The 72,089-nt window shown below is 36.5% G+C and overlaps 3 protein-coding genes and 1 long non-coding RNA gene across 8 annotated transcripts; 1 reads left to right on the forward strand and 3 right to left on the reverse strand.

Moving 5' to 3' along the window:
* Window positions 1-6,402: 6,402 nt before the first annotated feature.
* LOC148790318 (G-type lectin S-receptor-like serine/threonine-protein kinase At5g24080) lies at window positions 6,403-9,758 on the reverse strand. Its single transcript, XM_088892405.1, has one exon. The coding sequence runs from the start codon at window positions 9,526-9,528 to the stop codon at window positions 7,123-7,125; it is 2,406 nt and encodes an 801-aa protein (XP_088748531.1). The 5' UTR covers window positions 9,529-9,758; the 3' UTR covers window positions 6,403-7,122.
* Window positions 9,759-22,070: 12,312 nt separating this feature from the next.
* On the reverse strand, window positions 22,071-24,562 carry LOC104593354 (uncharacterized). The gene is made up of 3 exons (XR_016078248.1): window positions 24,068-24,562; window positions 22,512-22,618; window positions 22,071-22,406 (listed from the first exon to the last, which is right to left on the reverse strand). It is a non-coding gene; the product is annotated as an uncharacterized LOC104593354 (long non-coding RNA).
* Window positions 24,563-30,033: 5,471 nt separating this feature from the next.
* Window positions 30,034-32,461, forward strand: LOC104593353 (GDP-mannose transporter GONST3-like). Its single transcript, XM_010253113.3, has 2 exons — window positions 30,034-30,335; window positions 31,117-32,461. Exon 2 carries the CDS (start codon window positions 31,117-31,119, stop codon window positions 32,239-32,241), a length of 1,125 nt encoding a protein of 374 aa, XP_010251415.1. The 5' UTR covers window positions 30,034-30,335; the 3' UTR covers window positions 32,242-32,461.
* Window positions 32,462-39,454: 6,993 nt separating this feature from the next.
* On the reverse strand, window positions 39,455-62,402 carry LOC104593352 (Rhodanese/Cell cycle control phosphatase superfamily protein). 5 transcript variants are annotated; one of them, XM_010253111.3, is made up of 4 exons: window positions 61,531-62,397; window positions 60,258-60,360; window positions 57,279-57,521; window positions 39,455-39,745 (listed from the first exon to the last, which is right to left on the reverse strand). In XM_010253111.3, exons 1-4 carry the CDS (start codon window positions 62,352-62,354, stop codon window positions 39,698-39,700), a joined length of 1,218 nt encoding a protein of 405 aa, XP_010251413.1. In that variant the 5' UTR covers window positions 62,355-62,397; the 3' UTR covers window positions 39,455-39,697. The 5 variants fall into 5 exon arrangements, with proteins under 5 accessions (XP_010251413.1, XP_019052587.1, XP_088748293.1 ...); XM_019197042.2 differs by lacking the exon at window positions 39,455-39,745 and adding an exon at window positions 39,772-42,168 and having other exon boundaries at window positions 61,531-62,400; XM_088892167.1 differs by lacking the exon at window positions 39,455-39,745 and adding an exon at window positions 42,195-45,106 and having other exon boundaries at window positions 60,258-60,364; window positions 61,531-61,666.
* Window positions 62,403-72,089: the final 9,687 nt, after the last annotated feature.

Here is a 72,089-nt window from a genome sequence, read left to right on the forward strand (position 1 = left end):
CTGCTGTTCTTTCTATTGGTTTGGTGAATAAACCTTGTGACAAGGTTTTGGTTGTTTCTTATACTTTCTCTATTACATTTTCACCCTTATCACTCTTGAGTTGCACTCAGATATTACATTTTTGTTGATAATTCTTCAGGTTTTCTAGTCAAGTATTGATATTTATGAATTGGCCTTAGGGCCCCCCACCCACTAAATACTTGTAGGGTCATTTTATGATCTTATCTTTACTATGAACTAGGAATATATATAGCAACTTAGAGAGAGAGAGAGAATGGGCTAGAAGTCCCTAAAACTGAGTATGGGCTCCTGTTTATAGAGTTTGGGTGAACTGCAACCCAAAAAGAATTGAGCTAGAACTTTTTTATTTGTTTCCTTTATCCCTTAATTTTGAATGTTTCTTTTGTCCTTTTAGAATATTCTAGCATTTGATTAGAACACATCTTCATTTATTAGAGTGTTCTATCACTTGGATTGGTTTTGGGTTGGACCCCATCCAGTCCAAAATCAATTTAGACGGATTGGATGGACCAATAAGACATATTGGATTGGACCAATTTGATCCAAAATATTTATTAGATTAGATTGGACCTGATCCATTCGTAATAAATTTATATTGGATTTGGTTGGATTAAGCAAATATCTGGTCCATTAATATAAGATAAAAATATAGATGCCAATGGAACAGATTTGGGTTAAAACCAATCTAAATAAAAAAAAAGAAAAATGTTAAGACCCAGTTTCACATGCATCCTCTTGCTTGTAGATTATTATACCATAAAATTTCTGGGATATATATAGTTAATCAGGGGTACTTTATTGGGGGAGTTTAATTAATTAGTACGAGTTGATGAAAGAGAATAGGAGTTGATTATGAGAGTCAATTGAGAAATAATTTTGATTTTGAATTTGAATTCATTATTAGGAGTGTAACAGTTGGAATGGAACCGCATGTATATCTACTAGTGTAAGAGTATGTGCTATGCAACATAACAAGATAAAAGAATAAAATACTTATACTTTAGACCTAGGGTTGAATATAATTATTAAGACCGTTGATATTAAATCAATCGAAAATCAACTATCCAATGAGTCCCTTATTTAATGGACGGTCAATATCAGTCATATGATCCTTAATTTGGCAGAAAAAAGCTAAGTTCTTTTAGGAAAAGATTCCTATTTTACATGATGAAGAAACTGTTTCCCTTTTGTTTTTTCCTATAAAAGTTCACTAAATATTACCATAAAATACTTGAATCTCATCATCATCATCCAACCCTTATTCAATCAAGGTTCAAAGTATCGTTACGTATCGGCCCGTATCGGCCGGTATGTATCGTTCTGGGACCCTTCCAATATGTCTCTACAATGGGTGTATCGGGGGTCTGATCGGTTCAGGGGATGGAAGGGTCTTAGACCGGCTCCCCTGAACCAGTTTTGAAAAAAAAAAATAAAAAAAACAAGTATCAAAACGCCTGATACACCCCTACTGGCGTATCGGACGTATCATATTTTGAACCTTATATTCAACCATACGTGGTTGGCTAAACCTGATTCACGATTCTGTACGTTTTGTTTATTACAAATACCATACTTGAATCTTGAACAGAAAATTAAGATATTTGGTGTCAAAAGCAAAATTAATATTATTACATAGTATTATAGCTATTCACATATGACAGTCTAATAGCATTCCAAGTCTTAGAATCAAGAGTAGAGGTTCCCAAAAATATAAAATTTTAAATTATTCCCACATATTCTGGAATTGGATCCAATTGGACAGTCTCAAGACAGTTGCATATTTCTTCGAGAGAATGACCAGGCCCAAAGTACAGTTGGAGTGGATGCCAGCTTGGAATTGATGCCAATTCACGGGCGGGCATTAGTGTATAAAGTAGGGGTTTTTGACCTTTTGAATGCTTATAATTCTATAGTGAAAATAAAAAATATGCATTGGGCCTGTCTCTACTTCTCCGTATTTCTTATCACATAATTTTAATTTCTTTTTTTTTTTTTTTTCATTTTCCTTTAGCATAAGAAGTGGAATTGCAAGCTTTGCTTATCCATTTTACAAACTCGAATTATCATCTGTTGTTCTTTCTATTGGTTGGTGAACAAACCTTGTAACAAGGTTTTAGTTGCTTTTGAACTATCTTTGTAGAAAAATTTTGGCTCAAAAGACCTTAGGGTGCATCCAAAATTGACCCTTTGTATGCATATACAGCTATTTTATATTTAAAATTAAAATGTATATAACAATTATTAATTGAGAAAAAACTACAATACAAGGTTGGATCAAGGTTTAAAGCATCAGAAAATGCAAAAAATATCAAAGAATGAGACAATTTAAAAGAATGTACCCGAATATGCTTTAGACATTACAGTGGAAAAACTAAGATACATTAAACATTAAGGCTATGTTTGGGAGTGCATAACTTAAAAATAAATGCTTAAAAACAAGTGCTTATTCGAACAAGCATTTATTTGCATTTGGCACTCAACTTTTTCAATACTTGTTTTATATTGGACGTTTGGTAGTCTTTTTCTCTAATATAAGCACTTAAATAAGCATTTGTGACTATTTTGTCCTTTATTTTCTTTCAAATTTCCCAAATATACCTTTTTGAAAGCACTTTTTACAAAAGTACTTTTATAAAGTGTTTTCATAAAAGTACACTCATAAAATTCAACTAGGGATAATTTTATAAGTGGTATTTTAAAATTCAACTATGATAATTTTGGAAGAAAAAAATGAATAAGTGCTTATTATATAAGTACTTAAAAAAGCTGAAAATTTGGACTTAAAAAATAAGCTTTTATTTTTAAAATAAGAACTTATTTCAGGCTTATTTCCCAAATACTAATAAGTGCTTAATGACCCAAATAAGCACTTTTTTTTAAGCACTCCCAAACATGACCTGGGGATACTGAAAGAAGCATCCCCACCAAAAAAAAAACATAAGTCCTACATATGACTATAAATAAAGTATATGCATGTAGTAAACACATACTTTAATGGTTTTGTGAAGTGTGAACTACCATGACACACTTAGGAAGCAATGAAAATGATAGAATTAAAGTATACATGTAGTTCTTAATTCTTAACAAATATATGAATTCTGATAATCAAATATATTTTTTAAATCTTTGAATAGCCACTTTTAGAGATATGTCTAAAAGTTAAAATTTAGAGCTCATAAAACATCATATATATATATATATATGTAGTATTGGATTTGTTGCCTATTTGATGTGTGAAGAGACACAGTACAAAGATTGTAATATAATAGGAAAAGTTCTTTTTCATGAACCTAGAAGAAAGCTTACCAGCATAAAGGTATAAGCATATCTAGATAAATGGCATTCGATGTTCATTTTGGAATACATTCGGCAGGAAGTTGAGATGCATGGACATACTTAATCTTCAGATAGATGTACATGAGAATGCTGCATAGAGCTTCAGAAGAGCATAAAATGAAAAGGGAGATTGTAGGAAAGGTAAAACAAAGCAATCACATTAAGAATTTCTACACTCGGAATAGAAAGAAGAGCACCAATTGCATAGTCAATGATATCCAGGCCAATGACTGTTGATTCAGGAAATACAACCATTGAAAGTACAATTAGAATACAGCCCTTCAAAGCGCCAGCAATGCATATGGTGACTACTCAAATTTCAGAAGTTGAACCGAATCTGAAACCTCCATCCTAGGCATCTCTAGTAAATACCAAAGAACAAACAAAAAACAGAAAATAGCAAAAAGTAAAATATAGGGAAGTAAAAACCTCAGATGAATAGAAAAGAACAATTCAATCCAAGCCCACCAAAATGGATACCACAGCACATAGAGCTGTTCATGGGCCGGGTGGCCCGACGGGCCTGCCCGGCCCGGCCTAACCCCCGGATGGGCTTGAACATGCTTATAGGCCCGTGGGCTTAAAGTCGGGCCAAAAAGCCCAGCCCGCAATAAATTCGAGTCGGGCTTGGGTTTTGTCAAAATAGCCCGGCCCGGCCCGACTTAATATTAAACTTAAAATTAATTATGTGATTATGTCCATTTGAATAAATTTTTTGATTTAAGAATATAAAATTGTGTTTTAAAATATAAAAGAAAGGGAAAAATACCATCTTGGAGGCTCATTGTTCATTTAAATAGAAAAAAAAAATACTATCTGAATTTTTAATTCTAATTTGAATAGGAAAAATTGTTTTTTTTTTTCAATTAGGTCGGGCTTCGGGCTTGGGCTCGGATTTCGGGCTTTTTACCAAGGCCGGGCTCGGGCCCAAGTTATAGACCTGTTGGTCGGGCCAGGCTCGGGCTCGGGCTCGGGCCTGGTATATTTTCATTAGTGACAAATGAAAGCCCAGCCCGGCCCGGCCCATGAACAGGTCTAACAGCACATAATGGTCACGAGAAGATGTATGGTTGATGGAGAATACATTTTCCGAAGAGAAATGGGGATCAAAATTGCTAATACAGAATTGGTACCTTGCTCCTGTTTACAGATTCTTTACTTTGGCCATATCCTTTGTTTTATCATAACAGAACTATGATTTAATTCAAAATTGCACAGGCAGCAGAACTTTACAAGAGTAAAGATAGATAGCGGATCAGTTACAAAAAGAGTATAGTTGCACAATAAAATTTCCATTTGCCAACATAATATGGTGTTTTTGTCATATCCAGCCAAACTCATTAATGCTTATTGCTAAATGCTTTAAGAAACTTAAGGAGATATTCACAAAATATAATTGATGAGAAGAATTATCTATGAGAAAAAAAATATTCGAGGAGACATCTAGAACTGGTTCTATTTCAGATTAGACAACCAATCCATTATATATTGTTAGCAGTCTTCATTCTATGTTATTATCAATATGATTAGTAGAGTCAGAGCAATTTTAATCACAAGTATTAAAATCAATCCATTTTACATTGGCAAAAGCCTTCATTTTAAGTTGTTATTAATATGACTAGTAGAGCCAAAGAAGTTTTCATGGAAAGTCTGTTGTGATAACTATGACCTTACCTGGTAAAGAATTTAAACTGTTGCAGTAAACATGAGTTTATCAATGAATCATATCAAACCAAGTTAAACACGAATGACCTAGAACCTCCAATGACATTGTCCAGTAAACCATATAACAAGTTCAATAGTTAACTGGGACAATGAGAAACACTTCCAATGTGTAATGTCCTGAAGGGAAAGTACAAGGATAAACTCAGATGATCAATTAGAATTAACACTTCCAATGTTCAAACAAAAAAAAAAAAAAACAAACGAACTGTATACCTACACCACCCAGCAGAAGATGGCCTTAATTGAATAATCCACTTCAACCTATGGTGTAAAAGGAATGCACCTGTCGGTCGATACTACATTACAAGAGCTGACATCAGATAATTCAGTAGAAATAATAAATAACTATCTAAAACTTAACATTCTTCAAACCCTTTCTTAATTTTCTCTATCTGCATTAGTTTTCAAAAACTAGGATTTACATGATATTGAATTAACAAAATCCTAGGGAACCAAAGTCACAGAGAAATTAATACTAAATTACACCATGAATTTACATCTGGGCTAGGACAGATCAATAAACAGTGATTTTAGGAAGAACCAAACTATCTTCCCATCTCTTGGGTTTAAATTGCAGACTTCAAACCCATGGTACTCAAGCCAGGTTTGATTTGTGCATTTCCAACCTGAACTGGGACTTGAACTTATCATCTTCATTACCATCCCTATATAAGAGTAAGCTTTCATATATTTGAAGGGGAAAACATATTGATTTAACCGCATATGATAGATTCCCCCTTTAATATAAAATTACCTTAACCAGCCAGTTGCAAATTAATATGCTTTGTTATGTTCTAATTAATATGCTCTTCCCTCATATAACTAATCTGGCAGTAGAATGCAACTTAACTTTCAAAGAGTCTAGTCTTAAGAATCTGCTAGAGTCGGTTGTTTCTTTCATTCCATCAACCTAGATCCTTGTCATAGATGGACCTCCTCTTCAACAATCCATGGGCTGCATATGACTACTGAGATGTGGGGCCTGTTTTGTTGGTTGAGATCCTTTCACTGAGCTGTTTTGGGCTTTCCAGGGTTTCCGCCTATCACGGCTTATAGGCTTTCTAGGTGGGGCCCACCTTGCATAGCCAGAAGCCACTGCATGAAAGCCTTCCCAAACCAGCACGCAGTCTCTCAACAAGTTGCTTCCAAGATGCATCCTATCAAGGATTAGCAATCTTCCTGTCATCCTTTCATAAAGCTTTCAAAGGGGAAAAAATTCATTGTCTTCAACTTTAAAGATGTAAGGTTGCTGGGCATCCCATATACATGACCCAGATCATAAAAACACAAAGGCTTTTACCGGTTTACACTAGCTATCTTGTTAACATAATCTGCAGTTTGCTCCACCGACGAAAACAGTGTAGTATTCGAGATTAACAGCAATTCCTGAAGAGCAAATCAACATGGGGCAGATTGAAGAACAACCAGAACTTTCACATGATTAATTTAGCAAGCTGATAAAGTAAAACAAGATGTACAAAATTATTAATCTTAAACCTACTCTATCCTAAGCTCTCTTAGAACTAAGATTTCAGAGCAGGAATTGGCACTAGTCCGTGAAAAATTTTCAGATGATCAACTGCAACACAGGCTGCCCCTGCTTTACCCCTGTTTTATAGATCCATCACAGTAAACAAGAATGCAACCTTCATGCTCCATTTCAGTCCAATCTAGATCATGCGTGTGCTTCCACCAGGTGACCAAAGCTTCATAAATTGATAATGAAATGTATCTGCAGCGTCTTCATCCTTCTTCATCAATTGCATTGGAATTCTACTTAAATCACATTTGTTATTGATATGGTCTTCACTACCGTCAAACCTCCAACCCAGTTTTGATTCAAACCAGATAGACTGCATTACAGCAGAGTACAAGAAAGGTAAAACACATATATCATTTAAGCATAGGAATAGGTCACTTCCTAAGCAGAAAATTGCTAGTTTTTCTGGTTCCTTCCATGATCTAAAGTCTAAACCACCCTTCCAGTCTACCATCTCTAACCAACCCTGAAGGCATAAAATGAAAATGGCCTTCAAGATATCATAAAACTTTAGGATCTTCTGGTCCCAAATGCCCATTCTCATCTCCCAAGTAGAAAATTGTAGGCTTTCCTGGTTCTGTGATCTCAACCGTCCCCTCCAACATCTTGGCCACTTTCCCCATAGACGGTCTCAACTCTGCTCGATCCTGGAGGCACCACATGGCCGTCTTCACCATCCGATCCACCATATCAAAGTGTTGCCGACTATCATAACAATGCATGATCTGCCTGTCCAAAATGTCCTCCACTCTCTTCTGCTGGTACACCTTCTCAAACGCCCAGCAGGGGAAGTACCAGTCCTCGCTTTGCAGCGACGATCGCCGGAAATCAAAGTTCCTGGTGCCACTGACGATCTCTAACAGCACCATCCCAAAGCTATACACATCAGCCTTCGCAGTGATGGGCTCATTCTTCACCCACTCCGGTGCCAAGTAGCCGCGAGTGCCACGAATACGCGACATGGTGACCTTATCTTCTTTCTTGGCTAGCTTTGCTAGGCCAAAATCTGAAACTTTGGGGCAAAAATCATCTTCGAGGAGGATGTTTTCTGGTTTGATGTCACAGTGAATGACCCATTCCAGACACTCCTCGTGAAGGTACGCGATGGCCCTGGCTACACCCAGAGCGATCCTGTATCGAACACTCCAGTCGAGAATTGGTCTCGTCTCAACACTTTCTCCCTCGTTTCCATCTTCTGATTTTACGAGTGAAGGGTTGGGGAAGAGGAATTTGGCAAGAGAACCATTTGGCACGTACTCGTATACCAACATCTTGTGAGATTTCTCGGCGCAAAATCCCCACATTCGGACTAGGTTGAGATGGTGCATTCGGGCGATAATTGTGACCTCCGCCCAGAATTCTGCCTCTCCGCCACCGACGTTTTTAAGGCGTTTCACGGCGATAACTCGCTGATCTGGGAGAACCCCTTTATAGACTATGCCGAAGCCGCCATGTCCAATGACGTCGTTGAAGTCTTTGGTGGCGTCCTTGAGCTCGGCGTAGGTGAATCGCTTAGGCCCACCCAAGGGGAGTAGCTCAAGACCTAGTGTGTGAGCCATGTCTCGGTATTTGATGTATTTCTTCACGAAAGCCCAGAAGAAGAGAGCTCCAGTGCTGAGCTCGATTACGAAGAGAGTGATGAGGATGGCGAGATTCCTGGCTGTGGTATTGGATTCATCAGGTGGGAGAGGAAGGGTTATGTTGACGGGACAGATTGTCTCGATTCTGGTTGTCATACCTGTAAAGTTAGATTCATCCGTCTCGGTTTTCGCCACACGGAGAAACATGGCCGTCTCGGTCGCCGGTGACCAGTACCCATAGAGGAGGCGATCGAGCTGGTGCACGCAGTATTGCTTCCCTGTGAACTTGTACCCGAAGCCGAGGCAACTGGGGTTGGCGAGGCATCCAGACTCACAGACTGTGAAATTGAGAGCTTGCCTGTCGGTCTGGTTCGACCCGCCGCTGAAGTTGACGTAATCCAGCCGGAGGAACTTGCTGTCTTCTGGCCCTGTGAATGGAATTTTCCTCTTACATTCGCCGGTGATGTTCTGAAACCCCGGTGGACAGACACAGTAAGGAGAATTCCTTTCACTGCCCATGCAGATAGAGTTCGGACCGCATGTTCCGTAAATGGTGCAGGGTTCTTGTACCGCTTTCCAAACAACTCTCCACGTATCGTTAACGGAAGGATCAAGGCTGTAAACTCTGAGATTCCCGTCGTCATCGAGCGTAAACCGCCGCAAGTGGGATGCGCCTTGGTCGGCCGACATCCATGAAGCAGAGTTATCCTTAACCAAAGTTCCATCAGAATCCAGATACTGAAACTTAATGGACCAATACACATCGGTTTCATTGAAGATCAAGTCCTTGGAGTTATTAAATATGTACTTCCCATTCCTTGACACCAACGTGTTATTGTTCATCGGCTGGTTGGGGAGAAACGTATCAGTCGGAAAATTGAAGCTTTCCCAGTTCTCGAAAACCAAGTTACCATCATCTTGTAGGACTAGACTGGAAGAATTGGATTTCCCGACGGCTACCGACGGAAACAAGTTCTTGCCGGTGGAGTCGTTCAGTTGGAGAGCAACGGAAGGTGTGATGACGAGAGAGGAAGAGGGGCTAAAAGTTGAATTGCGTCCGAGAGACCAGACGATGGTTCTGTCGGTAATGTTTCGGTACCAGATGGCGAAAATATAGAGCCGTTGAGAGGTGGATAGCTGTCGGAATCCGGCGGCGAAGGTTCGGTTATTAGAGGAGACAAGGATTCGGTTCTGGGTTGGTGTCCATGGTGAGTTCGAGATGTTGAAGGCGGAGAAACTTTGTTCCTGTTGTTGTTGGGCCGTAGACGGAGAAGGGTTACAGAGGAAGAAGGAGAAGAAGAGAAGTAGAAGATAAAAGATAGACATGATCGAAATCGAACTCTTCTGATTTGCGAAAGAGAGGAAGAAGATCCGTTAACATGGATCCAAGAATCAAGAGTACAAGACTACGAGACTGGTCAAAATGGTAGACGACGACTTCAGGTCAACAATGTGTTAGAAAAAATGGAACGCCTTGACCGTCGGATCAAAGGTGGAAAATTGTTGGACGGGTAAGATATGTCTTACGTAGTATAGAAATCAGAGATATTGACTACAGTTTATCTAGTCGAGCAAGGCAGAAGGAGAAATAAAAAAATGAAAGAAAATGTAAAAATCTACTTTTGGGTCTTTGGGAGCACATTTTAATAATAGGCCTGACACCACGTGAGAGGTGCCAGTCTGTTAGATATAATGCGTATGTGGACCGTACTGCCGTGGCTGACTTGGAAGGGTCGGATCGCCTGGACGGTTAGACCATTCGACCGATCGTAATTGAAAACGAGAGATGTGACTGTACAGCCTGTACTGCCGTGGCTGATTTGGTTGGACCGGACCGCCTGGACGGTTAGACCGTTCAACGGACCGCATTTGAAATTAGCGTGGCCGATGGGAGACGTTCGTGTGATGACGCACTGACATTTGTTGTTTAGCGCGTTTTCGTCAAAATTGACGGGAGGTTGTGATTGGTCAAAATCATACCGGTATCATGCCTTTCCGGTATGGGTTGGGATGGGTTGATCGTGCATGTTAGGATGGGTTGAGTCAAAATCAGCTATATTTATCAAATCTCAAAAACATAACAAGTGAAGTGGCTTGAAACTCAAGCCTCGTAGCAATGTCCACATTTTATTACAATTCCAAACCATCATACCACATTTTATTTAGAAAATAATGGTGAAATAAAATATATTTTATTAATTTACGTGTTCATATGCAATTTTACATATACACTTTTACAAAAATAATTTTATAAAGTAATTTTATGAAAACACTTTTACAAAAGTATTTTTACACCAAAGCACTTCTATAAAAATACTTTTACAAAATTACTTTATGAAAGTACTTTTACGAAAATACTTTTATAAAAGTACTTTTATGAAAGCACTTTACAAAAGTACTTTTATGGAAGCACTTTACAAAAGTACTTTTACACGAAGTCACTTTTAGGAAAACACTTTTATGAAAGCATAAAAGCATAAAAACACTTGTATAAAAGTACTTTTACACGAAAACACGTTTATATAAAAGTGCTTTTACGAAAGCACTTTTCGAAAGTACTTTTATGAAAGGACTTTTACAGAAGTACCTATATAGAAGTACTTTTGTGAAAGCACTTTTATAAAAGTTATGCATTTTTTTTGCAATTTTCTGGTATTTTTCTGCATTTTCTACAAATTTTTGGTGTTTTTTTACATAATTTTTGCATTTATTTGGTGTTTTTTCATGCATTTTCTCGTATTTTTTACATATCTTTTTATTTTTCTACAAAATTTCTGAATTTTCTACAATTTTTAGTATTTTTTTTTTCATTTTCATAATTTTCTGGTATTTTTTTGTATTTTTCTGAATTTTTAAAATCTTTTGGTATTTTTTGCATTTTTTGTAATTTTCTACTATTTGCTGCATTTATCAATAATTTTTGCATTTTGGGTATACGGATTGACCTAACTTGTTTTTGTCACGTGGCAGTCTTGAGAGAGAGATTATTCTCTCAAAAGTTATTATTTCAGGTATACGAGCCGTTCCGACCCATTTTTATATTTATAGGTGGGGGTAGGTGGGTTAATATAGGTGAGGATGATTAAGGGTTAATGGTTCAAGTGGGTCAATATGGGTGGGTTATGACCCTTTAACAAGGATTGATGATGGATCATGGTGAGTTAGAGGGTCAAACTGGGTCGATTGGTATTCAACACTTACTCAATCCAACCCAATCCACCCATTTGCCACCCCTAGATATCATATATTTTCCATATCATAGTTGATCCCTTATCATTGTAACAAGGATTTTATAATTTGGAGAATTTATGCACCAACCCTATAGTCGTCAAAAGTAGTGTAGGAGAATTGAAATATTCCCATTTTCTCAAATGGGGATATTAAAACTCAATTCCCATAACATCCACGAAATGTCATGCCCATTCATATTTTTGAAATATCTAAAATGCTCATCAAGATATGCCATCTCATTTCATATTATGTAGTATCCAAAATGCCCATTTCACACGTGACCTGTTCCATTGATCATTCCCATCTTCATTTTCACCTCCTTCGAATAGTTTGAATGCATTCGACGGAAAATTCTACATTACAACGCCTTTGATCCTATAATCCCTTCCTGAACCCCAGTCAGACAATAAGCATAGAAGTGTGAGCTATTTGAAATTGCTGCCACATAAGGTTTATGTAGATAGTTGTACCGAATGGTATCTGTGGTACTCCCACGGGACTGGAAATACTTTCGGTACCAGACTCAGGTCATAATAGTCATTTCAGAGCAATCAGTCAAAAAGGGAACAAAGCCCATTCCAAATGAGAGAATCAAAGAAATTACGTAAAAATGAGGGGCATGTCGAAGGCTATCACAAATGTGGTGAAGCCTATCTCGAAAGGAAAGGAGTCTCGTATACGTGTGTCTAACCAATCCTTCATTTTAGGTGTTTAAAGTATTTGTTGGATTCAAATATATGCTCCATGTTTGATTTTTGGCGTGAATTGTGCATTTCGTCATCAATGAAATGAAGTGAAAGCTAAATGTACATAAAATTTTGCACTACTAAACCTCACTTACTATGACAAAAGCCTCTTAAAAGCAGCATTGGAGGTGAATCCATGCCAGAATCCATGCCAGAGGAATCAGTTTAAGTAGGGAGGGGAACTACACGTATGTAAAATTAAGCATCGGTAGTCTGAATTTGTGAGCATTGTTTGGCATCGTCTGACGCCTTTCACGCGTATCCCACTATGGGGTTGTAACGACTGGGTCATATAAACTCCACTTACCACCCCCATATCCTCTCTGAAGTATTGTAGGTCATGCCAAAGGAATAAGATTAAGTGAAAGCTGAGTGTATGTAAAATTCCAACCGATAATCCGATTATGCGAGCGTCATCTATCGTCGTTCGTGTGTATCGCCATAGGGTTGTGACAAACAGGAGAAGTAAACTCCGCTTACCTTGCTTCACTTATCCCTATGTCTTGATGAATTTATATGTACACTCTCTTTTTCGTATGGTTCTTTTTTTTTTTTTGTTTTGGGTAAAGTTCTTAAACTCTTATGGTTTAGCTAATTGACTAAGTGTACTCTTACTATTTGAAAATTGACTAAGACTACCCTTACTATTTCTGACAATTGACTAATACTTCCCTTACCGTTAGCGCCCGTTAACAGAAAGACAAAAAAGACAATTTTACCCTTTATTCTTCTTCAAATTTTCAAAATAAAACAAAAAAACTAGTACATCAAAACCCTAACCACATTTACAGAAACAACGGAGATCCCAAGTTGGTTGTGTCTGTGGCTGAACATTAGAATCATTACGAGTTTAGGAATATCACCGCCACTACAACAGGGTATCTAGGAAAAGGGCTGTCGGTGGCGGTCTAACCCCAACGTCCGACAGGAGAGAGAGGGGGGGGGGGGGAGGGAGAGGAGTTGCAGTCGTGTGGGGCAGTGATTACAAGACGAAAGCTTCAACATACTAACCTAGTCAAGAATCATTCCCTTCTGAACTTGATTAAACCTTTCTTAGTGGAAGATCGAAAAAGACTTCTCTTCATCACGAAACTGATCAGATATTCTGTAGACACTCGAGAGACCTCAAATAAGTACACTGCAATGCACCTTTCCTTGGTTAGCAAACCAAAGAGGCAAAGGCTATCGAACAAGGCCCCACCTGGATTGTAACCACTACACCGCAATGAGGAAAAAATCGGACAATTAGCCATTCGGAAGAAGTCTTCTACAGAGGGAAAGCCCCTTGCATCCAATGCCTTCTGCCCTATTAAGAGTTCTAAAAGTAATATTCCAAATCCAAACACATTAGTTTTCTCAGAGGACTGCCTCATAGAAAGATACTCTAGGGCAATGTGTTCCACAGTACCCCCGTACTGCAGTTGTGACATGTGAATCCCTCAGATCTAAAAGCTTTGCCAAACCAAAATCTCCAACTACAGCTTCAAATTTTTCACCAAGTAAAATATTTGCAGCTTTCACATCCTTGTGAATAATTTTTGGATTGCATTGTTCATGCAAGTATAACAGTCCACGGGCAGCCTCAAGAGCAATTTGCATCCATTTATTCCAATCCAAAGATGTTCACGAGGAGGTTCTGAACATGATAGTAAGCTTTTTTTAATGTTGTAGTGGTCACCGGTGTTCGGAACTTCGGATAGCTTTAGCAAGACAAAGAACACGATGACCCCCTCCTCCTTGAGCTGATTCTCATGTCCTATTACTCAGTGCCTGAACCCAATAGGAAAAAGAAGGGGAGAGAAAAAGAGGGGGAGAGAGGTGAAAGGTAAAATTGGGTTTTAAAAAAATATATATATATCATATATAAGTGAGTTTTGACGGAATATTAGCAGACCTTAACGATAAGGGTAGAGTTAGTCAATTGTTAGAAACAGTAGGGGTGCGTTAGTCAATTTTCACACAGTAAGGGCACACTTAGTCAATTAGCTAAACCATAAGGGTAGTTTAAGAAATTTACCTTTTTATTCTTGATGTAAACAATGAGGCAACCAAGTATGGTTGACGAATTCGCATCAGGCTCCCCACATACACATCGTGTTATGCATTGGGAACATATGTAGGGCACGTGGAGGAGTCAATGCGATATGGGTTGTGTTAGCCCAATAGGCACATTTTGATCTGACCCTATTATATTGGACTATATAAGATGCGAATTGGGAACTACTTTTACCATTCAAGTCAATTAATAGGAACTACTTTTACCATTCAAGTCAATTAAGACCTAAATGTAATTAATATTGTATATTATTTTGATTAAATTTAGTTTATTTTACTTATACTATTCATAATCTCATTTGTATGTGACAAATCCTATTGATAAGATGTGATTTGAATATGAAACCCTCCACCTTCCCAGCTTATTTGCTAACTTGAAAACCTCCGAAAGTGTTAAGAAAGATTTATTAAAACAATTAGGAAAGAAACATCAAATTCATGAAATATGGGAAAGTAATTATGTTGACTTCTAAAACAATTGTTTGACAACGACTGAAATTGTTGAATTAAAAGGCTCATTGCTTTATCCTTTTTAGTTGGCAAATTTATTAATGCCCCGTTTGATACGTCTTTTCGCGTGGGCTGTTGGTTTTTTAGAAGTCCGGAAGTCCTCGTTTTGGTCTTTTTTCGTTTGGTTGGGAAAAGATCTAACTGTCGAAAGTTGCAGCCCTGAAAAAACATGAAAGGCCCATTTCGGGAAGCTCCAAATGGAGCTTTTCACCTTTTTTCAACTCATCTTTGTACGGAAAGACGTGCAGACAAACATGCCTTAACCAAATGGTCTTCAAGATGTTAAGATCTTGATACAAAAGCTCACATCCTCTTTTGACTATTAGAACTTTTAGAAGATCTTTCAAAAAAGACTTGCCAAACGCCCCTAAATAACTTAACCAAAGCTAAGTTACCAAGCTTTATATTTTTTTTGGATGAATAAATATATTGATTCATTTAATTATTAGAAAAAATAGTGTCCAAGCTTGCAAAACCAAAGGTTGGATTGTTTTAATAGACCAAGAAAAAAGTTTGGCTCATTGGACTATAGTATGAGCCAAAACATTAACTGTTTTAGAAATATACGATGATTTGCATTGTATGATTAAAAATCCAGTCATAAGAACAAGAAATATTATTAAATAAGAGGATCATAAGCAATATTATATATATATATATATATATCTATATATATATATATATATATAGAGAGAGAGAGAGAGAGAGAGAGAGAGAGCAGAGCACATCGAAGCAATGGAAGCCACTCACGCTTCTATGCCCATTGTCCAACTACGGTCCAGTAAAGAAGACACGACAAAGGAATGAAGGGATATATCTCCGCTTTCGTTAGTGAAGAGGATTGAAGGCACTACGCTATAGATTTTTCGGGGAAGACGTTCAGGTTGTTCAATGATGGTGAAAACAAAGGTGGGAGTGAATAAGGGGAAAAGGGAAGAGAAATTACCGGTCACATGTGAAATGGGCATTTTAGGTATTTCACAATATGGGGTGAGGGGGCATTTTTGATGGGCATTTTAGGTATTTTGAAAAATATAGATGAAGTGACATTTTTGTAAGTGGGGTAGTGGAGTGAATTAAGTTTTAACTAGCGGGGACCCGTGTGATGCATGGGATTGATTAAGTGAAAGTTAAATAATAGAAATTGTCATTTACTAAAATACCTCTTATAGTTTCATGGATTTACTAAAATCTACCATATAGTTAGCATTTTACTAAAACACCATTTATAATTTGCAATGGATTTAATCACTCTTCCATTAGATGATAGTGGAAAATGACAGTGTTGTCCCCCTAATGTTCATTTAAATAAATTTAATCAAAAGAAAATAAAAATAAAATACCATTTTTTGCCCTTAATAAGACACAGGCAACCACTATATTAGCTATATTTGGTCAATTTTGTTTTCTATACAAAAAAGTGTTAAGGGTATTTTTGGAATAAAAAATCATGGGTTTAATGGCAAAACAAACACTCCTTAGTGAAATGTTGATTAAGTAAATAAGTTGTAAAATATATGGAATGTTTTAGTATAATGAAAACTATAAGGTAGGTTTAAGTAAATATGTAAAACTATAAGGTGTGTAGGAATGGCAATGGGGCAGGGATCATATTCCCCGTTCCCGACCCTGATTTTGAAACTCACCCCCATCCCCGATCCCCAACGGGGATGAGTTCCCCGTGGGGACCCGAATCCCCAAAATGTTTTCAAATAATAGTATTTCTTAAAAAATAAATAAAAATTTTAAATTATAAATAATGTTTTAAATATGTTTATATATATAATATAATAATATATTTAATATAAATAACATTTAATATATATATATATATATAATTAAGGTCGGGGCGGGGACCTCAATCGTCATCCCCAACCCTGACTGGGGATTCCTACTAATCCTCATCCCAGCCCCCGCCCCCGCCCTTGCCCTTCCAAAACAATCCCCATCCCCGGCTCCATCGGGTTAGGGAAGTTGGGTCCTCGTCGAGGATGGGGAAAATTGCCATCCCAAAAGGTGTGTTCTAGTAAATGATCCTAATAGAAACACATAAAGAGTATACAATTGTTTTATATTTTCAACTTTTTAAATAATTAATAATTATTCATATTTTATATACTACTTTTAATAAAATTTTCATAATACAAATATAACAATAATTAATTTCAGTTAGGTTTATTCATTAAACTGATAAAAGTGACCAACCTGATCAACTTGACTTGAGTTGCTCGGTTTTCTAGTATTTTAGGTTGGCTTTGGTTCAAAATTTCCTTAATTCGACCAAGTTGGATCAGTTTTACTTTGGCCATTTGTAAATTGACCAAAATTAAATGACCTAACCATGGCTATATTAATATTTTATATTTTAAATATATTTTTTAATATGAAAAAGTGAGAAATTCCCCATATTTCTTAGTCTAAAATGTTTTATATCATAAATCTAATTTTTAAATTTATTTTTTAATAATTGCACTGTAATTTTTAAAATTAAATTAAATTTAAGTTTAAATATTTTGAACCGACTGACCAAACCAAAAATTCGACCCAAACCGATACAACTTGAGTCGATCATCGGTTTTAGCTAACCAACTCCCCAACCTGATTAAGTCAATTTGGTAGGCCAAATAGCCCCTAAACCGAACCAACTCATGAACACTCATAATTTCAGCTAAATTAATAGTCTCATCTTTGATAAATAAGAATAGTTTAATCTCCAATAGTTATTGAAAATTTATAGCAAAAATACACAATTATTGAAAATATATTGGTAATGAAAAAAATACAATAAGTACTAAAAATATATTAACTTAGTCAATAAATAGTATTATCTCAAATAATAGTTTAATCTCTAATAAAAATTAATCAATAAGTTATAGCAAAAATATAATAAATACAATAAGTACAATAAATTAAATTTAAAAATTTCAATAAAATCTCCAATAATTATTAAAAGTTTTCTATTAAATAGCAAAACAAAATCAATTTATACATAATCATTGAAAATAAATTAATCACAAAAAACAATAAATAATTACTGAAGTACAATAAATATTCATTTTAGTATATATAATTATATAATAAATATAGATTAAGAGTTCAAAATTATTATAAATAAATATTATTTTTTGAAAGTTATTTTCTCAAATTATTACTTGATATGAGTAAAATTAGTTATTTACAATATTATGTAAAAATATTAAATTATTATTAATTTCAATATCATGTTATAATTATTTTTCTAATTTTCAGGATTTTTTAAATTTATTACATAATTTCTTTATTTTAACTATTTAAAATCTAGTTATGTTAAATATTTTTTTATTTAAAATAATTATTTATTTAAATACTTAAATAATATGTAAAATATTTAAATTTTAAAATATGAATTATTTATTGAATTTAATTATCCATAAAATCATTATTTATACTATTTTTACATAATTTCTTTATTAATTTTGTAATATATTAAATTATTATTAATTTCAATCTTATGTTATAAATATTGTTCTACTTTGAAGAAATTTTTTAAATTCATTACATAATTTCATTATTTTAACTATTTAAAATCTAGTTATGATACATATTTAGTTATTTAAATATTTAAATAATCTCTAAAATATTTAAAATATTTTTTTGTTTGAATTTTATTTATTTAAGGCTATTACATATTTAAAAAATATTTAAATTGATAGTGCGAAAAAACATAATTTCGTGATATATTTTATAAAAATATAAAATTATTTTTTTTTGTGTTTTTAATAAATATTTTAAAGTTGTTATATAATTTTGTTAGAATATTTAGTTACTTCTTAATTTTTTTTTTAATATAAGCTTTCTTTAGATAGATATAGATAAAAAGTAGGGGAGATGATAAATAGGAATTAGAGATAATTTTGGAGATAAAATCTCTACTAAATTAGAAATAACTTTGGAGATAAATAGGAATTAGAGATAATTTTGGAGAAAATTGGGGATAGTGGGGTAGGTAGTTTAGGAGAAATTTTAGGAGAAGAGATTGTTTAGGTTATTGGGAAAGTGCATCTAATTGGTTGTTTTAAAAATTACATGGAATAAAAAAATAAAAAAAATCAAAAAAAGCAGAAAATTTCTTGACTGATTCATTTTAATATATAGATATAGATATCCCCATTCGTGGAATGGGGATATTTCAATTCTCCTACACCGCTTTCGATGATAAATATTTATGTAGGTGCTTGGTGCGTAACTTTCCCTTTTAATTTTTCCAATCTCTACTCAACTTCCCCAACCCATTGAGGTCATGGATAGAGATTGTTGTGGAGGATATGGGGGTTGGTAGTGATACCGCCAAGGATTAAGGTATTGGTATGATATGCCCAATACGAGGCGTATCATATTAGTATCAAAAGGCATCGATACAAGATACATATGACTATGTATTCGACTTGTTCATGGGATGGGCTCAAGCTTACCTTTGCCAAAAATTTGAATGAGGCCCGGCCCGAACCCCGAACCCAACATAGTGTAAGCTAGGTCCAAATCTTGGCTCATGAATAGGCTGGTCTACTATGTATCGACTCGATAAACCATTGTATCGGTGTTTATCATGTAATATCGACTGATATGGTCCGATACTCATCAATATGGAGGTATATCGAGGGTGTATCGAATAACACACTATAAAAATTAGAGGCTAACATGATTCAAACCTAAGACACCAACACTAAACAATTAATTGTGTCATTACCCACTAAGCCAACACTCATTTTATGATAATAAATGAAACACATTAACTTTTATTCAATTTAATGTCTACAACCAATTCAAATGAATAACATATATTATACTCAAACACCCCAACTATATATTAAAAGGAATAATATTTAAAAGTAATATTTTATAAACTAATAGAACAAATAATCTATCGAATCCACATTTATATCAAATAAATGATTTTTAATCTCAAGAAATTTATACAAATAAAAATAATAATAATAAAATCATTATTTTAGTACTTAAAATTTACAAATTTGAACATGATATGTATCTTAAAAATTTTATAAATTATTACTTCATATTTTAATTTGTATTAAATAACAATATATTTATTATTTACAAAAATAAAATATTATTGACAAATTATTTGAGAATATAATATAAATTGAATCTATCAAATACACCAATCTACATTTATATAAAATATTGATAATTTAAAGAAATAAAAATATTAATAATGAAATAATTATTTTACTAATTAAAAATTATATTTTAAGATTATATATTTTGTAAATTATTAATTGATATTTTAATATACATATTATAATAACATATTTATTGTTTACAAAAATAAAAATGTTAATTACCAAACATTTGGGAATTAAACTTTTAGTTGACCTTTTTTGTTAATTAAAAAAAGATAAATATAAAATAATTGATATAATAATTCAAATTATATAATACCCACTGACGAGATGAGATGGGAAGTGAATTTTCCACCTCGCTCCATTCGAATTGGGATCTACTCCTCACAGAGCACTCTACACCTACCTCACAGTCACATCCCACCATTTATTGAGAACATATCCCATGAATAATAAAATACAAGTATGGGAGATGTTCCCACTGTACAGCTAGGACATGATGTGAGGTTGGTGTAAGGAGCGTTCAGGAGCAGATCTAGACTCTCCCATTCCTATTTCCTACTTTGATGAAGTAAATGTATTTTTTAAAAATGATTTTAATTTAAAAATTTTGGGAATTCAGGTCCTTGACAAGAAACCCATCTCCATTGGGTATAAAGGATCAGAAGTTTCCTAATTCTCAAAGTGTTGTCAACTCTCAAGATATTTGTTGAAAGAAAGTTAAGAGAAAAGACTTGGGATTTTAGAAAAGCTGGTTAAAAATGTTGTAATCAAAAAGTTTAAGGGGTTTTGTTGCAAAGCAAGTTAGGGGGGCTAGGTGTTACTTTGGCCTCGTTCTCGTCTAAATCATTTACCTAGGTAAAGGCACTTATCCGAGCAAGTGTTTCATAAGAAATCTTTACCGAGATAAGTCACTTACCAATGTTCTTTTATTCCCAAGTCCCAAGGTAAAGTTATACAATGATCATTTTAAAGTGAAGGATAATATTATCCCATCACATATTAACAATTTATTGTATGGATTTGTTAGTGGTTTACCCAAATCTTAGGAGGGTACTACATACCCGGGTAAATGAGTTGCCCGAGAATATTCTATTTTACGGGATCCACTTATACCAAAATATGAACACAGATTTATTTCTTTTCCATGTGACCCATCAACTGACTTGCCCTCACTTCCCTAAAAAATGGAGGCCTTTGTACTTTGTCCTTCTAAATTAATGTTCACATCCTCTTGCTTATAGTTGATTATACCTTAAAGAATTATGGGATATGGAGTTAATTAGGGGTACTTTTATTAGGTGAATTTAATGAGTAGGAGTGATGGAAGATAATGGGACTTGATTGTGTGAGTTAATTGAGAAACAACTTTGAATTTGAATTTGAATTCAATATTAGGAGTATGACAGTTGGAATATGGAATCAGTAAGTCTATCTATTTCTCTCTCTCTCTATATATATATGTATGTATGTATGTATGTATGTATGTATGCATGTATGTATGTATGTATGTATGTATGTATGTATGTATGTATGTATGTATGTATGTTTTTTATCTAGAATACATTATGAGCTGTTCTAAATAGGGGCTACTGCTTGGTGCAATCGTAAAATCTCAGGCTGACAATCATGAGAACACAGGTTAGAGTTTGTAAACTGCCACTTTGTGATGGTAAAAGGCGAAGGGCTAGATCTGTATTATGTGTTCCAATTATAATGAGGTTTGGATCAGTTTTGGTTGTTCTGAGCTATTATTAACACCCATGAGATGTATGGGCTGGTGCTTAAGATGCCACTTTCCTAATAGAAAGGAAATTGAATAGGTTGATTTTGGGAAGTGAGAAAACTGACTGACAATTTGTATGTATGAAGGTGTATATACATTGTCAAATTACTGGTTAAAGACTTAAAAGTAGTATTTTTCATAGTTTTCAAAACCGGACTGGAAAAATCGAGAACAGGTCAGGTGATTGATTCCGTTTTACCCCAGTACCGTTATTCCCCCAAAACTGTTGATTTGGTCAATAAATTGCTGACTCGGGTGGTTGAACTGTTTGAACCGTTCAATGGTTTATCCGATTTTATTTTTATTAATTTTTTTGTCAGAATGGACCGTCCATTTGATTCGAACGATTGGACCGTTTGACCTAGAAACCAGACCCTGACCAATTTATTGTCCGATTTGATTTTAACAACCTTGGTATTTTCCACTATAATTGAGAGAGATTTCAGTGTACTGAATACAACATCATTGAAAATATGTCAAGGTTTGCATGCATGGATGTCTGTCTCTGAGTGTATGCATATCACATACATGGGTATACATACAAGTAGGTATAATCCTAGCCGGGCCAAAATTGCACTGAACCAGACGAAACCCATAATTAGGGTCTAGCCTTGCCTGGAAACCAGAATATATATCTTCACTGTGCCCCGGCCCTGAAATCCTTGGTACCGGGATCCGTCCGGTCCAACCATGGAAGGACTGGTCCACACGGGTTTGCCGGGGCCAAAAGTATCCACCCTTTACAAGGAGCAATCCCTGCAATCAGAGAGAAGTAAGAAACCATTTACTAAGTAATGCTAATTTAGAGTGAGTATGAATTAGAAAAGAGAAGGAAGTGTGTAGTTTGGTCAAGAAATTTACAAGGACATAAACAAAGGAGGAGAAGAGAACAGCTTCCAAAAGTTTTGCTAAGGCTAGCTTGATTGAGGCGGCCACAGCACCCAGTAGACCATCACTTAAAGCCAGAGCTGAGATATAGACGATTGATGAGTTACCATTAAATTGAAAGGAAATTTATGGTTTATTCCCCTTCATAAATTTTTATTGGTTTTTTAAATGTATTGTTCCAAATTCTTTTTTTCTTTGAATATAACCAGTGCAATCTTAAGGTAGAAGACAATGAAAAGTGTCTTCTTTTGAAAGGTAGTCTTGACATTTTCAATAGATAATTGACGGTCGGTTAACAGCAGGGGCCAACTTGACACTTTTTGAAAGTTTAGGTACTGTAGTGACACGTTTGAAAGTTCGGGTACTAACTTGACACTACCCCAAAGGTCGGGGTACTAAAGTGGAATTTTCCCATTATATTACATAATATAAAATAGTTCTAGGTAGATTTCAAAAAAATAAAAAAAATAAATTTATAAGTATACAAGTAAGAATGATCGGGGCAGGGCGGGGCAAAGTCAGGAATCCTCATTCCCCGTGGGGATGGGGATGGGATTAAGATTTTTAGCCCCATTGGGATTTGGGGTAGGGACGAGGTAGGGAATTTCAATTCAGGGTTGGGTACGAGTAGACCTGTTCATGGGCCGGGTGGCCTGACGGGCCGACCCGGCCCGGCCCGACCCCCGGATGGGCTTGAACATTCTTATAGGCCCGCGGGTTTAAATTCGGGCCAAAAAGCCCGACCCACAATAAATTCGAGTCGGGCTCGGGTTTTGTCAAAATAGCCTAGCCCGACCTAATATTAAACTTAAAATTAGCTATGTGATTATGTCAATTTGAATAAATTTTTTGTTTTAAAAATGTAAAATTATGTTTTAAAATATAAAAGAAAGGGAAAAATACCATCTTGTAGGCCCATTGTTCATTTAAATAAAAAAAAAATACTATCTGAATTTTTAATTCTAATTTGAATAGGGAAAATTGTTTTTTTTTTTTCAATTAGGCCAGGCTTCAGGCTCGGGCTCGGGTTTCGGGCTTTTTACCAAGGCCGGGCTCGGGCCCAAGTTATAGGCCCGTTGGTCGGGCCAGGCTCAGGCTCAGACCTAGTATATTTTCATTAGTGACAAGTGAAAGCCTGGCCCGGCCCGACCCATGAACAAGTCTAAGTACGAGGCAGGCAAAACCCGACCCCACCCCGCCCATTGCCATTCCTAGTTGAGGTGGAAAGTAATTTTATGGGGGTTACTTGATATGCGCATAAAACACACAAACAAAGTTCACGAAACCAAACACATACATAGACATGGCGGGACCCATAAACCAAGAGTTGTATACATTACTTTTTACTTCTTGCTGAGTTGAAGCAAAAGAGGAAGGGTGTAGTAAACAACGACTTTATGCAACTCTTGGGTTCTTCGCACTACAGACAAGATGGGTCGGCCGAGAAAACAAGAATTGCATCTTGGATACATGGATCAGCATTCCTGGGTTCTGGAAAGAATTAAAAAGAAGGGAATAGAGGCTGATACCTAGGACGAAGGATGCAACTCTGTAGCCCCTGAAGAAAAGGCGGACCCTGAGCGTCACCGGAAGATCTGGACTTGTCTCCCTCCTCGCCATTAATGTTGTTTGGGCCGGTGTCAAGAAAAGAAGACGGAAGGCTGAGCGCCTGAGCGGGGTGTCCGACAGTCTGAGACTCTGAGCGGCTGAGCGCGTTCCGTCGGTTGAAGGTGAGGAAGTAAGAGATGGAGGAGAGATAAATAGAGAGAGAGAGAGTGTGTGTGTGGAGTGCGGACAGTGGGCGTTAACTGGTTTGAGACAAAGAAACAAGTGACGGCATCAAGAAGCGTAAGAGCAGAAGACACGCAGCAGATTCCCGACCGATCCATCTCCATTCTCCAGCTCTGCAAGAGATGGAACCGGGTCTTCCGTTCGGGAGTTGAGTTAGCGTAGGAGAACGAGTCAACGACGGTTGAAGCAGTCTCTGTTTATCGCAGTATGAAACGTGTTAGTGTAAACCAGGTTGACCTCATCATCTCTGAGTAAACAACCAGAAAGAAAACCGCCACTGTTATGTCAAACTTAACAATCGTTGTCCTGTTTCAATCATGCTAGTTGTAAAACTGAACAAGTGACCAGTCAACTGGAGCTTGGCCAAGTTGAGTTGACTCTGTTTGTACATTGTCCGAGTTTTAAAATTTGGCCATTTTGTCCAAATTAATTTAGTACTCGCTCATGATAGAGTAAAGAAATTTGATAAAGTTGTGCTTTATTATGGCTTTCCACCAGGTCCAGATTGAGGGTTCGTTTGGTTTGTAATGGGAATCGAAATAATCAGAATCGGAATGGTCCATTCTTATATTATGTTTGTATGGGTTTTTCTGCATTTCCCTTCCATTCTTTACTTTTTCCTTCAAACCAAACATAACTTAAGGGAGGGGCAGGGAATGGCCATTCCTCAAATGGGAAAATGCCATTTCAGAAGGAATGCGAATGAGATTCTGATTCCGTCCAATCAAACGGTTGGAATCGGAATAGCCTATTCTAGTTCTGATTTCAGACCCCTATTCCTATGAACCAAACAGGGCCTGAGCTTTTCTTTATTTCTTTCTACTTTGGAGTTTGTTTGCAAGAAAAATGGAAGAATGATATATGACACCCATTGAACTAATTACTTAAAGTACCCTTGAACTAACTAACAAATACTTAAAGACCCCTAAAATACAAAAAACTACTTGAAGTACCCACAAAGTTTTGGAAATTTGAGTTTAGTCAGTCTTCTTGTTAAATTAGTCAAAAGATCTTTTTGCCCTTAACTATTCTTCAACTTTTCAAAATTGCCTTTTTCAGCCTATTACCCTTCCTCTACTTGAACAACAAACCTTTGTGGTTGATTCATATATACTTTCTCAAGAAGATCACTATGTAAAAAGACATTTTTGATGTTAAGCTAAAACATTGACTAATTATGCATAGCTGTTAGAGAAATCAATACAAGCACAAAACCAATTTTTTGCAACAAGAGAAAAGGTTTATATATGTATCCACACCAATTTGAGTACCCTTTAGCAACTAAAATTGCTTTAAGACATTTTACTTTGCTATCTGGCAAGTAATTGACTGTATACACCCATTGACACTCCACAACATACTTTTAGGAGGAAAAGTGATAAATTCCCACATGTGATTATATTCTAGTTCAGAAAGATTCTCCTCAATAACTAAACACCACCTTAGAGATACAAGTGCTTCACAGTTTGAAGAACAGACAGAAAACGAAAGGGAAACAAACTAGCGCGGAACAAACAGAGAAGACATAAAAAAATGAAAGATGAGAAACTAAAATATGATTAGATATGAGATGAAGGGTATAAGTATTACTTTTACATACAACCATGGGATGGTCCAAATGGGATGTGGAACTTTAGAGTGGAAGCAACAACAAAATCCATCAACAAATATGTAATTTGTGGAGGAGTTAGTGTTTGCTTAAGTGTATACACTTGTGTGATCAGTTGCCTTTTAGTAGTAGTATTCACTTGTATGACTAAAAGATTGTTGATATCAGAAATAAGATCATCAATGGGAATGTGAAGAGGAAACACAGGATGAGAAGAAGACATATCATAACTAGTGAAGTAGGGATTAGATTCAAAGAACGTGACATCAAGACATACAAAGAATTGATGAGAAAAATGGTTATAACACATACCCTTTCTAAGTTGTAGAGTAGCTAAGAAAGATGCAAACTTAGTATATCATGCATCTAATTTGTTTCAACCAAGACCCTAATTATGAATAAAACATATGTAACCAAATATCCTTGGAGTCAAAGGAAAATGGGATAGAGTAGGAAACTTGAAGGAAAAGGGAGAACAATCACTAAGAACTAATAAGGGCATCCTATTGATAAAAAAAAATGCTATGAAAACAACATCACTCCAAAACCTTTTAGGAACATTCATGTGACAAAGAAGAGAGTGAATAGTTTTAACCAAATGAAGACTCTTCCTTTCACCCACCCTGTTATGTGAATAAGTTTGATAAATAATTTCATGCCATTTAAATATTGTTAAAATTGAGTAAGAAAATATTCTTTACCATTGTCAGACCGTAAAATTTTGATTTAAACACCAAATTGAGTGCAACTTTTTAGCATAAGATTTTTGAAAAATGAAAAATAATTTATTTCATTCTTTCATAAGATAAAGTCATGTTGTTATTGAATAATCATTAACAAAAATTACAACCAAGACCCTAATTATGAATAAAACATATGTAACCAAATATCCTTGGAGTCAAAGGAAAATGGGATAGAGTAGGAAACTTGAAGGAAAAGGGAGAACAATCACTAAGAACTAATAAGGGCATCCTATTGATAAAAAAAAATGCTATGAAAACAACATCACTCCAAAACCTTTTAGGAACATTCATGTGACAAAGAAGAGAGTGAATAGTTTTAACCAAATGAAGACTCTTCCTTTCACCCACCCTGTTATGTGAATAAGTTTGATAAATAATTCCATGCCATTTAAATATTGTTAAAATTGAGTAAGAAAATATTCTTTACCATTGTCAGACCGTAAAATTTTGATTTAAACACCAAATTGAGTGCAACTTTTTAGCATAAGATTTTTGAAAAATGAAAAATAATTTATTTCATTCTTTCATAAGATAAAGTCATGTTGTTATTGAATAATCATTAACAAAAATTACAAAACATTTGTAACAATTATAGAACACAATTCTATTAGGACTCCAATGGGGTGTTCTTTTTTTGGATTTTGAGAAGGGGGAAAGTTGGTCAATGGGATTTTGGTTCCCATTAACCGAGAATCTAATGTTCTTTTTCAAATTTATGTGGGGAACAGAAAAAGTTTATTTTCTTGGATACCACTTACCCAGGTAAGTGATACCCATATCTTAGGTGGGTAAATAACTTTCCCACCTAGGGGGAAAGTTGCCAACACTTGAATGAGACAAAAATGCCTCTTCTAATAATGGATTTTTATGGCTAAAGTGGTCATTGTCTTATTTACATGAGAAATAAAAGAACATGGGTAAATGCACTTATCTGGGTAAGTGTTTCCCAGGAAAAACTTACCCAGGTAGCTACATTTACCCGAGTAAGTAACTTATCGAAAAGCGAACAGGGCCAAATGTCTAAATGAATTAAAACTTCAGACAATATTACCAACTCTATGACTAATGGGAACAGAATAATGTTTCCCATATTGGCATGATTCACACTCCAATGATAAAAGATATTTAATGACATAATAAGAGACATAAGTGCTTGAAAAGATGAATGACCAAGTTTGCAATGCCACTAGATAAGTGTGAGGATTGAAATGCTACTTTTGGGCCACCACCATTGAAATAATACAATCCACCTATTTCATGCCCTCTACCAATCTTTATCCCCACCTTGAGATCTTGAAAGACATATGAGGGTGGATAAAAAGTTGTCAAACAATTGAGATATTTAGTTAGTTTACTGATAGATATAAGTTTAAAGAGGAATTTAGGAACATACAAGACATATGATAAGGAAAGAGATACTAGATCAACATTACCAATACCACAAATAAAAAAGGTTGAGTTATTGGTTAAAGTAATAGTTTGTAAAGAGGAAGACTAAGAAAAAGAGAAAGATATACTTGGAGTCCCAGTCATATGATGAAAAGCTTTAGAATCAATAATCCAATGGAATGTGGAAGAGGAAAATCCACCATTCCCACCACCTCCTTGGGTGCGCACCAAGTAGACCTATCAAAGGTAGTAACTATTAGGGGTGAGCAAAAAAAATCAAAAAATCGAACCGATCGAAACCGAACCAAAAAATCGGTTAACCAAACTAGTTGGTTCGGTTTCGGTTTGATATTCTTAAAAAACCGATAGTTTCGGTTTGGTTTTGGTTAACCATTTAAAAAAACTGAGGGTTAACCAAACCGGATGATATATATACAATAATATATATTTATATAATATTATATTTTTTTATTGTTTTTTGAGAATCGAATAAAAGAGTTCGGTAGTTTGAGAGACTTTCAGCCTTTCTCTTTGAAATTTGAACCTTTCAATTGAAAGTTCGGAAGTCTGCTAGAGTGCCAGACTGCTAGTCTCCATCAATTTTCTCTTTTGTCTTTTCCCCAGACTGCAAGAGTGCTAGACTCTCCCAGTCTTTTCTCTTTTGTCTCTCTCAGTCTCTCAGTTTTCTATTTTGTCTCTCTCACTCTCTTAGTTCTCTTACTTTTCTTCTTCGACTCTTTGTATTCCCCACTCCAGACGGCCGCGTGGCCCGTGCCAACCACCAGCACGGCAGCACCAAGCGGCAACGTTGGTCGCCGCCTCGCCAACAAGCAAGGACCAACGGTCCAATGCCATCTTTGATCTTTGTATCTCTCTTCTATTGCATTGGTTTGGTTTCAATTTGGATATTTAAAAAATCGATTAGGTTGATTTGATTTGAAAAAATACCCCATGGTTCAGTTAACCTTACCGTGAGCACCCTAGTAACTATCTTTGTAGGTTCAAAGGAAACTCTACGAAATCTAGAAAATACCTCTTCAAAAGAGGGAAGAGCTTAACCACCCAAAATTTGTGCTTGGACAAGTTCATATTCTTGCTTAAAACCCAATAGGAATCATGTTGCGACAAGTTGCTTCTTAATAATATCAATGACAATTGCTAATAAACATTAGTTCATTAAGATGCTAGGATTTTCTTTCAAGACTTTGATTCCTTTGTTATAAATTTGATACACTTTATTAGAGCTTCTAGTGAATTAAAAAACATAAAGTTCACACCTATATTTGGTTCCATAATGTTATAACAAGAGCATTTTCTTAGGGGGTACTTCTCAAATAAACAACTAAGGGCCTATACCCTTAAATATTTTCCACTCGTCACATGACCATTTGGTCCATTTCTAAACGGCACTAGGGGCTACACAACCCAGAGGATATTGGGTCAATCATGATATGCCAAGTTATCCTGATCCTGAATAGGCCTTAGAGACCGAATCAACACCCCACAATGTCTCACATTACATTCCGCCATATATTAGAAACATCTCTCCATGATGACACTATCATTCTTGATATTATCATTAGGAAATGTTTCCAATACACAACAGGGTGTGGTCCCAGAAGTTGTGGGGGACAGTCTTGTGGGGCAGTCTCGAAAGATGTTCTCAATACATGGCAGAGATATAGTGTGGTGATGGGATGTACTCCTCACAAATGGGCGCGTCACAGACACATCCACCGTACATTAGGAGCATCTCCCGTGAATAATAATTAATAAGAGCGGGAGATGTTCTCAATGCATGATCGGATGTGCGTGTGTGGAGCAGATCCGGTCCTTGTGGTGTGGGACGTTGTGGGGCTGATTCGGTCTCAAAGGCCCAAGTGTACAGAGATGATGTGGTGTATCATTATTGGCCCAATATTACGTGTAGAACTGTAGGCGAATAAACTCATGTTCCTCGTGGAACAGTTTGTATTCAGGGATCCGGGTTGTCGAAGTTCGGACGACCGACGAACCGCTTCTCCCATTGCAGTACGCTGCTCTCTCTTTCTCTCTCTCTCTGTAGTGTTGATTTGGGGGTCGAGAAGACGACGACGAATTGATGACTGAGAGTTATTCGAATCGATTGGGTAAATCTGCAAAGAAAGGAAGAGAGATATTGCCCGTTACAAATCTGAATGAACTTCTCCTTGGGGCTTGGATTTCCCTCTCCATTTACGATCTATTCAAGTTAAATTTCATAGCTTCGATCTGGATTTGTTACAGGTACCTAATTCCAGATCACGTAATAAACTATTTTGTTTATATTATGTACTTAATCAAAGTTGGCTTCTCGTAGCCTTGTCTCACGTTTCAGAGTTTAGAAGCACTAAACCAAGCAAGTAGATAGCTTGCTAGTTAAACAACAGCATTTCAATGCTTCTTTATCATGCCATTTCTTAATGGTCTGTAGGTCTGTATATTTTGTGCTTCTTTGCCATCTCTCGAGATTTCGACAAATTTCTATTAACTTTTGTGGTGCTTCTTCTCTATGAAAACTCTGACGTTTTTAATAAAATTTTCATTTCTAACTTATTGACATTCCCATTGGTATTGCCGTTTTGAACCTTAGAACCAATTAGGAAATTGTTTGATGGGTGCCATGTAAAATTCTGGTCAATAATAGCATTATATCGAAACTGTATATTGTTTGCTTGGGTTTAAGGAATTTGGAAATTATTTTCAACATTTAGAAAATTACGTTGGACATCTTGTTCCTAGGGAGTTCAATGAGGATTATCAACCATGAAATAGTCTAATTTGTGAAAATTCTTACCTTGATGGCAATTAAGATGGCTTGAAGCTAGAAATGCATAAAGATAATGATTATAAAGGCTTGTTTTGTTTTGAAAAAACCTCCTTTTACTCTTGTTGTGAATGCAGATGATGGAATTATCAATTATACAATTTGTTGAAAATTTCTGTAAAAAATGAAATGTTGGCTGAATATATTGGTAATTACATCCATGTTCTGTACCAATTAATAGAATTCTGTTTTCTCTTCTAGATGTCTAATGACGTTGAGAATCCAAAAGGTGGTGAGGCACAGAAAAGCCCAGATACTTCCTCCAGTGAAATCGAAGTGACCTGGTATAATAGCTTTCTCCAACATGCATCAGTATATGGTGTTGCTGCTGGATACTGTATTTCAGCATCTCTTTTGTCAATCATAAACAAATGGGCCGTTATGAAGTTCCCATACCCTGGGGCTCTGACTGCTTTACAGTACTTCACTAGTGCAGCTGGGGTTTTCCTTTGTGGGCGGCTTAAACTTTTAGAGCATGACCCACTTGACATATGGACCATGTGGCGCTTCCTACCTGCAGCAGTGATATTCTACCTCTCCCTCTTTACAAACAGTGAGCTCCTTCTCCATGCCAATGTTGACACTTTTATTGTCTTCCGGTCAGCAGTTCCCATTTTTGTTGCAATTGGAGAGACCCTCTACTTGCACCAACCTTGGCCTTCAATCAGGACATGGATCTCATTAGCCACTATTTTTGGTGGAAGTGTGCTTTATGTTCTTACAGATTACCAGTTTACACTGACAGCCTACAGCTGGGCACTGGCATATCTTGTTAGCATGTCTATTGACTTTGTGTACATAAAGCACGTGGTGATGACAGTCAGCCTCAACACATGGGGTCTTGTACTCTACAACAATCTTGAGGCCCTCTTCCTGTTTCCACTGGAGCTGCTTATAATGGGGGAGTTGAAGAAGATAAAGCATGAGATCTCAGATGAGTCAGACTGGTATTCTTTTGAGGTTGTTTTTCCTGTGGTTCTATCTTGCCTGTTTGGTTTGGCCATTTCTTTTTTCGGTTTCTCTTGCCGAAGGGCAATTTCAGCAACAGGATTTACTGTTTTGGGCATAGTAAACAAGCTCTTGACGGTTGTAATCAATCTAGTGATCTGGGACAAGCATTCAACAACATTGGGGACTGTGGGTCTTTTGATTTGTATGTTTGGTGGAATTATGTACCAGCAGTCCACAAGCACTAAGGCCAAGGTTGCTACAGAAGCAAAAACACAAGGTAGTGAGGAGGAACAGCAAAAACTACTTGAAATGCAGACAAGGACAGAAAGCAATACCACTGAAAAGGAAGCTGTGGGTTCAGGAGAGTTAAAATGAGGGCTTTCTTTCCCGTTTCCCCATTTGAGCACAATATTTATGCATTCATTTATTGTATTCTTGTTGTAATACATCATTTAAAAAGGAATCTTTTTTTTTTTCACTTCAATAATTGGGGTAAAGCTGATGGATTTTGATTGTCATCGACTGTTGGAAAGACTACAATAGCTGTTGTTCTTTGATAGGTAATGGGTCATTTTGTTAAATATAAAACTTTGGATTATTATAAAGTAGATTCACGAAAAAAAACCTAGCCTAGGAGATTGGGGATCAAAAAAATAAGGAGAATCTATAATACCTCTACATGCTTAGTGTATCTATGTCAGACATGATACTTAGATGATACAACAATAAATAGTGTGTAGAGTTATAACATAAATGCCTCTAAAATATGTAAAATGGTATATTTTATTTTATGTTTTGGATGGAATGGTATTTCTTATGAAGCATACTTTAAACAATATGTTTATGCTAGAAGCTTAATTAAATTTGGCAAGATATGAGTAATTGGGAATGATGCTTAGCTTAAAAAAAAATCTAGATATAAAGCATGGTGTAAGTATATTGAATGGGACCTAAAGTCTAAACCTGTATCCGTGTCCGGGATCTTACCAAATGAAAAAGATGGCCTGAATCCCCAAAAGAAATAGCAAAATAAAAACATCAATATCTTACAATATACTTCAATTGACTTCTTACGTCAATTGTGTGGATTTGAACTTTTCCAAAATCAATTCTGACTATATAATATCTTGATTTATGAACTATATGTGCCTTTGGATTCTTGGAAGTGGTTTGGACTTGTCTTAAAAAATCATAGACAAATTCTTTATTTGGCCATTGCTGAATCATACAAAGAGGTAATGGTGGTAGCAGATTTCTTGGATAGAGAAAGGGTGAATATGGATGAGCTGCTTGGAGTCCTGCCCAAGGGGTAGGTGATCTTGTACATATTGGACACTTGCTTTGTTGCTCGTAGGGAGTTGCTGGTTGCTCTTAGCCTAGCAACTGATTTTCCTTGTACTTTTCTTATCTGTGACACTGATATCATATTCAACAGAGTTGCATTTATCTGTTTCTGATTAGAAAGGTCAGCATTCAATGAACAAGTCAGTGCAATCTTTCTCCCCCCCACATTAAACACCAGTTAGCCAATTTGATTATACCTCCTTAGCTTATCCACCATCAGGATCTTCTTTTGATGGCTTTTATCTTATTCTTTTTGACAATAAAGAAAAACAATTCAATCAAAATATCTACTCTTGGGGAAATAGGGAAATACAAGTCTTTCATACACCTTCACAAGACACAATTTGTCCTCCAATGAGTTTACTGTAGAAAGATCTCACTGTAAAGTGTAAACATCTCCTTGTGTTTTTCCATCCAATAGAATCAATTTTCCCTAGATAAGCCTGCTATATTCCCGTTCAAGTGTTTCATGAGCATCATATATTCCTCCATTTCCCTTGAACATAGCGACCTATGAAATATTTGCTTCCAAACCACCCTCATCCACTGACTTAGAGCATGAGTTACTGTGCAATTCCTAGACAGGTTCAAGTGGTACAATTGAGGAAGCACTAGGCTGATGTTTCCCACCTTGCATCAATTGATGGAGGGCAAAAATCTGCTAAAGGAAAGAGGATTCTATTGTAAGCTCCGGGCCATTCATAGGCCTACTTGCAGCTGGATGCATGGAGAAATTTTTGTAGATATTGCTTATTAGAACCATTAAATCCTTTATCAAGATTGCCAAAATCTCTTATTTTGAAAAATTGAAGAAAATAAAATCTGCCTTCAGATGTTTGGGTACAATTCTGCTCCAGAATCAATATTTGAAAATGAGTTGAGACAAAAGTGTTTCTTTTTTGAAGCTAAATATTTTTAGCTCCAAAGAATCAATTCTTCAATTGAGTTTTGAAAACCTCCTCCCCCCTGAAAAAAAAAAAATTAGTTCCAGAAATTTTTGTACATCCAAACATAAAACATTGATTCTTAGAATCACATAGTTCATCAAAATTAATTCTCTGAAACCATACCAAACACAGCCTTAGTTGCCGAGTTTATTATTGAGTTGTCTTCTAGGTTATTTCCTATTTTGAGTTTACTCAGGAATATATTTACTTGTTAGACCTTAGAAAATATTTAGGGATTTGAAAGATTTTAGAAGATCTGTTTCCTTTCTTTTTCAGCTTAGAAGACCTTAGGAAATTCTGGAGAGGTCTATATTCTGTCATAATAAGCATACTCTTATGTGTCTATAAATACAGGTGGAAACATTTGTAAGGAAATACATCTTATTTTCATGTTTGCTTCTTTGGTTTGGTGTAGATTCCAAACATTTTGAAGGTGATGATTCCTTCAAGCTATTAGTGCTGGCTCCTAATAGACTCTCTAGGTACTGACTCCTAGTGAATTGGATGCATTTCAGATCTGATTTGAGTCATTTGATATTGCCCCTACACATTTGATCTGCATTCAGTATTGAGAGTTTTGTCCTACATCACCAATGTCCTCCCATTTTCCCCATTCCCAACTTAATATTTACTTCTGGAAATGAGATAATCAAAAGTCTACACAATCCCCTCTATACACAAAACATATTTGGTGTGGTAACCTAAAGGGTACCCCCTGCCACATTGTGTATTCCATCTTCCATACTCCTTTGTCAACAACCTCTCCATATTGCCTCTTGCCCCATTCAAAAAGCCACAGATATTTCCCAACAAACTATTACAAAAGCAGGCAATTTCTTTGGTTTATACTGTTTTTAAAATATTTACTGTCTTAACATGATATACATCTCTGTGTGTGCATCTGACTTTCTGTTCTTATGCCCATCTCTTTCTCTGCCTCTCTTTATTAACTTCTCTCATTCCTTTCTCCTTTTCAATCCCTTCTCTCTCATGGTGTATCTTTTTGTTTCACAATGGTTCACATTAATTCAAATTTCAGTCTTTTAACTTAACATCTGGAAATACATCCCATGAGTTTTGGTTGGAAACAAATATCATAAAGCATGTATGATCAAAATGAGTTACACTCAAAGTGAAATGGATGGGTTGCTGAGAATTCTATCACAGCCAATCTTTTCTCTTTGTTTTATTGCTCTGATTTGTTTGCATGAATTATTCAGAAATTGAGGTGGAGGGAGATTCTCTTGTGGTGATAAGGTGCATGCAGGCCCTTGGTTGATGTCATTTTATCAAGAAGGCCAGGGAACTCTGGCTAATAGAGAGAATACCTTGCTCAATGGATCCAAATATCAGCCAACTCCCTTGTTGATTGATTGCTAGAGAGGGAGTAAACTGTGGTTCTATTATAATTGATGTCTTGGTGTTTGTCTATCCTCTTCAAACCCCCTTGGGGATAAGCTGGTTATTTGTCAACTATTCTGATTTGTTCTCTGAGCATTATATGCTTTTTGGTTTTACTTGTGCTTCTTTTCTTTTGTTTTAACTCCTTAATCTCCATGAGCATCCTTGAATATACCATTTGCTGTTACAGATCAGAATGATATGTGCATATTTATCGATCGCTATTGCTATTACCACTGTAATTATCTTCAGTTGGGTATTTAAGACCTAGTTTGCAATATGTCACATGTTTTTTCTGTTGAAAACATGAATTTCTTATTCATATTTAGCATTTATTTCATCTGTGTGTATCTATATTTTTACTCCCTTTCATGTTCTGACATAACTTTCTAAATATTGGTTGAGGCAAAGCCATTTATTTTGCTTCAATGAAATGTTCATTGTAACTCGTGGCAAAAAATCAAGTCATACCATTTATATCTCTGCTCTGCTGTTAGTTCAACATATTGGCTATGCTTTTGCCACTGAAATTAGAATTTCTTATTATGAAGTATGAACAAACATTGCCAATTGCAGTTATTATTCAAATAGCAATCAAAATAAAAAGGAAAAAAACAAATTTATTGAAGACAATGAGAAAAACCAGTATGCCTATTTGGGTGCACATGGCTCTATTGCAAGAGATTGATGTACTATTGAATTTCAAAGAAATTAAGGTCTACTGATTCTTTTACTTATTTCCTTGTTTTTTATTGGTAATTAAAATGCATTTTTTTAGTTGTCATTTTCAAATCAAAGGGCTACTTCATGTTAATTGGTTCCTCAGTATAGATAAAGACCACTACCCAATGTTGGTCCCAGCTATCTGGGGTCTTTTGAGGGGTAAACTGGATAGGAGATCGGCTTCCATCAGGGCAAACCTGTGCCCACACCGTTCTAATAGTCTTTCCTAACCTTGCATTGGGAATATTGCCCCATAAAATAAAGCACACAAGTAAAGAGATATTCTCAATGCAAGGCAATAAAGGCTGTTCGAACGGGCTTTGCCCTGACTGAAGCCGATAGAGACCTAACCTTTGGCATCTTTTGCACAAGTGGCTACTCTCATACTTCATCCAAGTAATGGCCCATTGGCTAACTGGTACGGATAACTATATTAATCATTTACTTTATTTAGATATTACCCTTTTGTGATTTTTCTCTTGTCACAATCATTTGCAGGCACTTGAAATAGATAAGAAAAAGGAAAGGAGCAGTCGTGCTGGAGAGAAGAGAAGAGACTGCAGATTCGGAGAAAAAGAAAATAATAGGAAAGATGTATTCTTGATTATACATAAACTTTTTAAAGGAATGAATTATAGCTCATTTTTTGCACATGATTATCTTCTTGTAAACAGTCAAGGGATGGCGTATTTATTAGGGGGAAGCTTTTTGTGTTTTCCCATTGAACAGCCTTTAGTTGTACAGGAGTTTTATTTTCTTTGCCTTTTCTTGAAAAAAAGGGGAGAAAAAAGAAAAAAAAAAAAAAAACTAACTCTCAATTGACTACATTTCTCATATATTAAGCTTCATAATCAAGAGAAATTACAGTCTTCTCCAAGAAATAAAAGACTGACCAGGCAGCACAGATGTGGACTCTCTAAAGAGACTAAACCCAACAAATAAAAGAACTAGAAGCATAAATAAGAATAATTATGGCAGGTCTCTTTATACTGTAATTGAGAATGGACTGGTTAGAAGATTAGGATTTTTATGAGACCTCTCCATGAACCCATGATCGCAAAAATGCAACTGAATTAGGCTATGTAGATGTAAGTGGTTCCTTTCCACGATGATAAGAATTGGTCTGCATTGGTTATTTGGTTCTATTATCAGGTTGACACGAGTTCTTTCTGCCCCATTTTATGTTATGGGCCCAAGCGTAGGATCGTGTCACGGGTCGTTCCACGACAGGAACCCTTGATCTTCCCTTGCCTTTGGCCTTGCGCACAGACCCTATTTTGCCTATCTAGTGGGTGATTTGTCCAAGAGACCACCCGAACTCTCCTAAGAGGGTGTTTGTTCAAGAGACCACCCAAACTCTCCTCACTCTTTTCTTGACTGGAAAACTGAATAATGTTTTATTTCAATTCGTAGCTCCTTAAATAGGAGATTACAGAAGGGAATTCCTAATGAAACTCAAACTCCAATTTGAACTCAAACTCCTAATTACCTACTCCTAATGGTAACTCACTCTTACTTAAGATAAGATAAGGATAAGATTAGATAAAGATAAGGGATAAGGTAAGCTGGTGGCGAGTTGGCATATTCAGATAAGGATGGGCCCACCCCTATGAGCTGTCGCGTGGGCCCCGCCCTGCTGCTGCTACCGGGTGCATGCGCGCGGCTCATGGTGCCCTGCCGCGCGTGTGGGCGCGCAGTGCTGCTGCAGCGCAGTGCGTGCGCGCGGCTCATGGTATCGCTGCCTTGCGGCGCCGGTGTGTGCGCGGTGCGTGTCGCGCGCCATGGTGCCGCTGCCGTGTGGTGTCGGGCGTGTGCGTGTAGCGCCCTGTCGTGCGGTGCGTGCGGTGTGCGCTGCTGCCTGGCGATGCGTGCTGCGCGCTATCGGCGGTGCATGCTGCAGTGCTGCCAGGCGGTGCCTACTGTTGTGCGGCCTGTTGTGTGGGCTGCTGCCTATGACTGCGCCGTGGTGCCTTGTCGAATGGTGTGACCATAACATTTTATGCATTTCCCTGATGGCACCCACAAGGCATTAGACCTGTTCATGGGCCGGGCTTCAGGCTCGACTTTACATTGTTCCAGGCTCGGGCTTAGGGCTGGGCCCATTAGAGTTTTGGCAAAAGCCAAGCCCAATCCCTGACCCATGAACAGGTCTACTAGGCATACAACTGTCCATTTTACATTGTCTGATTCTCGAAACATTGCATCCTGATGCTGGCAAATTGTTGCAAATTCCTCTTCTGCCAGGAACCACATGAGTTTAGAGCATGGTTTTAAAACCATCATTGACCTGGGTGGTCGAACCACCAACCCGAGAATTAGTCACTTATCCAGTTTCATTTTTCACCTGGCCCAGATTTTTCAAAAAATTGTTGAATTGGCCTGTGAAATCTCGACGGTTGAACAACTAAATGATTGGGCCCGACAACAGTTTCCAGATCATTTTTCATTTTAATTATTTTTTTAATTTTTAAAATGTTATGAGCTGATCCATTCAGACCGGATGGTTGAACCATTCCACCTGAAAACCGATGGCCAAAGCTGTGCCATTTCTGGGTTGGTTTTTAATACTTTAGTTTAGAGTGGTCGTGGCCTCTGGTTTAGCTGGAGTACTTCAATGGTTGGAGTCACATAGTTTTGCTCCCCTCGGCAAAATATTGTTGCCAAAATTTATAGAAAACTTCGGCATGCCACTCTTTAAACGTAGATGAGCATGGACAAAATGGAATTAGGAAGATGCAAATGCCCCAGAAAGTCTTTCAATTTCAAGCTTTCCTCCAATCTGTTGTTTGAACACTCGTTCTTTATAACAAACCAGTAAAAACATGGGTCCATCAAGACAGGTAGTTATTTGCATATTTTTATGTTTTTGATAATACCATATTTTGATTAGATGTAATCACTCGTTCTTTATCTTAGTGACCTGCTAGAATTCCATGATCAAATACCTTTGCTCAAGTATTTCAGATCCAATCAATTTAAACCAAGAACCAAAGATGCCTGCTTAGCGGGTTAGCCGATCTCAATATAAGATAAAGGCCTTACTGAATCGAGCATCAGAGATGCCTGCCCAAACAAAATGTAAACTTACCCAAAAATTCAGACTTGACACTCTGCTGCCAATTTATGCTTTGTTTATGTGCATTATGAAAAAAAAAAAGGAACAGATTCTCACATTATCAGAATAACATCAAGACATTAATAAACACTGCCTTACAATTGTTGATTGCATTGACTACAATTAAAATACATTCTCTGTACAATCTCTCCGCATCTTTCAAGACAAAAAATTAAGTTAACATAAAAAATTGAAAATTTATCAAACAATGCCTGCAACAAAAACTGACCTCACGGATGTTAGGGCCAAATTAGTGGCCTCCAAGCTTCTAATTCAAGGAGAAAGGTTTGCAACATCAATCTCAAGGCTTTGAGGGAGTTGGGGAAGAGGGTGGTTTCAGATCTGGGTACTGCATCCACAGAACAAATTGTAAGAACAAACAATTTGCTTGTACTGCTTGTGCACAAACTTACAATGCCAGTCAAACGTTAAATGTGACTTTTCATAGTCATCTGGAACCCCCTTCTCTCCTAAGGGTGCTCAAAAATGAAAGAATGCACAGAAGAAAGCATGGTCAGGCATTCATACCACAGATGTGTTTATAGGTGCTAATTGCATAATCATGGAAGCATGCACAAAGACAGTATCTATAATACAGATGAACAATTTTTTACTGTGGTAAAATCTTCTTTTTTTTTTTTTTGATAAGTAATACTATGGTAAAGTCCTTTTTTATTAGTATTACTATGGTAAAATCTTGGGTTGGCAAGCAAGAAAGTGTGGGTTCAGGTCTAAGAGACTGCAAAAAATGCCAAAGGTTAGATCTGTATCCAGTCCACCCCTCTCAAGATTAAAGAATTCTCAACTGGATTTTAACTAGAGTCTTTAATTTGATTATGGCTATCGGGCTTGTTTGGGATTGGGAGAAAGATCTTGATGTATTTTTTGCCTTTTCTTGTAATTTTCTTTTCATTTGGTGATTGAGATTCCTCATCACATCATCTTGATCATATCTCCTTTTTTCAAGATTAATGAATTTTCTTTTTTTGTTTATCTTCAAACAAAATGACCCTGGACAGCTAGGACCAACATTAGGAAATGGCCCTTTTTGTTTATTCCTGGGCATGGATGTTTACTAAGTTGTATGTGGATAAGGATGTTCATATGTGCATAGGAGTCTGATGGCATATTTTATCATGAGTCTCATTTCTCACAGGGTGCTGACAATATCATATGCGGTCAAGTAGAGGTAGGTGCTTCCCTAGCTACCTAAAATGGAGTTAAGATGAGAAAAATTTTGGTTTCTGGAAAAGAAAAGAAAATATAATATAATTAACCTATTTTAAGAAAAAAAAATGGACAAAAATTAGGTATCTCTTTTTTTTTATTCAAAAGAGGATAAAAAATAGGTATCTCTAATACTTTGATATCTAACCTTAGTGGACTAATGGTGTATTTCCTTTCTCCCAAGTATAAAATTAGTGAACCCTTCTCTGACCCCTCTTAGCCAAAAAAACAAATCGGAGAAGTACGGACAGGCCCAATGCAGATTTCTGATTTCCACTGCAAGCTATAAACATTCAAAAGGTCAAAAACCCCCACTCTACACACCAATGCCCGCCCGTGAATTGGCATCAATTCCGAGCTGGCATCCACCCCATCTGTACTTTGGGCCTACAAATTCTGACCATGGGCTGATCGGTCATTCTCCCCAAAAAAATATGATTTAACAGGTAGCTTTACCCAAGTAGAGCTTTTATCTAAGACAGCTTACCTACACATTTTTGCTTGTCCAAAACATGTATAAATTCACTTATTTAACTTTCCATAGGGGGAAGGGGTGTCATAGTCATCACATTGTAAATACCTGGAGACTGGAATTAATCTCACAGAAATGATGGCTGGATCTCTTGGATTGCAAAAAAATGCCTCCTTGCAATGTAGAGGCTGTTATGGACTGAAGGCATGATAATAATGGATGGCTGAGACCATACTAGGTATAGCTTATAAAGCCCAATAAAATTAGAAATCTTATTTGTTTGATACAACTAAAAAAAGGGAATGAACAAATCATTTCCCAATAAAAATTAATAAAAAAGAAAAAAAGCTTAATCAATCACCAGCAAACTATAGTTGTCAAAAGAAACTAAGATGGAACATGTTTATGTGCCTATGCACAAATATAATGATTATCATGAAAAAAGAACAAAAGAAAAGGAAATGATATCGCCAGTTGATGCTGTTTGATCTGAGATGGACGAGTAGCAAATGAAGTTATTGTTGAGCTGGACAAACTGAGCTGGTCCAATGCACACACAGAGGCACTCCGACGCTCAAGTCAGTGAAGAGAGAGCAGCGATTGGCTGGGCCAAGCTGGTTAGGCCAAGTTGGTCTTAGCCATACGAGACTAAAAGCTTAGGTGAGCAAGAGCAGTATAGAAAGCTTGACAGCAAGAGAGTGTGAAGAGAGTCTCACCTTGGGTTGCATGACTTTATATACGTGATGGGGAGTGCAGTTGTGCTCCTTGGTAGTGGGATGTATGTTAGCCTATGGAACAACTAACAGTCAAGTCGTTAGGGACGTAAGCTGCACATTGTGAAATGTGGAATTTGGGACCATTAATGCCGACCTTGGCACAAGGCAGGTTCAGTTGGCATTTGCCATTTGTCCTCCTCTTACCTGAGACTTGAGGCATGCATTGTTACCTTTGCAGTCAAATGAGGCTGTTCCATGCCGACGCCTCTTTGCTCATCCGATCCTCGGCTAAGTGTCAGTCCTTGACTTGGCCATGTGTCATTTCTTTGAGTGGTCCATGTAGCAATCAACCTGAGCCTAGTAGTCACTCAAGATTGAACAGACACTTAAAAAGGAGAAGAAAAAAAAAATAAGAAAAGAAGAGGGAGAAAAGAGAGAGAGAGAGAGAGATTTTGATAAAAGAGAGTTGGGTTGATGTGTTTAAACAGTCGCCCCCCTTTAAATTTATATACATGGTATCATACTTGCAAAAGGACTGAATTGCTTAGATAAAGCTGAAAAAAGACTAATCCTAATTTTATCCTAATCTTATAAAAGACTAGTCCTAATCTTATCATAAAGAACTAATCCTAATCATAACTTATTGCTGACATACAAACAGTGGGGACCACCTTAGTGGGGTCCACATTACCTCCTACAAAAGCACAATATCCAGAGGTAGATCTTCGATCATCAACACACCCAACCCAATCAGCATTTGTGAAAACTTCTATTTTCATGTGATCATTATTCTTGAATAAAATGCCTCTACCTGGGCACCTCTGCAAATATGCTAGTATCCTCTCAACTGCAAAGGGTGAGTAGTCCTAGGAAAGTGCATATACTGACTAACCACACTGACTGCATAACTGATGTCGGGTTGAGTGAGACAAAGATAGAGAAGTTTTCCAACTAACCGTTAGAACATAGCTTTATCTTCAAGGGGTTCTCCACCCTCTGCACTGATCTTGTGATTTTGTTGAATGGGTGTGTCAGCAGGCTTAAAACCCAACTTTCCTGTTTCTTCCAACAAGTCAAGAACATACTTTCTTTGAGAAACAAAAATCCCATGCTTGGATCTAGCTACCTCAATGCCTAAGAAGTATCGTAGTGCTCCTAGATCTTTTACCTCAAACTCTTGATGAATGAGTTGCTTAAGGGACTCAATCTCAGTATTATCATTTCTTGTTACTACAATATCATCCACATATACAGCAAGCAAGGTTAAGGAAGAATCCACTCTCTTAATAAACAAGGTGTGGTCTGACTGGGCCTATACATATCCAAACCTTTCAAGGGCTTGTCTAAATCTATCAAACCAAGCTCTGGGGAACTGTTTTAGTCCATGCAAGGATTTATTCAACCGACAAACCTTATTTCCCGTCTCTGTACCATAAAATCCAGGAGGCAACTGCATGTAAACCTCTTCTTGCAAGTCTCCGTTGAGCAAGGCATTTTAACATCCATCTGATACAACGGCCAAGAGTAACTGGTTGCAAGAGATAATAAGACTCTAATAGTGGTCATCTTTGCTACTGGTGTAAAAGTTTCAAAGTAGTAAATACCATATGTCTGAGTAAATCCTTTGGCAACTAACCGGGCCTTATACCTTTCAATATAACCATCAGCATTATGTTTCACAGTGAATAGCCATCTACATCCAACCGGTTTCTTACCTTTAGGCTGATCAACCATCTCCTAAGTATTGTTTCTGATGAAGACATCCATTTCTGCTTTTATTGCATCTTTCCATTCTGGTACTTCCAATGCCTCTTGTATTGTTCTGGGAATGGGAACATTGGCAGTGGATGCGAGAAAACTTGTAGGAGGGAGACAAATGATCGTAGGACAAGAACTGAGAAATGTTGTGAGCTGTAGATGTGGTGCAACGGCGCATGCCCTTACGAACTGCTATGGGAAGATCAAGATCATCTAATGAAGGTGAAGGCTCCATGGTGGGATGTCTTTCATCTGTAGTATCTGTGGTACCTGGATCTGGCTCTGTAGAAGGAACTGGGGCTACTATGGTACTGGGATCTGGATCTGCAGAGGAGACTGGGACTGGCTTGCATTGTTGATGTCCGAAATCAATCTGTCTCCATCGTCTGTGATAGACTCTCACATCCATGCATCTCTGACAACCCTCCCCATTACACCCCTCTTCACTTAATGGGATAGGTAAAGGAACTTTTGACGAGTTAACCCCATCCTTACTACTCTCCCCCTGAGGAGAAACCCTTGCATAATAGGGTACATCTTCAAAGAAAGTGACATCCATTGAGACAAATCTTTTCCCAAAAGTAGGTTCATAGCAACAATATCCCTTTTGAGTTTGTGCATAACCAAGGAAAATACATTTTGAGGCCTTAGGATCAAACTTGGAACAATGAAGGCCAAGAATCTGAACAAAGCATGTACAACCAAAGGTTTTAAGGGGAATGGTAAATAACTCTTTATCAGGATATAAGAGGGTAAATGGAGATTTCATATTAAGAACCCGTGAAGGAATCCTATTGATGAGATACACTGCTGTAAGAACAACATCCCCCCAGAAACGTATAGGCACATTGGAGGTAAACATAATGCTTCTAGCTACCTCCAATATGTGTCTATTCTTTCTCTTAGTAACCCCATTTTGCCGTGGTGTATGAGGACAGATACTTTGATGGATAATCCCATGTTGAAGCAAATAGGAGGCTAATGGGTTTGCAAAATATTCTTTCGCATGATCAGATCTAAAAATTTTGATTTTGACCCTAAATTGGGCTAAAATCATCTGATGAAGGATCTAGGTTAATGTTGGAACCTCATCTCGAGAACGCATGAGATAAATCCACGAAAAACAAGTACAATCATCAACAAACAATAGGAAATATCTGTACCCCCCCCCCATGGCAGTGGTATGGTAAGGTCCCCAAACATCAGTATGCACAATTTCAAAGGGAATATTACTTCTATTATTACTTAATGTATAGGTTGTCCTGTAGTATTTTGCAAGTTCACAACTCTCACATTTAAAACTAGACATCTAGATAGATTCAAATAAACTAGGAAACAAACTCTTCAAAGCCCGAAAAGATAAATGACACATCCTATTATGCCAAAGCATAGCCTGATCAACAGACTGAGAAACACAAGACCTCTTAGTCTCACTATCTTCCCAATGAGGACTCCCTCCAAGCAAATAGACTCCATTTGCCTCACGGCCAATCCCAATCACCTTCCTTGTCTCCAGATCCTGAAAAACACATCGATCCTGAAAAACATATCGATTCGGAAAAAAGGTTACTGAACAATTATGGTTTTTTGTAATGCTACTAACTGAAAGCAAGTTAGTACTAAGCTTAGGAACATGCAAAACCGAAGATAAGGAAATAGCATTAGACAACTTGATGTCTCCCTTGCCAGAAATAAGAACGAGGGAGCCATCAGCAATGGACACTTTGTCTCTACTTGAAGATAAGTGATAGGTAGTAAATAGTGATGGCAAGCCAGTCATATGGTCAGATGCTCCAGAATCTATTATCCATGAATGTTCTATATTACCTGTAACTGAGGCCCGATTACCTGAATGAGCAAAAGCTGAGGTAAGGGGTGTTGATGGTGTCTGAGGAGGTGGAGCTGAATTACCAACTTCATTTTCCAGTTGAACTAGAGCAGCTCGGACAGCAGCTAGAGTATCTAGAGGATTTCCTCTTGTGCTAGATGATGTTGTACTATTAGTGTTAACAGCCATATTTGCATTCCCCTTTTTGTTTTTGAGTGTTGTTGGAACTAGATGTGGATGTAACTTCCAACAAGTCTCTTTAGTATGTTTAGGTTTCTTGCAATGCTCACATACTAGGTCCTTCTTAGCTTCCTTCTTCATGTCTCTTTCCTTATCACTCCTAGATTTGGGCTTAACTGCTGCCAAAGCTGATTCAAAAGGCTGTTGCTGTAGCATAACTTTTCTCCTAGTCTCTTCGATGTGCACTAAGGAATAGGCCTGGAACAGAGTTACACTGTCTCTTGTCAACAGTTGCTGCCTCACAATAAGTAGTTGTACAAGACTACAGAGACTCTTTAGGTTTTGAACAGAAAAAAAAAAGAGAAGAAAAAAAGAAGAGAAGAAGAGAAGAAGAGAGATAGGGAAGGAGCACTCGTGGGAGAAGCTTTGAAAGAAGAGAATGGTTGGAGTGCTTAAAACAGCCGCCCCACTCCTTAATTTATATACATAGTTTCCTAATTGTAAAAGAACTTTAATGCTTACATGGCAATAAAAGATAAAATTAAAATAAAACTAATCCTAGATAAGATAGAATAAAACTTATCCTACTAGGAAAGCTGATCCTAATCAATTAAATCTACTAATCCTAAATAAGATAGAATAAAACTTATCCTACTAGGAAAGCTGATCCTAATCAATGAAATCTAAGTACATCTCAGAGTATCACACGACTACTCTTAATGTGGGGTCCACAGTTTCCTACACTATCATATTCCGAATTTAGACCAGCCAGGAACTCAAACACTATTAGTTTCTATCTGCTTTCTGTAAATCTGTGCATCCTTCTGACTTTCCCATTCAATTGATTCAAGGTGGTCAATTTCATGCCACAAGGATTTCAAGATTGAAAAATAAACAGAAACTTGTTTCTCACCTTGCTTGAGATTTTTAACCTCACATTTCAGCTCATAAGCCTTTGCAACATTAAGGGGCTGAGAGTAGGTTTCTTTCACAACATCCCATATTTCTTTAGCTGTTTTTGCCCATAAGTAATTTCGGCTGATGTGTGGCTGCATGGAATTGCACAGCCATGTCATCACTAAATAATTTTTCTGAATCCACTTAGCATAAGTGGGATCCTCCTTATTTGGTTCCTTCACATCTCCCAACAAATAGTTCAGTTTTCCTCTTCCCCCAATGGCCATCATGGTTGATTGGGCCCACTCTAAGTAGTTTGAACCATCAAACTTTACAGTTTACAGTTGTAATCTGGAATGTGTTTTCAGTCATGCCACCTGAACCAGTCCCAAAAACACCCTCCCCTTGGTGCTTGAACTCCATTCTTAGTTAGGGGTTAAGCAAAAAACACCTTCTATTTACTGTAACAATCAGCCTACTGGGTCTGAAAAAACTAACGACTGTAGGTCTAGAAGCAGAAATCAGATTCAGAGAAAGAAAAAAAAAATTCCAATTCACTGTATCACTGTATCAATCAGCCTACTAAATCTGAGAACTAATAGCAGTTGGCCTGGGTACATAACTCCAAAAACAAAGATTAGAGAACAGAAATCTGATAGCAGCCAAACTTAAAAACAAGTCTAATCTCTTATCCAGACACAGTAACAGTCCTGGATTTCAGGGTTTTCTCTTAAAACCCTAGAAGAGAAAAAGAAAAAAAATTCTATATAGCCGTACCTCACAAATTAAGCTATCCTTGTTGCTGCCCTCAAGAAGGAATAAGACCTTACCCAAGAATTTCTGAGAAAAAAAACCTGATCATGATTCAAAAAATTCTTGCTGAAATTCTGATCGCCAACTTCAGTTTGCTCAAAACTGATCTTGATTCTGATCAACCCGAGAAACTTCTGAAACAGAACTGATCTCGGAGAAAAATCTTCTTGATCGCCAACTTCAATCTTGATGAGAGAACCAAAAAATCTGATTGGCACCTCCAATCTTGACCAAAGACCTAACCTTGATCACTTAATTCTTCTCTGATTCTTCCTGATTACAAGGAGCACTTTCCAATCCTTGGACAGTTGCAGAAGACTTCTTGTAATCTCCAAGAATCAGTCGAATGAAAAAACTCAGCCCTAAATAATTCTCATGTGGTCGGCTGAATTAATTCCACATGAGAAACCCTAGATCGAATGCTCTGATAACAAGTAGTCGCTCAAGATTGAACAGACACTTAAAAGGAGAAGAAAAAAAAATAAGAAAAGAAGAGGGAGAAAAGAGAGAGAGAGAGAGAGAGAGAGAGAGTTTCGATAAAAGAGAGTTGGGTTGATGTGTTTAAACAGCCGCCCCCCTCTTAATCTTATAAAAGACTAGTCCTAATCTTATCATAAAGAACTAATCCTAATCATAACTTATTGCTGACATACGAACAGTGGGGACCACCTTAGTGGGGTTCACATTAGTGTTCTCTACAAACCTAATTTATGACCCCATCACTTGTCCCCTAGTTTCAAGGTCAAAGAGTGAGGTGCTTGGCTGGTGGTGGGGTAAACTGCTTGTCGTCTTCAGCTAAGGAAGTACCTGATTGACACTAGGTCAAATTGGTTGGTCGAACCACCAATCTGAATTGGGTCTGAGCATTTATTGCTAATAATTGGTAGGCCTGCTCAAGACACCAAAATTTGAATTTTGAATTTGATTTTTTGAGCATCAAGGCTATGATGTTCTACCTTCCAAGTTGTTGGGTGGATGTAGGCATGTGGCAACATGGGATCACATGGGCAGTGGAAAGATGGCTCCTGGACCATTGGATCTAACTCATTCCGAGTTGTGGCTCACCCTATAAAAGGGTGAAGACTAGCGAGGAAGGGACTTGTCACTTGCGATTGAGTCTTCAACTGAGATCAATCAGGGTGCTCATTTAGAGTCCTCATCTTCGACTTAGGTGTTAGAGCTTGGTAAGTTATTTCTCCGATGTCTTCATCTTCAGGTTCTTCATCTAGTTCTTATTTCGGCTTGAGTAGCGAACTGGGTAGTTTATCTTCCTGGCATCAGTTGATTGGGGTTGAGTTGCCTGAGGTGAGGGTGTTGGGGCTGAGGTTGACATCCTCAACGATAAAGCTAATGAGGCCAAGGTTAGATCCTCAAATGAAGTGTAAGTCTCTAGAATGAGTGGTGATGAAGCCAAAGGGGATGAGTTTGAGTGTACCTTGTCTGAGGCAAACAAGGATAGGATCCGTGAACAGTATAATATCCTCTCCGAGTACCTGTGTTGGACCAAGCATACTCTCCTAGCCAAGCAAGCTTTGTGTATACAAAGACAACCTCATGGCTAGACTTCAGTTCCCCTTGCATGAGGGTTTGGTTGTAGTGTTGAGGCATCACAGAGTGCTACCTACCCAGTTGGTCCCAAATTCCGTTAGGTTTTTGGTGGCACTGTATTGCATGTGCACCCTCCTTGGCATCACCTTGACATGGAGGCTCTTCAAGGTGTTATTCATGTTGAAGCCACATCCTTAGGTGGTATTACATTTCTACATGGCTTGACATGTCAAGAGCCCCCTCCTCGATGTAAGACAGTGTATGCCCTTAGATCCAATCAGATTGATATACTGGTGCATTTATTGTAAATGACTATTAGTACATAACTGATTTGTGTTATATATGGTGTGTTTCTATGTAATACCCTTAAACTGGACACTTATGAGACTCGTGTTAGTTTAGAACTTTCACACCCGTTGGATAGACCTAGGGAAGTTTATCCTACCAAGGCTGACACTAATGTGCTGCCAAGTCGATTGGGGTGGCTTGTCTCAGTTGCCAAGGTGAGACCTGAAGCACATGTAGTGTGGGTTTGCTTAAAACCCTGAACCGGACCATTTTCCAATTATGCCCTAGACCTTGGAGACAGATGGGCAAAACTGAAAAGTTACACCTGACCCCTAGACTCGATTATGGTACTGCACTAGGTGTTGGAATGGATTGTCTTTGATATGCCAATCAATGAGATCCTTAGAGGGGGTCAAAACCTGGGTATGTTGGGGCAGTCCGAGAATTCACCTGAGTGGGTGATCATAGTGACAGGATCAACCCCTTTGTTGGACAAAGTGAATAATCGGGGAATGCACTCTCTCTGATGGAAGCCTAAACTGCCAACAGTTGATTTCAAACTTGTTGAGATTTGTTTTTGCAAAATATATTTATATAGAGATATACATATACTATGGTTTTACAAAATGTTTGCGAAAAGGTTTTAATTCCCGGGATTCATGTGAGTAGAGAGTGCAACACTATACCTTACAGCCCAGGGAGAGGTCCTCTCTTGTCGAGCAGTGTTTGATCATTATGGGCTGAGAGGTTAAGTGTAAGACCATTTAGGGATAATAAACCTGATGGGCTAATCTCACATCTACCCACAGTCCTTGGGCCTTCATAAGATGGCTGGACCCAATGACCATTTAGTGTAAATGTTGGGCCCATTAAGAGCCCATACTGATGAACTCAGGGGTTCACTGTATTCAACAGTGAATTCGGCCAGGCCTTGTAACAGAGGCTAAGCTGAACCCATGTGGCTTATGTGGAGATTAATGATAGGGTCCCACGCCATACAAAGAGAACCAAGTTATCCAGCATATAAAGGGAAATGAGCCTGAAAGCTTAATGGGCCTAAAGCCCAATTCGAACTGGGCTTAATATGATTAATTAAATAGGGGGCGAATCTGGGTATGGATCAGTAGAAAAGGATAGGAGGATAACTCTTATCCACTTAAAGAGTCCAGATCCAAATAGAGATTTGGATTAGGAAACTTCTAATTTGATTAGGAAAAGCTAATCTTGATCTGCAGATAAGGGATAAGACTTATCACTTGAAGAGTTTAGATCCAAATAAAGATTTGGATCAAGAAACTCCTAATCAGATTAGGAGGTTAACTCTTTAAGGGTTATATAAAAGGAGGAGGGTGAACTGGAAAAATGTTACACAATTCCATTGTTTTCTGCATTCAGTTCTCTCTCCCTCTGCTCTTGCTGCCCTACCTTGTTCAATCTCCACCTCTTGGAGCAATCAAGATTGGATCTTGATATCGTTTCTTGGTAGAAGAAACAATATTGAAGTTGTGCTCACAAACCTGTTCAATTCTTGCTGAAGAATCTGAGGTTCTTACTAAAGAACCCTTGTTGATTCTTCCTCACCCTAAGCTGTGTCATCTTTAGTGGAGGAAGGATTTGGTAACCTCTTTGGGCATGAACACCTACATTGGGAGGAGCTTTTGCGTGGATTCCATATCAGGTATACCTCTCCCTAATCTTGGTTCAGATTTGGTCTGGTTTGTTTCAAGAATGATCCTTGAAAGTGCAGTTTTCTAAAACTGGGAATATGATTCCTAGAAGGGAGAAAGAAAATTTTTAAAATTTCGCCCAGCCACCCTACATGGTTCGGCCATCCATATAATGGATCTCCCTTCCCTTCACTCGATGCATGGTTGGAAGGGGAGGTTTTCCTAGTAGCACCCTATTTGTTTTTTTGGTTATTGAAAAGGTGATTACTAGCATTTATGTTATTCTGTATTCTGTTTACTTTTATTTAGATTAAGGGGTAAATATGACTTTTCATTATTACTTAAATCGAGGTATATGTCTTTTCCTTATAAGAAAGCTACTAAGCATTTAAGCTAATATAAAGAGGCCTGGCCAACTCCATTGGGAGGGTGTTAATTAAGGGGAAGAAAGAAAAGGAGGTGGAAAAGAGTAAAAGAAGTGAAGAAGATCAGAGTGTAAGGGACCTGGTGATGGACCTGGTTGGTAAAATAGGGTTGAAACTTGAAAGTGGAAAAAATTAAAGAAGGGAGGCCTCAAAATAAAGTAAGTAAAGGAAAAGGAAGAAAGACGAGAAGGAAGCTAAATGAAGTTGAAAAACTCATTAGTGATGTGGAAGGGGATAAGGAGTTTAGTGCTAGGGGTGGAAGAAAAAGAGGAAGCCTATAGGCTAGTTGAGGTTTGGGATCAATCTTTGGTGTGATCATGAAGATTATTAGTTGGAATGTAAGGGGATTAGGAAGTGCCACAAAAAGATGATTAATTAAAGAGTTATCGAGGAAGGAGAGACCGGATTTTGTTCTAATCCAAGAATCCAAACTTTAGGAAGTAGATAGGAAGTGGATAAGGAGCATTTGGCGAGAAAGGAATATTAATTATCTTGGGGTGCATCGGGGGGCATTATAAAAATGTAGAGAGAAGTTGTTCAATGCTTGGAAGAGTTAGTGGGAAGTTTCTCAGTTTCTATCAAGTTGAAGGGCTCGTAGGATGGGTTTGAATGGGTTCTCACGAATGTTTACGAGCCAAACACATATAGAGAAAGGAATAAAATGTGGGAGGAGCTTGGGGATATTAAAGGTCTCTAGGAAGGACCTTGGTGTCTAGGGGGAGATTTCAATGTAGTAAGATTTGTGAGTGAGACATCCGGAGGAAGGCAAAGAACTACATCGAGCATGAGGAAATTCAACTCCTTTATTGAAGCTTTTGAGCTAAGAGATATTCCCCTGGGACAATCCTACTATACTTGGTCAAACCTTCAAACAACCCCTATTCTTTCCAAGCTTAATAGGCTTTTAGTCTCTCACCCAATTGGGAAGTGCATTGGCCAGGTTTAGTTGGGAGAAATCTCCCAAGAATTACCTCAGACCATTGGCCCATTTGTTTGTTTAAGAGAATCAATGATGGTGGCCCAACTCCATTTAGATTTGAAAATATGTGGCTCACTCACCCGGAGTTTTAAGAGAAAATGAAGGTTTGGTGGAATAGCCCGGATCAGTCTATAATGTGGGAAGGCCAAAAGTTCCTAAAGAAACTCCAATTGTTGAAAAAGGAGATCAAGGAGTGGAATAAGGAGAAGTTTGGAAGACTAGAGGAGAAGAAAGCTGACTTGATTTCCAAGATAGGGTCCTTAGGTGAAGGTGAAAGGGAATTGAGATGGCCTTTGAAGAAAGAGCTAGGGGAGACTTTATTGAGGGAGGAAATTTGTTGGAAGCAAAAATCAAGAGAGAGGTGGATCAAAGAAGGTGATAGAAATACAAGGTTCTTCCATGCCATTGCAAATGGAAGGAGAAGGAAGAGCATGATCACTTCTCTATTGGTGGGGGAAAATGAGGTTACAAACCAAAATGAGATTGCTAAAGCATTCTCAGAGCATTTCAGGTCTATTTATAGAAGACCCCTAGTTGAGAGGTGGAGGGTTGAAGGCATTAATTGGGAGACATTAGGGGAGACTCAAGTCCAAATTTTGGAAAAAAGGTTTGAAGAGGGAGAGATTAAGGAAGCGGTTTTTTCTATGAATAGATCAAAAGCACCAAGGACCAACGGTTTCACCTATCAAGACTGTTGGGACATAATAAAAGGAGGTCTGCTTAGAGTGTTCAATGAATTCTATAGAAGAGGGGCGATAAGTTCGGGTATGAACTCTACATTTTTAGCACTGATCCCAAAGAAGAACAATGCCAACAAGCCAGGGGATTTCAGACCAATAAGTCTAGTCACCAGTATTTACTCCACTTGTTTCTTAATCTCAAGGGGCCTTTGTACATAATAGATAGATTATTGATCAAATATTAATTGCCAATGAATGTGTGGAGGCTCAAAAGACACTAAAGAAGAAAGGAGTGGTTATCAAATTGGATTTGGAAAAAACCTATGATTTGGTGGATTGGAACTTCTTGATTGATATTATGAGGAGGTGTGGATTTGGAAATTTGTGGTGCAAATGGATTAAGGGCCGTTTGCAAACTAATCACTACTCAATCATAGTTAATGGGATAGTGTATGATTTCTTTGAGGGATTCCATGGGCTTAGGTAGGGTGACCTCCTTTCTCCCTTTCTATTTACTTTGATTACTAAAGCCCCAAGTAAATTGATTTCGAAAGAAAATTATTTGCAGCTTTTCAGGGGTTGTTCAATGGGGAGGGATAATGTTTTGGTCACTCGCTTGCAGTTTGCAAATGATATTCTAATTTTCTTTGATGGAGACTGGTTGTGAAACTCTTTGAGAGGATGTCCAACTTTAGGATCAATTGGTCAAAGAGCTTACTATTTTGAACCAACATGGAAGAGGATGAATTGAGGCTTCTGGCAGATTCCCTAGGTTGTGAGAAAGGAGAGTGGCCGTTGAAATATTCAGGCTTACAACTAGGAGATAACCCTAGATCTGCTTGGTTTTGGTCTCCGGTGATAGAAAGAATTGAGAAACACATGGCGGGGTGCAAAAGGAACTATATCTCGTTGGGGTGGGGGGGAGAATAACTCTTATCAAGTCTACCGTAGCAAATCTTCTAGTGTACTACATGTCAATGTTTAGGATGCCACAAGGGATAGTGAGGAAAATTGAAAAAATATGAGGGATTTTCTTTAGGAGCCAAGGGAAACTAAGAAAGATCATTTGGTTAGATGGGGAAAGGTGGGGGGAGAATAACTCTTATCAAGTCTACCCTAGCAAATCTTCCAATGTACTACATGTCAATGTTTAGGATGCCACAAGGGACAGTGAGGAAAATTGAAAAAATATGAGGGATTTTCTTTAGGAGCCAAGGGAAACTAAGAAAGATCATTTGGTTAGATGGGGAAAGGTGGTGAAATTGAAGGATGAAGGGGGCTTGGGAATTGGTAATGTTAGATTGAAGAATCAGGCCTTGTTTAGTAAATTGCTTTGGAGGTTTCCAAATGAAAATGAGAAATTATGGCACAAAATTGTGGCAATCATTCATGGTATGTTGAGCAACAGATGGAATGTTGGATGTCTCCATAGGGCCACCTTGGCTGCTCCCTGGAAAGCCATCCATGGTTTTCTCCCTACGCTCCTAAATCATATCAAGTATGATTTGTCTTCTGGTAATAAAATTACACTTTGGGAGGATGTGTGGATTGGAGATACTCCTTTGTGTGAGAAATTTCCTTCTCTTTTTGATCTTTCCTGATTCAAGGGTAAGGCTATTTCAAATTTACTAAGTCAACCGTCTCATCTCCCAAGGTTGAATTGGAACTTTGGCTTTAAGAGGAACCATAGAGAGTCTGAACTTCTTGCAGTGTCCGAGCTGTTAGGTTTGCTGAACTCAATGTTCTTGGGAGAAGGCAGTTCAGATTCTAGGATTTGGGGTCTTAATTCTGACGGGTCATTTTCTTGTAAATCCTTTCCACACTCCTTGGTTGCCACCTCCTCCTCTCATCCTTTCCCAATCAAAGAAATTTGGTGCCCTCCCATTCCCCCTAAAAGTCAGTGCTTTTTGTTGGGGAGTATTTCATGGTTGTATTAATACTTTTGATGTACTTCAAAGAAAAAGACCAAATTGGTGTTTGTCCCCCAGTTGGTGTGTCCTGTGTAAGATGAATGGTGAGACTGTTTTCCACCTTCTAATATCTTGTCCTTTTGTCAGATTTACTTGGAATTGGTTTACTTCCCTTTTTGGGTGCAGGTGGTCTTCTCCTGACAAATTGGAAGATTTGTTCAGCCCTATTGGTATTAGTGGCACGACAAGGAGGGGTAAGATCCTATGGAGATGTACTAGAGCAGCACTACTTTGAACTGTCTAGGAGGAAAGAAATGCAAAAATATTTGAAGGGAAAGAGGAATGTAAGGAAGCCTTGGTTGAAACAATAACATTGAGGGTGGCACAGTGGACAAAAAGCTTGAAGATGTTTTTAGTTTTTAAGGTTGAAGACTTCTTTAGGGTTTGGGGACTTATTGTTGCCTCTTCATCTACAAGACAGCAGCTTTTTGAGGCGTGGTCTCCTCCAACAGATGGCTGGAAGAAGCTGAACTTTGATGGGAGTTGTGTGGGTAATCCAGGCCCCTCAGGCATTGGGGGGGCTATTAGAGATGATGGAAACATCATTGCTCTGTACTCTGGTCCTGTGGAGCAAGGCGATGTGGTAAGGGCAGAGTTTCTAGCTGCAGCATATGGGGTTGTGAAGGCTAAAGAGTTGGGTATTAATAGACTGATCATCAAGGGAGACTCAAAAACTGTGATAAAATGGTTGCAGAAAGGGGAAGGGGTGACATGGCAGCTGAAGAATGAATTCCGAAGATTTAAATGGTTGTCAAGGGACATGTCTATTAATACCCAACTCTTTAGCCTTCACAACCCCATATGCTGCAGCTAGAAACTCAAAAACTGTGATAAAATGGTTGCAGAAAGGGGAAGGGGTGACATGGCAGCTGAAGAATGAATTCCGAAGATTTAAATGGTTGTCAAGGGACATGACAATCCACGTGGGATGGGTGAGGAGATCAGCCAACAGTTTGGCCGATTGCTTAGCAAAGCAAGGGGTTCAAAGAACACATATGTTTTGGGCACATTTGTAATTCTGTCTTGGGTCAGCTTCTAAGGCTGGTTTCTTTTACAACTTCTTGTTGTACCATAATTTTTCTAATTAATAAAATCATTTCAGAGTAATTGATAAAAAAAAATAGAGGCTTGGCCAACTGGAGGTTATGTCTTAACTGGTAGGCCCATTTTCTGCAAGTTATTCTTCTTCTCTTCTATTATTCTTTTCTTTTTTTTTTTATCAATAACACTTTCATTAATTCATCAATAGAAGATTTACAAAAGGAAGACAAACACGCTTATCTTCCAAGAGCAACAAAGAATCTCAAGAAAAGGAAAAAAGAAAGAGAAAAGAAAGAAAACACACTAAAATTACAGCTTGACCCAAAAAAGTGAATCCCTTTCTGCCCCTTGTTTAGCTAAACCGTCAGCTTGGGAATTAGCCGATCTTTTAACCCAACGTATCTTAACCTCCATCTCCCGCACCAGCCACTTGAATTTCCTCCTCTCATTATTGTACTTCCATAAGCCATTGTGATCTTTAAGCAGCCACCCTATCACCACCTCTGAATCCCCTTCAATTAAGAGTTTCTTGATGTTCAACTCCTTAGCTTTTTGGACTCCTTCCATAACTGCAAAGATCTCAGCTCTAAGGGAGTCACCCACTCCAATTGGGCCTGAGAGCATGGCAGAAATGACCCCATATTCATCCCTAAAAACACCCCCAATCCCCGATTGTCCCGGATTTCCCCTGCTACACCCATCAAAGTTTAATTTCACGAATCCATTAGGTGGAGGGGTCCAAGCCACACTCATTACTGACTTAGTTTGTGTGCAACTTGCAATTTCACCCCACTTCCTCAACATGTCATCCACAGTGTAATCTGTGAAAAGCTCCAAAGATTTCAGCCACTGTACCGCCCTAATATAAATGATAGCCCTCAGATCTGCTGCTCCTCTCTGAGAATATCCTGGAATTTCTTTCTTCCCAAAGTGTCCAACATACTGCAGCCCTTAGTCCTCTCCACATTGTCCTTCCCCTTTTTATCCGCCACCTGAAAAAGAAGGGGAAAAAAGACCTTGCAAGTCTGGTGGGGGGTTCTCTTCTATTATTCTCTTCTTATATTTATTTCTTCTCAGTTCTCTCACCTGTTTGTGCATGCCATATACAGAATCTGTATACTTGTTTTGTTTGCATGATTACAGACAAGCACAAATGCATAAACAAAGACGGCACGAAGTACCTCTGTACCATCAATTGGTTAAAAGCATAACTAAATCAATCTTAACCTATTTAAATGCATGTAAGGTCTCATTCTTGCAAGCATATTTGCATGAATTAGTGAATTTATTTACTTGTATCATATACATGGATAGATGTACATGGATGCTGATATATATAATATAATGTAATACAAGATAAACATGGAGATCAGAAAAGTTGAGAAAATCATACATTAGGGTATGGTGATAATGCTCTGTTTGAACCATGGTTTGCTTGTGAATTGAGTTCTTTTGACTTGGTGCGTTCAACTTTTGTCCTTTCACTTCCCTCTGAGGCACTGGTAAAAGATGGAACCTGACTCTTCTCTTCAGTTTGTCTGTTTACTCTTCCCTTTATCTCAAGCTTTTGTGATGTTTTACCCACCTTATTTGGAAGAACATGCACGGATAGTGGGAGAAGGGTCTCCTGTATTTCCTGCAAAGTGAGAAAATACCTATGATTCTACTCATCAGAAAAAAAAAAAAAAAACTTTGCTTCTCTCTCATCTCTTTCATTGTAGTCAAGGAAGTTTTAGAAAATCCAACTCATACTCCACACCTGGACATGGCTAGTCAAATAACAGTCCAGATTTCCAAATTTAGAAAGCTCATTTGTAAAACACTGTTAATTCTATTACTGATTGATGATATTGAAGAATAGTTTGTCCTGTTAGATCAGTCAGGCAGTGTTGCATGCACTCTCCTAAATGGAGCACGTCATGTTGAACACACGTCCAAGTTCAAAACTCCAAGTATTCTTGAGGGCACTTCAACATAACATTTCCTTTTTATCTCCTGGTTTATTTAACATAAATGAACAGCTAATCAACAACAATGAATTCATTTTTTGTATCAAACATCACTAAGTAACAAAGACAACATTTTTTGTAGGTATACAATGTTAGAATTCAAAAATATTAATTATTTGAATAGTATATACTTTTCCACAGACTTCCAGGAGTCCACGTTTTCTCATCTTTCCAAGTCAGACTCTTGGACAACTGTGGGATTATAACTCCTCTGTCCATGTCCATGCAACACTTAGTCAGGTTCAAATGGTAGGATCAATCATCAATTAAATCAAATAAGTGATCTAGATACTGGTGAAATTTTCAAACTTCGTGATCAATTAGAACTGTATCAGTGTAAAACAATGTGTTCTGTATTGTCTACAAGAAAACCATACAATTTTTCTTTTATTCTTTCACATACTTCCATATAACATTCATATACTCTTCATATGTGCTTCTTATGCAGGGCTTAGTGGTGAAACACTTTCCCATCTATTGATCTCTTGTTCTTTTGTGCATTGCATTTGGGAGTAATTTGATATTTCTGTTCTCTTTTTGGTTGCAGGTGGGATCCCCCTTGAGATGTGATTTGTATTTTCAATCCAAACTTCTTGAGGAAACCAAAGAAAAGAGGGAAGATATTGTGGACAGCTGCAAAGATAGCAGTAGTTTGGGTTGTTTGGGAAGAGAGAAGTGGAAGAATTTTCAATGGAAAGAGTAGATCATTGGGGAAGGTAATAGGAAACATAAAGATAAAGGTTGCAAATTGGGTAAAAACCTTGGAAAGTTTTTAGATCTTCTCTGTAAATGATATAATAAGAGCTTGATCCATGGTTGCACAATCTTCTAGAGAAAAAGACAGGATAAGGGTGGATTGGAAACCTCCAAAAGGCAACAAAGTAAAACTGAACTTTGATGGAAACTCATTTGGAAATCCAGGGTGTGGCAGGAATAGGAGGTATATTCAGGAATTCTGAAAGCAGGATAATGGCTTTATATTCAGAGCCTATTGGAATGGGAAACTCTTTGAAAGCTGAACTAATAGCTTTATATTCAGGATAATGGCTGTAAGGGAAGTGGAAAGTATTGCAAAGGACATATATGCTGAATTCAAGTGGGTGAGGACTGCAAATGGGATGGCTAATTCCCTTGCTAAGCGAGGGGTTTTGAGGCACCAACTGTTTTGGGCTTCCATGTAATTTTGGGTGCTCTTGGGTTAGTCTTGTCAACCAAATGTATTAATTTCATCTACCATTTAATATAATAAAATATTTTTTTGGAAGAAATAAAATCAACTTTCAGATCCCAAGTATCTGCTCATTGCAAGACTCTAAAAGGAAGAAATTACAACCTTAAAAGAAAATTCACTCGACATTATGGCTGTTAAAATTAATTGAACTAGTGGCTCTTTGTTTTTATTTCATTTAATTTGTAAGGGTTTTGAAATGGTCCACTGTCAAAAGGCATGACAAGTTAAATTTGATTCCCATTGTTTCTCCGGAAAATTTAGGTGGAAACAAGTCTAGCTACATTGACATCAAAGTTTGGTAGTTTATTTATTTGTTTCCTAGATTTCTTGTTTTGTTAGTAAAACAACTATTTATTGCTAATTGGCTAAATGTTGACAATGTCAGTAAGAAATGGGCCATATAGTGTCATCTCAGTTTACCCTTTTTTGTTTAAAGGTAGCAATATTGTATTATTGTATTAATCTCTAATTCTCTATTTGAAGAGGCTGGGCTGAAGTAAATCCTGTGTAAGTACCATAAAATGCCATTCCTATTTTTAAGTTTGAAGTTCATTTACCCTTTTTTTCTAAACTTTGAATAGGCCTGGGCCCTGATACTCTGTAAAATCTTCAACTCAGATACCTGAGTTGCACTCATAGGGAAATGTAACTGAAAAGTATTTCACTAATTTGAAGAAGTTGGTTGAAGTAAACCTTGTAGAGAAAAGAAAATTCCCAATAGTCATTATCATTCTGAAGGTTTAAGGTTTGCCTAGCATTCTTTTCTCCTCTCTTGCTGTAACTTCATTTAAGAAAACCAACAATATCACCCTTTAAGTTGGAACTGAAAAGGTGTAATTGGGTTACACTTGACCTGTTCCCAGGATCCATCAATGAATTGGGACTCCTAGGTTCTTGCCCAAAAATCATCCATTGAGTAATTCTAAAAATCCAATTTGTGGTGTTATTACAGACTGACCACCAAAACACATGTAAAACAAGAAAATTTATAAGAATTCAGTACCAAGTAAGCTGATTATCCTCAGAATGTAATATAATATGGGTAGGATCATTCAGTAATGTCAATAAAACCCAACTATCTCTGCAATAGAATCTGTGATTATGGTACTAAATAAAAATAAGATAAAATTACCTGCCACCCATTCTTGCCTTTGATCCCACCCTTTATTGCATAAGCCTCTTTGAAACCATTCTTGACCAACAGTTCAGCCACTTTCATGGAATTACCATCAAAACTACCTTACACAGCAAAAGTGAAGGCATTGAACAATCAAATTTCTTCTATTTTATCCAAAATACCACAATAACATTGAAAAGAAAAAGAAAAAACTTATCTGACCAAGCATTGAGAAGCCTTGAGAGAAGAGAATCATATAGTCAGGAGAAAGGGCATTAGAAAACAAGAAGACAAGATCCTTAGGAACTACTCAGAGAAACGATATGAAAATAATGCTTCCTTATATCAGATAAGATCAGATATTCCTTACCATGACCCATTTAGTTTACTACTTTACTATAGTGTTAATAAAAAGAGAAATTAACACACTGTAAAATATAAGCTTATTCTCCGAGTTTTATACTTGAAGGTGTCTTACCACATCAGTTGTAAAATAAGAGTATCTTGAACCTTTAGGACCACCAAGTAAAATTTTGGCCAATGTGATCTCCTAAGGACCCACAAATGGCAGGCCACCCCTATATATTGGCACGTATATGCCATGGCACCCCACCATGTAACTAATCAACTTCTAACATCTGCCCGACCTCAATTGTGCACCTAGTTGCAATCTTTTATTTTTGATAACTGATATAAATTCTCCTTACCATGATCAATCAACAAATACTTAAGTTCCCTAAGCACCTTTTGTGAAGGAAAGCTACTAAATCAAACATGTAATTGAGAATAATTGACATTTAGTTTTAGTTTATCAACGGTATCAAGTTCAGATATTAATTGACAATTTACAGGCTTGAGATGACCAAATTCTGTATATATATATACAGCAAAATTATTTATGAAGGAAAGCTACCAAATCAAGCACGCTATTGAGAATAATTGTGCATGCCGTTGTTGGTATATGCATCAGATTATAATTCAAATGGATTACAAAATCATCAAACTCTTTTCTATTTGAAAGAGTAAAGTACTAGCCTCAGCACACCAACTATCTAAGAATTTCTACGTTAAAACATATAAATATCTAAGCCACCAAATTTGTAATTTTACCACTTAGGGAAGATCCAAAATGCAAAACTTTCAGAAGAAATCCCTACTTTTTTAAAAATCTTTCCACTTGCTTTTGAACCAAGAAACAGATGAAAGAACAAGCTTGTCAGTGCAGCTTAAAAGTCACTGGATTATGTATATTTAATCAGGGGAGAACATTTGAAGTTGCAGTACTTACTCGTCAATAATACAGACGGTAGTATTTCCTGCATCTTTGAAATTTTCCAATAACTTCCTCACAAAAACCTTTTCCTCTCCTTCAGAGAACTGGACCTGGACAACTCTCTTGTTCAAAATATTTAAATTAGGAGAACCCAAATTTAGCAGACTCTGTTTCTCCCTAATATCCAAGAGCTGTGAACTTGGGTCGTCTCGGAGCTTCCGAAAGGCATTAATGGCAGAAATAAATTTGAATTTCCTTAGATATTCTTGGGCTAGAGGGATTACAACAAGCCAAATGAATGTAACCCCGGCCACAAAAAATGGGTTTCGGTTGAAGAAATCGTCAATTGAAATTAGAACTGATTCCAGGTTGATCTTATTCGACACCTGCTCAGCGGAAATACTGGTTTCAGTGGCAATGCAGGGGAAAGGAGCAGAAACTACCATGAAAGCGAAGGGCAGTTGAAGTTTCAGAGAATTTTGCAAGAAAGAAACTGCTTTGTGGACTGAACAGCGATTATCTAGGCGATTTAGAAGATGGGTAATCATAATTTCCACACCAAGCTCCGTCTGTCTGATTAAAAGATGGTCTTCAGGAAAGGAAGAATGAGGGAGGCATGATTTGAGTTCAGGGATGGTGGGGGAATGCAAAATGTCTGTATTTTGAATAGAAGGAAAGCAGTTTTGATGGGAAAGGGAGGCCTCAGAGGTGGTTTTGGAGATGGGAAGGTAGCTTTGGAGGGGACCTCTTCGAAGTACAGAGATGGTTTTGTGAGATTTTGGATGGTTTTGGATTGGTGGGAGAGATGAAAGGCAACCAGTAAGTGAAAGAAACTCCATGAGAGAGAGTGAGGCAGAGAGATCATGACGGAGAGATTCGTCTCTTTTGAAGCTGTACAGGCCTGGATAAGATTTCCAATAGCCCCGTTTTAGAGACGGGTCGGGTTCGGGTAACTCGGGATGCATGTATTAGAAATGCAAGGTCAGGCCCAGGCCCAATCTAGAAAGCCCATTTTAAGTTTATAACCTCGAATTCCAAACCCATTCATCCAGGCCCATGAATGGATAGTGAGAGTTTGGACTTGGGAGTTTGGAGTGTAGAAAGCGCAATACGCCAACAGTATTTATCCGTATCGGCCGATACATATCAAACATTTAAATCAAACTTTAGTTTGACCAAGACCCTCAGCATTTTTTTTTCTGTCAGTATTAGTGTATTACTCGTATTTGGAGTTCAAACGGTTCTTTGTCTTACTTAACACAAAAGGGTTGTGTAATATATCATGGTTTTAAAACCACGGATGATCTGGACGGTTGGACCATTCAGCCCGGAAACTGGTCAAGTTATCAGTTCCGTTTTAGTGCTCAACCATTAATTTACTAAAAATTGTTGAATTGGTCAATAAACCATTGACCTAGACAGTCTGACCGTTGTATCGTTTGACCTGGACAATGGTTTGTGGTTTAATATACCTTATTTAAAATTTTTAAAAAACATAAAATAACAAAAAAATAGAAAAAAATAGAGGGAAATGAGATCAATCTCAAATCTGAGATCAAAGAGAGAGAGAGAGAGAGATCTAAGAGATCTTAGAGATGAGATGATAGATCTGTGAGAGAGAGATCTATTGCCGCTATAGGTCACCATCATCGTCATACCATTGCTACTACAGGTCATCATCACCATCACTACTACAAGTCACCTGCACCTCTGCCTTTTCCTCATTTTTCTACTTCTTCCATTCTCTTTCTTTCTTTCAACCTTCTTTTTTTTCCTTCTTTGAGCCGACAAAGCCCTCTCCTCACTTTCATTCTCATCCCCCTTCTCATAATATTTATATCCATCTTACCCTAATATTTCAATCCAAAGGTAGAATGAGATATACTATTAAAACATTTAAACCATTTGACCTAGACGGTCGAACCATTGACCTAGAAACCGGTGGCCAAAGTATTCGTTTCCGGATTGGTTTTTAAAACCTTGGTATATATTAATGGGAGAATGACAGTTCAGCCTAGGGTCAGAATTTGTAGGCTCAAAGTACATTTTGGGTAGGTGCTAGCTCGGAATTGATGCCAATTCACGGGCGGGTATGGGTGCATAGAGTATGGGTTTTTGACCTTTTGAATGTTTATAGTTTTGTTGTGGAAATCAGAAATCTGCATTGGGCCTGTTCGTACTTCTCTATATATTAATCCAAATTCGATCTATTTATGATTGGATTGTACAACTGCAAATAATATAATTTTATGAATTTGATCTGATTAAGGATTATTCAAATTTAGTTTTATAATTAGATCAAATATGAATTCGATCCTATTAAAGAAACATGGTGGGAATCTATCTCCATCATAATAGTAGATCCCCTTCAAATACTAATAACTTATTCCTCGAGGACCAAAGGTGACAATAGAATAAAGTGATGAGACTAAAAACTGGCTTACATCCTCACAATCAGTGCTGTTGAGCTAGTGTTCCACCTAAAAACTGCAAAATGCGGTTAACTGAATCGATTGGTTCAGAATTTTTTGAAAAACCGAAGGACCAATTCGATTTTCGGTTAACCTACAAAAAAATTGACGGTTAACCGAACCGACTGGTATGTATATTTATATTTATATGTATATTTTATATATATTTTTAATATATGTCACATATTTTCTATGTATTATATATAAATATATATTCATTATATATATATAAATATATACTTATATTATATTTAAAATGATCTATTTATAAATATATTTATATATATTATATTTTTTAAAAATATTTATAATATAATATTATACATATATTTATATAATATATATTATAAATATAAAAAATCAAAAAACCGAAGAACTGAACCGGCGGACCAGTTAACCGGTGGTACCGGTTCAGTTTCGATTTGGTGAAATGGAAAAACTGGTACCACTGGTTCAGTTTACAAAAAAGGCCATGGTTCGGTTAACCGAACCGTGGACACCCCTAGCTAAAATTATAAGGAATAAACATGTGATCAACAGTTTCTACTTCTTTACCACATCTTGGGCACAAATCATCTTCAATGATCTTCCTTCTCTTAAGCTCACTTTTAACCAAACCTCTATGACATTCTCCATAGGGGATTTTGAATCTTAGGATGCACTTAAAACTTCCATATACCCTTTAATACAAGTAGTAGGGATTGTAGGAGTCATTAAGTTGGGAAGATGAGTTTCATCCTCCCCATTACCTTTGCTAAATGGTAAGCCATTGTAACTATTACTTCTCCATATGAATGATTGATCTAGAGGAGCTTATCTTCATGTCTTTCTTGGTTGACAGGAATACTTCTAATGGCCTGTCTCACCTCTTCTCCAAACCAAGTCCTAATTGACTCCTAATCCCGACCTCTATTCCCACTCAAGAACGAATCTTTGACTTTATGGTTTGGGTAATGTGGAGGTCTTTACAAATTGGTTGTGTGGTTCTAGTTGGAAGGGATCCACCTATCATTCCATGCATCCATCTTCTCATCACTCCCAATCCTCCAAATACATCTCTGCTTAAGGACTTCTCTCCCCCACAATAAACTTATCTAGACCCCCGTGAAGCCTTGTGTTGACCCTATGTGTTTTGATAATTAATAACAAAGTCCTTAAGAGTACTAATGGAATGATTTTAAGTGTACAGCTCTACCAAATAATTCCTATTGAGTTAAAATGATTGACAATACCATTAACAATCAACTTGGGATGAAATGCATATAGAAGATAAATGCTATAAGGAAGATGAATGCAACAAAGAACTAAAAGGAGGAAGCATAAAGTTCTAGTGTCTTATATTGTGTCTCATTCATTAGTTACTGGTGTAATCATTTGTAAAAATGTACACTATGAGATTATCACTAACCTAACTCGGTTGATCCAACCTTAGAGACCAATGGCTAGAACTATTTATGGTTCTTAGGCATTCTTGGACTCCTTCATAGACTTAAAAGTGAAAAGTCTAAGTTTGGAATCCTAAGGAAGTGATCTCCAGACCTTTAGAATCATAAACTTTAAGTTTTTTTCTTTTTAAGTTGAGAATTGTCAATAGAGTTGACTATCATGAAGTAGTAAACAACTATCCATAATAGCAGAGATGGGTGCCATCTAGTAGTCTACCATCCAAGTGGGTATGAGTAAGTTGATTATTTGTGATAGCCAAGGCTAGTGCCACTCTAACACTACTTGATAGAGGACTATGTCTCATAGCCGAGATTAGGCATTTGCTATTAATCAACTATCAGGGGGAAATAATTGACTACTAAAGAAAAGTGATTCCTTTTTACATGTAGTAGTCAACTACTTGACAAAAATTTTGACTATTTAAAAGATAACGGCTCTTTTCTCTTGGTAAGCCTTCAATATTTGTTGAGAAGTTGCTATGAACATTTTCAAGTATTGTTTAATCCATTCCCAATGGATTTATAATGGTCATATGCTCTCAACCATTATAAATCACTGGTAAACTAAAAATATCAAGAGCTTGATTTGTAAAAATTGTAAGAGCATTTTAAGCAAGAATATTGCTTGAGAAAAGAAGAGATGTCTATGCTTTTAATCAGTTTATATGAGTGAAAAAAAAAGCTTATATGGCCTTTGGGCTTATTTGTTTCTAATTAAAATTTTCTAAACCTTTTCAAGTGACTAAGCCTATAGCGTTTGTGCATGCTCTTGCATTTGAATATCTTTTGTTTGTATCATTTTAATTAGCCTATTAAGAGACATTTATATTATTTGTGCTTTATTGTTTATCATCTTGTTTTATTAGTGTATTCAAGTGTGAACACCATCAAAGGCTTGCTTGGCACCCGTAAACCCAACTATTCAAGTTTAGTTGACACCTGGAAGCTTAATCGTTCAGGTCTTGTTGGCACTTGTAAGTCCAATTGTATAAGGTGTTGTTGGTATTCAAAATCCAACTATGATAAGGTTTTGTAGGTACCCATAAGTCTGCATCCAAAGTTTTACAAGGCATTAGTTAGGGAAAAATCCTTTAGAACCCAATTCACCCCACCCCTCTTGGGTTAGGTTAAATGTAGGGGTGATCATGGGCCGGCCAGGCTTTGTACTTATGATAAGGGCTATAGCTTAGGCCTGGGCCCAGCCTAGCTCGAGATTCCAGGCTTGAAACATAAGCCTTGGCCCAGGTCTACACGGGCTCGGGCCAAGCCGGGCTTAATTCTGGGCCAATGTCTTTCATATATAAAACATTACATATCTATAATATTTTATATTAAATGATAGAATATGCATATAAACTTTTATTTTATATATTATATAATGTAAATACTACATATAATATAAATTATACATGTCATGTTATAATATTTATATATAAAATATATAATATAATGTAAAATAACATGTACACATATGTATACATTATACACAAAATGTGTAAGTTTAAATATATGCGGGCCAAGCTGGGCTCAGGCTGGGCCTGAACACAAAACCTAGGCCCAATCCTGAAATTTCTGAGCCGGGCTTGTGCGGGCCAGGATGAAATGATCACCCCTAATTAAATGGGAATTACCTTGTAGCCCACCTTAGCCTCCCAACAAACTTCCCTACAAAGTGTTTGGCTTTCTCATGAACAACCATGCCATCTCACCAAGAGATCATTATTGAAAGCCCAAACGCCTCTATAGCTCAATATACCTATTCATGGACCGGGTTGGGTTTGGACCAAGCGTTACCTCTTTATAAATAAAAAATTACAAGGCTCGAGCCCAAGCCTAGGCCTATATAAAGCTCAAAGCCCTGTCCCAATCCCAAAGGCCTGATTGGATCATAAATTTTATAATATATTAATTCATCATGATCACCATCCATGCCTTATCCCAACTATATGGGGTCAGCTAAATTAACCCTATTTCGCCAACCTGTTCTATTTAAAGTTGTGCCCATTGTTAAGTTATTAGTGCTTAAATCGCTTCTTACTAATTGTACCTATGTACTTTTTGGTCTACCCCCAACTCTTCTAGCCCCTTCACATGTAACAAATTAGTTCTTCTAACTAGAGTTGTTGGTGGTCTTTTATGCATGTGACCAAACCATCTTAGCCTACTCTCTCTCATTTTATCACTTATTGGAGCTACTCCTAGGTTTCTATGGATGCCTCCATTGCTTATCCTATTCTTTCTAGTTTTTTCGCCCATCCATCTTAGCATTTGAATTCCTACCACACTCATTTTCAAAACATGTTGTTTCTTGACTGCCCAACATTCTACTCCATACAACATAGTTAACCTTACAATTGTTTTATAGAATTTTCCACTTAATCTAAGTGGTATTCTCCTATTACACAAAAGTCTAAATGCACCCCCTTCATTTTGCCTGGCATGCTCTAATTCTCTAGGTGACATTCTCCTTAATCTCTCCCTTGTTATGAATTATCGAACCAAGGTACCAGAAATGGTCACATTGAGTTATTTCTTGATTTCTAATTCTAAGTGTATCCTAATTTACACTCTTAATACAAATTCATGAATTTTAATTACTAAAATAACTATTATATTATTAGCACTTTTATTTCCATAAATTTCCTAAAACTAAAAATCATTTTTAATATAAATGTAAATTAATGAATTTGATAGATTATTTGTTTCATGTTTACAAAAAATACAATGCGCGCGTGCACACACATACACATAGTAAAATAACTATTGTCTTTAAGACTTTCATCTCATCTCATTAACTCACCATTAACTCTCTCTCTCTCTCTCTCTCTCTCTCTCCCTCCTTTCTTTCTCATTAACACCTTTAATTGTCTCTCCTCATTAATCATTCCACTAACTCTCTCTCTCCTCTAATGACTCACTCCACTAATTCTCTCTCCTCTCAATTACTCCATTAAATTGCTTAAAATTCATTTACTTTTCTTCCTTTTTTATTTTTCTTTTTTTTTTATTTTATCCTTTCTCGTCTCCTCATCAATTTAACAAACCAAAAGTAATTTGCTTAGGTATGATCATTTCAATCCGACCTAGGTCTGGGTCCACATTAGGCCCACAAATTTCAAGGTTGGCACAGGCCCAACCCAACTTGTAAACAAATACTAGTTTGAAAATTAGTTAATAAAAAATATCATAAGTAGTTAAATCACCTAAAATAGTGAGAAAGAGAGAGAATTCTAAGATATAGGTGCCACCCCTTCCATCATTAATCTATTTTAGCATATTTCTATAGGCCTCTTCCATTATTAGCCTATTGTATTCTAAAGAGAGGGAGAATTTTACTCTCATTCAAATTCCATTTATTTGTTTTATATTCAAATTTTATTTAATTGGTTAATTGTCAAAAAATTATAATTTGAAACCTAATAATTAATTAAAAAATTACTAAAGTTAATAAAAATATTAAATTGTAGCAAGTTGATCTATCAAGTATTAAAAATTAAGAAATTAATAAAAATTAGTAGTTCATAATTAAAATGGATAATAAAAAGTCATTAAAAGTAATAAATAAACCATTTGCAGTCCATATAAAAACTAATAATGGCCTAATTAAAAATGTCATAAGGTTACTACGTAGGGATGGCCATTTATAACTTAACCTAATCCAACTAGACCTACAAATTTATGTGTTCAAGCAACTATTTTGTTCTAAGCAAAGTCTAGCTCAAATATGCACCAAGACCACATATAGTGCAGACAATAGAGCTATAAATGGATCAGATTCATATTCGGATCCAGCTACATCCACATCTACATTCAACTATGAAATCTCTAGATCCATATCCACATCCAATTATTATGTTTAAAAAACTAACTATTTTTAAAGCATATATGTATAATAAATATATATAAATATAAAATATAAAATTTATATAATTATAAATAGTATCTATATGTATGCATAATTATACTACATATATACATAAAATAATATTTTTTTATTGGACTCAGATTTTAGTCAGACTAGATGGAGTTAAATCCACATATGATCCAATTATTAATCGGATGCAAACTCCAACATCCAAATCTAGGATATTTGGATTTGGAGTCAAATCGGGTGTCAAACTTTTAGAGTCCATTAACACACACAATCTTGTCCCTATCCCAAGTTAAGACAAATGTGAGCCGGGCTGCACCAGGAAACTTGAAAAATTGTTAATAGACTATCAAAATTTGGCCCAAGATCTTTTATTTTTTGTTCATTAGGCTACAAAATGAAGGTATTTCATCCCCCATAACCCCTTCGGTTTCAATATTAATAACTTTTATTTAAAAATAGTTAAACACCCAAAAATAATGCATGCATGAGTTGTATTCGGTTTGGCTCAATCTAATTACAAATGTCACATTGCTCTTAGGGGTGCAACTTAGGGGGTCAAGCCAAGCTAAGGATCAAACAAAGTCTAACCCGAAGTCTTAAACCTCAAATTTGGGCTTAGATTAATTTAATTACAACTAAAAAAGTTAATCTATAGATTAATTTCTTTATGACTACAACCTAATTTTATATATTTTATAATATTTAAGTATTTTAAACATTTAAAAATTGTAACATTTAATCATTAATAAAATAAAATAAACAAAATAGAAAACTAACAGATAATATGGAAAAAATTATTTTATTAAGTAATTAACAGTAATTTATTATTTTTGTAAAAAAATACTAAAATAAAGATTAATTATTTTAAACAACATTACTTTCCTTCCCTATAATAGCTATCAGTTTTTGTTGTTTCACTTTCCCTTAACAAATCTCATGCATCGCACAGGTCCCCACTAGTGTATGTGTGTGTGTGTGTGAAGAAAAATTGTTAAGGAGCTCTATGACATTTCCAATTATATAGTGCTCATCTAAGTCCAATTCAAGCATTATCTTTTTGGGTTATGTCTAGTGTAATCAATTACAATTCAAGTTACATTTTAGTAAGAGTGGTTAATTTCCTATGCACTAGATAAATTTTTATTATTTATTTTGTATTTTAATGCTATAATTTTTATTAATTTTTAAAATTCATTAGTTTGTAACTATTTTGTATTATTTTAGGTAAAATTAGAAAAAGCCTCCTCTTATAACAATTCTATAAGCCATCCTTGTTTTGACCCCTATAATTTTAAAAAATATGCAAATTCCTCCTTTTTTGTTGCTTTTCAATACCAAAGATATTAAAATTACAAAAATACACTTATCATTGTTAAGGTGTTACCATACACAGTTTAAAGTTTCAACTTTACCCTTCAGTAATTTAAAGTGGTTAATTTCTTGGATGAAGTAAGGTAAAAGGGCTGAAGTGAAGTAAAAGGAAGTAAATCTTTTATTCAAGGTATTTTAGTAAATTTACATATATATGAAGTCAGTTAAGGGTAAAATTGGTATATAAAAATTAATGCATTACATCAACATTTTTTTCTATTTTGAATATTAATAGAAGGAAGGTATTTGCACCTTTTGTTCAAAAAAATATGACAGTTTTTGTTAAGGTCAAAACACAAGGGAGGTTCATAGAATTATTAAATTAATTAAACTAAATTTAAGATTAATAAATTTTTTATTAACTTTTCTATTTATTAATCAGTATTAAAATTAATTAATTATATTAAATTTTTATTTTTCAATGGCATTTAAATTGGTCATTAAAAAATAACTACAAAACTAATAATTTTTAGATAATTTTGTATTAGTTTGATATTAATTTTAAATGGATGCTAGTTCTTAATTTATCTTATTACTTTTTATTAAAAAATAATTCCTTTTTATTATATTAATAAAATATTTTTATAAATAATATTAATAATTACTTTTATTTTATTAAGTAATTTAATAAAACTTTTTTATTATGGATAATTAATTTTTATTATTTTCAAATAGAATATAAATGGATTATAATTTTTATGATGTTTTATTCAATGTTTTCAACTCAACATTGATTTGGGTGGTTAAATGATTTGAACTATTACTTGTCCCTATTTCTAATTCTGGGTTTCCTAAAACCTACCATTTTGTCAAAAATCGTTGATTTTGTCAAAACCCACTCGAACTAGGTAGTTGAACCATTGACCATTTTGACCTAGTCAATGGTAGGGCTGCAAATGGATCGAATCAAATTCGGCAAGGAGTATATTCGATCTGATCCAATAACAAATTTGATGAATTGTAATAAAAAAACTTGATGATATAATATAAATAATATATTATATTATTTACATAATATAATAATATTTTATAATATATAATGTATAATTGTATAAATAATATATTAGAATATACATATATAATATATAGCATATAATATTTCATAACTAATATATCAAATTGGGTATATTCAAATCCAATTTGTTAACTAAACAGATCAACTTTTCCGACCAGATATGATTTGTTAGGATAAATAGAGGTATTTGAATTCGAATCTGATCTGAGAATCCATGGATATATATAAATATATAAAATTCAATATTTTATATATATATATATATATAAACATATAAAAATATTTATATATTTTTACTCAAAATATATCAAATCTGTTAACTTTTATAAGATATATATCATATGAAAATTCATAATTTTTAATTACTAAAATAATTATTTCATTATTAAATTTTAAAC

The sequence above is a fragment of the Nelumbo nucifera genome, chromosome 7 (genome assembly GCF_055504915.1).
Source record: "Nelumbo nucifera cultivar China Antique chromosome 7, China Antique-T2T, whole genome shotgun sequence".
NCBI classification, from domain to species: Eukaryota; Viridiplantae; Streptophyta; class Magnoliopsida; order Proteales; family Nelumbonaceae; genus Nelumbo; species Nelumbo nucifera.

Bases quoted from the DNA above. Each gene is read 5' to 3' on its own strand.
- LOC148790318 (XM_088892405.1), bottom strand. From the start codon at position 9,528: ATGTCTATCTTTTATCTTCTACTTCTCTTCTTCTCCTTCTTCCTCTGT.
- LOC104593352 (XM_088892165.1), bottom strand. From the start codon at position 62,354: ATGGAGTTTCTTTCACTTACTGGTTGCCTTTCATCTCTCCCACCAATC. The intron at 60,361-61,530 runs GTAAGTACTGCA...TGTGTAAGGTAG, and splicing joins ACCGTCTGTATTATTGACGA to TTTTGATGGTAATTCCATGA. The intron at 57,522-60,257 runs GTAATTTTATCT...CTCACTTTGCAG, and splicing joins AAGGCAAGAATGGGTGGCAG to GAAATACAGGAGACCCTTCT.
- LOC104593353 (XM_010253113.3), top strand. From the start codon at position 31,117: ATGTCTAATGACGTTGAGAATCCAAAAGGTGGTGAGGCACAGAAAAGC.